Source organism: Diospyros lotus, chromosome 1, assembly GCF_014633365.1.
Source record: "Diospyros lotus cultivar Yz01 chromosome 1, ASM1463336v1, whole genome shotgun sequence".
NCBI lineage: Eukaryota > Viridiplantae > Streptophyta > Magnoliopsida > Ericales > Ebenaceae > Diospyros > Diospyros lotus.
In genome coordinates, this window is record NC_068338.1 from 25861671 (window position 1) to 25933759 (window position 72089).

General features: G+C 34.3%; 4 protein-coding genes across 13 annotated transcripts; 2 read left to right on the forward strand and 2 right to left on the reverse strand.

Annotated features, from left to right (window-relative positions):
• The first annotated feature begins 8084 nt into the window (after positions 1-8084).
• LOC127813007 (ABSCISIC ACID-INSENSITIVE 5-like protein 4) lies at positions 8085-10795 on the forward strand. The gene is made up of 4 exons (XM_052353702.1): positions 8085-9053; positions 9692-9763; positions 10519-10551; positions 10706-10795. Exons 1-4 carry the CDS (start codon positions 8085-8087, stop codon positions 10793-10795), a joined length of 1164 nt encoding a protein of 387 aa, XP_052209662.1.
• Positions 10796-22191: 11396 nt separating this feature from the next.
• LOC127796758 (uncharacterized) lies at positions 22192-24431 on the reverse strand. Of its 2 annotated transcripts, none has more exons than XM_052329128.1 (4): positions 23939-24430; positions 23161-23372; positions 22802-23063; positions 22192-22612 (listed from the first exon to the last, which is right to left on the reverse strand). In XM_052329128.1, the coding sequence occupies exons 1-4, from the start codon at positions 24218-24220 to the stop codon at positions 22289-22291; spliced, it is 1080 nt and encodes a 359-aa protein (XP_052185088.1). In that variant the 5' UTR covers positions 24221-24430; the 3' UTR covers positions 22192-22288. The 2 variants fall into 2 exon arrangements, with proteins under 2 accessions (XP_052185088.1, XP_052185092.1); XM_052329132.1 differs by having other exon boundaries at positions 22438-22646; positions 23939-24431.
• A 2166-nt stretch (positions 24432-26597) lies between these two features.
• LOC127806236 (uncharacterized) lies at positions 26598-47331 on the reverse strand. Of its 9 annotated transcripts, none has more exons than XM_052343409.1 (9): positions 47178-47226; positions 46189-46286; positions 45780-45920; positions 44562-44603; positions 44209-44462; positions 43605-43816; positions 43255-43522; positions 41605-41912; positions 26957-27186 (listed from the first exon to the last, which is right to left on the reverse strand). In XM_052343409.1, the coding sequence occupies exons 5-9, from the start codon at positions 44458-44460 to the stop codon at positions 27096-27098; spliced, it is 1131 nt and encodes a 376-aa protein (XP_052199369.1). In that variant the 5' UTR covers positions 44461-44462; positions 44562-44603; positions 45780-45920; positions 46189-46286; positions 47178-47226; the 3' UTR covers positions 26957-27095. The 9 variants fall into 9 exon arrangements, with proteins under 9 accessions (XP_052199415.1, XP_052199369.1, XP_052199390.1 ...); XM_052343430.1 differs by having other exon boundaries at positions 46189-46249; positions 47178-47223; XM_052343420.1 differs by lacking the exon at positions 46189-46286 and having other exon boundaries at positions 47178-47321.
• Positions 47332-56452: 9121 nt separating this feature from the next.
• Positions 56453-58093, forward strand: LOC127812568 (protein CENTRORADIALIS). The gene is made up of 4 exons (XM_052352999.1): positions 56453-56740; positions 56913-56974; positions 57454-57494; positions 57606-58093. The coding sequence occupies exons 1-4, from the start codon at positions 56549-56551 to the stop codon at positions 57836-57838; spliced, it is 528 nt and encodes a 175-aa protein (XP_052208959.1). The 5' UTR covers positions 56453-56548; the 3' UTR covers positions 57839-58093.
• The last annotated feature ends 13996 nt before the right edge of the window (positions 58094-72089 follow it).

A 72089-nucleotide genomic window follows, 5' to 3' on the forward strand; every position in this document is an offset into this window, starting at 1 on the left:
CAAAACAAAGAGTGGGGGCAATTTTGGTACCCCAAATAACAAAAGAAAAGAGAAAGGAAGAATAAAGAGGTGTTTCGGAAGGAAGCTTTGGAAGGACTCTTCGGAAGGAAGCTTTGAAACCACCCTCATACGCTGCATCAATGCCACTTCGAGAATAAGGTGCAAAAGGCTCTGTCGAAAGGAGCTTTTCATCTTCAAGTATCTGCAAGACAGCCACTTTGCTTTGGAAAGATTCTTCGGAAGGGACCATTCAGCCCTTTCGAAGTGAAGTACAACAAGACCACATGTCCCCCTTGAATTAGTGACACGTGTCCCCAGCATCCATCCTCGATGCTTGAGCCCTATAAAAGCCCAGCTACAATTCTCATAAAGGGATCCAGACATCGGTGTACCACTTCTACTTTCCTTCAGAAATTTAGCCTACTTTTCTTTCCGCTCTATAATTTTCCTTCTATTACTGACATAAGCATTGGAGGGTCTTCATCGAAGGAAAATCCCATGAGCCTTCTAACTTTTGTTCGTTGTTCACAGTCTCTTCAGAAGCATTGCACTTATTCCTTTGGAAGGCCAGCCTATAGGAGAAGATAAGACCATTCGAAAGACTTGTCTAGTTCTTTCGGAAAGAACGCCCCTAAAGCATGACAAATTCCTTCCGAAAGGACCCTATAGAAGCATTCCAGATTGCAAGACCCTCATTCATGTGAAACTCTCCACTCATACAAAGTCACCATCGAGTAAGACATGATCGTATATTGGGAAGGCCCCTTCGGCAGACCCCTTTGAAAACCTTTCTTTGGAAGCCCACCTTAATCCAGTGACCGAGCTTTGATCGTATCTCAAGACTATTGGCATCCATAGGCATTCCACTCCTAAAAATTCTAATTGTTGTATTTTGGAAACAACAACTATTTTGTTGGGGTGACCTTGGAACAATCAACAAATGTCGAACACCAAGATCATCAAAAAATTTATTAAACTTGTCTAATGTGAACTCCCCTCCTAGATCAGTTCATATGACTTTGATAGAACAACCACTTTCATTCTCAACTTGAGCTTTGAATTTCTTGAAAACTTTGAATGCTTCAAATTTTTCCTTCAAGAAGTAAACCCAAGTTTTACTAGTATAATCATCAATAAACAACAAAAAAAACATGTTATTCCCATAGGAATTTGGTTTGAGAGGACCATATATATCAGCATACACCAATCAAAGTGGTTGCGAGGCTCGAGAGAAAGACTCATTCAGAAAACTCTTGTTGTTCTACTTACCATACATACAGCCTTCAAATTTTGATTGGGAAGACTAATGAAAGGAAAACTGTAATACCCAGTAGTTAATATCAAATGTATTTTTGGAAATTTTGGGGTCAAAATGGAATTTATCAAAGTTTTGGGCCAATGTGTAAATTCCAAAACTTGAACGAAAAGGTAAGTGACCAAACCAAGACAAAACTTAGAGGGTAAAAATGTTCAAAGAGTCATGGGATGTCAAAAACAAGAGATTTACAAAGGTTTTGGGTCGAAATTATGCTATTAGGGACATTCAGGCCAAAGTGCAGAATCTAGAAATTGATGGAAGGTGGTCAAAATGAGGGTTTTTCTAGACTTTCAAGGGTGTAGTGACACATCCTAAACTTGAGGGGTCTAATGGTATTAATGAAAAATCTAGGGTTTGAGTGATAGGGGCAGAATCATGAGATATCAAAGTTTGGGGGATGAAAGTGCAATTAATGAAAATCTGGTGTGAAACCTACAAATCACCAGCCCACTTTGTGGCGGTCATCATCGAAACTACCAAGGGGCACCAAGATGTGCTCCAGGCCATGATGGTTCAACTAAACCTAGCCATTGGCCGAGATCTATGGTGTGTCGAAGGGAATTAATTTTTAAAGGAAATTGAAATTTGGCCAAAAATTTTGAGGACATTTCATCACCATTTAGCTTGATTTGAGGCTTGATATGATGAGGATTCGAAGCTTGGCAACCAGGAAAGCTTCTGAATGGTCGAAATCCGATCGAAATTAGGTATAAATAGGGTTCAAATGGCTGAGGGTTTCAAAACAAATCGAAGTAGATTGGCCATGTTTTAGCAAGAATCGAGCCTCAAGGATATAGGGCTTTTGTTCCTTGAGTGCTAGGGAGTATTTCTGGAAATTTTGGGAGGTTTTATTGTGAGTTTTAAGGGGTTTTAGTGCCTTCATCGAAAAATCAGGCTCGCCTGAGCCGTGACCTGCAACTGTGTTTTAAAGGCTTTTTCGGCCATTTAAGGGATCCATCGAGGTCGCCTCATCGAGAGCTTCAAGGCCCTGCAATCGGATTGGCCATCGGAGGCCGTTGCAGACCATCGAAGCCAGAGAAGAAGACCAAAGAAGAAGTTGTGCATGGGCTTCACTCGTTGAGGCTGGAGGTGGCGCGTGAGGTATGAGAAAAAATCGAAATTAATTTTATAATTTTTCTAAAATTATTTTAGGAATATTGGTGCAAAAATATTTGGTGAAATTAGGTGTTAGGTATTTATTATAAATTTTCAAAGGAAAGAAAGGTTTAAAAATAGAGAAAAATAGAGAAAATTGAGGGAAAATAGGAATATTGATTTCTATAGACATAAATGTTAAGCAGGAGACGGTTTGACTGATAAAGGGAAGGATTGCACAATTTTTGAGGTACAACATGCTTTTCATGGAAAAAAATAGCTTTTTCTGAATTAAGGTAAGTGGTTTGATTCCAGTTTTACCCTTGTCTTGAAAATGTGTTGGTGTGTGTGTAAACGGTTCAAGTGAGCGGTTTTACCCTCCCAAGCTTAGGTTACATGTATTAGAACCAAGTTTTAGCGAGCGGTTATACCCTCCAGAACTTAGGATGTTATGCATAAGCGTTTTACTTATGTATTTGTGGCATCGTATGCATATTGAATATGTGGTATATTGCATCAACTGTTTTTATTTATAAAAGATTCGGTGCATGGCGTGTGATTTTTCATATCATCGGGGTATTGATTTTCATGTCGTTGTTATGTCCGTGGGGGACGGGATGGGGTCTTCTTGAGAATGGGGCAAGGTTAATCCCAGTGATCGGGTGACATGAAAGGGCACTCGGGGATTAAGTATGTCGCTGCAAGGTCAACCCCAAAGGTGTGTGGAATGGATTTTCCACAGGAGGTTAAGTATGTCAGGGAGATTTCTCAAGTTAGACGTGTTGCATGTTATCATTGTCTGTATATGCCATGCTCATGTATGTTTCATGCATTCAGTAACTTGTATCATGCCATCACTTAGATATTTTATCATCTAATCTAGGTTATGCCAGGAACATTCAACGTTCCAGCTAGGGACTGCTGTAAAGGTGAGGATGTGGCCAGTTGAGGGCCAACGGTGTTTAATATGATAGCTGTTGTATCATTTTGAAGCGATAGTATTTACTTTGATATATGTATGAATGATTGTATAATAATGTTATTATCATTTGGTAGCTTTGTAATACATATTTTGGTGTGGAAACACTATGTATGAACCTCGAGATAAGCCACGGTATTTTGGTGTTATTATATCTGCTGTGTTATTCTATGACTCGTTTAGTTTAAGATTATTGATCTTGATAGTTAAACGGGCAAGATTGAGGTTTTCGGGATCTTATCTGCATGTGAAGATTGTTCTTGAAATCACCACGGATGTCGACCATCGTATATGTCGGGCTGTTAAAGCATGTGACAATTGTTCTTGAAGCACAGCGCGTGATGAACTTGAAAAAAAAAAAAGAAAAAGATTCCCGGGGATTCTCTTATAGTGACACGCCCGTGTAAGGCAGGGTGTTACACAAACCATGCACCAACCTTTTCTAGGACAACAACTCTAATCCTCTAAATGTTAAGATGTCACAGTCATGACGAATCATTTGTAGTAACCTTTAAACACTTGGGACTATCACTATTAATTTTTAGTTTAAACATTTTGTTTTTCGATGATGGAACTTTTACTATCATTCTCCAATTCCCATCTCTCATAGCCAACCCACTCTTACTCATCTTTATCTCATACCCCTTTCCCAAAAGCTACCCAATACTCAAAATATTTGTTTTTAAGGCTAGAACATAATAAGCATGAGAAATAAATTGGTGATCTCCATTCTTTAGTCTAATAAGAATATCTCCTCTGCTCATGACTGGAACTTTAGTTTTATCACCAAAAGAAATACTACTTTTAATATACTCATCAATACTACAAAACAAATCTTTATTACTAGTCATATGATTACTAGCTCCTGAGTCAAGATACCAAAACTCCTAATTCCTTTCGTCATCTCCATTCCAAGTCAGCAACAAAGTGGACTCTTCATCTTCTTCAGCCTCAACAAAATTTTCCCTTTCATTTCTGCTTGAATTTAATCTACAATCTACAGCAAAATTCCCAAATCCTTGACAATTGTAACATCGTACACTAGATTTTAGACCACAACCACCTTGAAACCAACCACCTCTGCCTTATCCTCTTAACTTTTGTTGCTGAAAATGTGGTTCTTCAGTATTAGGAAAATTTTTGCCTCCTCTTCTTCTTCCACAAGTCCAACCTCGACCTCTACCTCTACCTCTTACTCTTCCTCGACCTCTACCACGTCCTCCAACAAATTGTTGTTGCGTATGTTCTTTTTCATTTAAATTCAGTTTTACCTGTAATACATGGGCAATAGGCTCTTCTCTTTTTTTAATCTTTCTTCATGGGCTTGTAATGAACCAAAGAGTTAATCTACTATCATTGACTCCAAATCCTTCGACGTTTCAATGGAAGTTACAACATAATCAAATTTTGGAATTAACGAACGAAGAATTTTTTTCAATCACATGAGCGTCTGCCATCATCTCTCCATATCTCTTTAATTGAATAACAATTGTCAAAACTCCATTAAAATACTCTTCAATAGATTCAAAGTCCTTTATCTTGAGATTTTCATACTCACATCTCATAGTTTGCAGACGCACTTTGATTACTTTATCTTTCCCTTTAAATGAATTTTAGAGAACCTCTCGTGCATCCTTTGCACTTGTTGCAATAGAATTTTTTTCAAACATACTCTCATCCAAGCACATATGGATAAGAGTAAGTGCTTGCTGGTCTTTCTTTTTTACCTTCTGCAAAGTATCTCTTTGTGCAACCGTCATTACTCCCTCATTCTCCAACTGGTCACATCATTTTTCTACAATCTCCCACACATCTTGCGATCCCAACAAAGCTTTCATTCTGATGCACCAATTGTCATAGCTCTCCTTGGTGAGTTTTGGATATTGGAATAAAAACATCTCGTTCATCATGATTCAACTTGAAGTGGCTCTGATGCCATAATGTTGGAGAGAAGAAATAGAGGAGAAAATTCTATAAATTTTTGATAATGGTTTTTGGGACCGACCACCACGTGCCACATCTGCAACTGGACCTCTGGAATAGAACCTCAAACTTAATGATGTCGGACCTCGATGATAGAACCTGCAAGATAATGGAGTGGCGGGGCTAGGGTCCCCTAGGGTGGACTTCGACGCTCAAATTAGTAGAGTAAATGCAGGTCGTAATAAATGTGAGAGCTGTAGAGCTTTTTATACCTGATGAGGACCCGATCAAGATGGAACGGGTCTCGCGATCTGGCCCAGATCTTTCGGACTCCGCACCGGATTGTTGACTTGCCACGTGTCAGTTTCTTGGGAAATCCAGGTGGGGAGCGAGGTCACTAGCACGTAGGGGTATTATTATAATTTTAGGTAGTGCCACATCACTTGCCCCTCACTCCTTGAGCTAAGTTGAGAATCACGCTGGGTCGAGGAGTAGCTTAATTTCTAAGGTTATCTGACTGTAGATTTTTCTCAAGGTGCATAAGAGTATTTTTAGCTTGGCAAATGATGATGATGATGATTTGTGAGACCAACCACCACACGCTGCCTCGACAAATGAACCTCGGGAGTGGAAGCTTCAGACTTGGATATTCTTGGCCTTGGATTTGTAACCTGCACTTCGGACTTGGTTATACCTAGCGTTATTTGTGGGGATGTAACCTGTAAGATAATGGAGCAATAAGACTGGTCAAGTTGGGATTCCCTGGTTAGGTTGGTCTGGCTGAGATCCCCTGGTTAGGCTGGGATTCCCTGGTCTAGTTGGGATTTCCCCTAGTCAGGTTGGGATCCCTTGGTCTGGCTGAACAGGTTGGGATATCCTCTGGTCAGGTTGGGATTTCTCTTGGTCAGGTTGGGATCCTTTGGTCTGGCTGATCAGGTTGGGATATTCTCTAGTCAGGTTGAGATTTCCCCTGGTCAGGCTAGGATCCCTTGGTTTAGCTGATCAAGTTGGGATATCCTTTGGTCAGGTTGGGATTTCCCCTAGTCAGGTTGGGATTTCCCTTGGTCAGGCTGGGATCCCTTAATCTGGCTGATCAGGTTGGGATATCCTCTGGTTAGGTTGGGATTTCCCCTGGCCCCCAAGGTGGACTCCGACGCTTAAATTAGTAGAGTAAATGCAAGTCGTAATAAATGTGAGAGCTGTAAAGCTTTTTATACCTGATGAGGGCCCCGATCAAGATGGAACGAGTCTCACGATCCGACCCAGATCTTTCGAACTCCGCACCGAATTGTTGACTTTCCATGTGTCAATCTCTCGGGCAATCCACGTGGCAAGCGAGGCCACTAGCGCATAAGGGTATTATTGTAATTTTAGGTAGTGCCACATCAATTTCCAAAACCTTAACGATTGTGTTTCATTCTGAGTAATATTTATAGGACCACAAAAGTGACTCTTGGATATTCACCACATAATTAATAGTAAACTACACATACCAATATAGACTTCTAACTACTAATTATTAAATATAACTAATACAAGTTTATCTTCTCAACAAGGTCACCCACCAAAACCTGCTTAGTTACTTTGGTACAAAATCTATCTAAACACATAAACTAGGAACATAGGCAATCGTCAAGCAAAGGCACTACTACACTCACGGTCTTGAGTCTAAAAGCCTCAATCAACTACCACTCGACCATCAACCTTGTTAAAACCATTGGACCCCTCATACTCAAAAGTGTCCTAGGTGATTAATGTCCGTGCAATCATAATCTTCTTCTTCAAAAATGGTTTCACTAGTACACTCCATGGATAAACACTAAATCCAATGAACCCACCCCTTGTTAGTAAACTCTTGAAGTTGTTGTTACAATTTCTTTAGTTTTGTCAGAGCTATCTTATATGGAAATGGAAGATAGAAATGGAAAATAAAGATAGGGCTCGTCTTTAGCAGTAACTCGATAATAATTTTGATCTCCCTATGAGATGTTAAACCAAGCAAATTGTCCATGGAGTGTACACATTTACACGTTCACTTGCTACACTCCCAGTAAGTCATCCTTGACCTCCTGTGTCCAATAATCTTGTCGCCTTAACTAGCGAGATTATCTTCTTTCCATCACCATTCCCTTGGCCACAAAACTTAAAACCTCTATTAGTGTTCACTCCTAACTCTTTTGGAGCCCACCGTCTTTGAGTGACAATCCCCACTTTGGCAATATACTTCAATAGAAAATCCAATCCCAAAATGATGTCCAATTCATAGATCTTTAATAAAACAAGATCCTTTCCAATACTTTTCCACCCATAATAATCCCACAACCTTTGCACCTCAAACTGGTAAAGGAAATGACTGTTACATTGCGATGATAAAAAAAAAAAAAAACATAGGAAGGAAATGAAAATGCAATAGTATGAATTGTAATGCAAATTCTTAGAAGGTTTGTTTAGTATCATTTTCCAAATAATATAACCATTTTTCTCATTGGATTCAAATTATCAACATGATTCAATGTGATCTTGTTTTACTTATTATCTTGAAAATATTAAATCAATGATTTAACATAGACTTGTACTTGTGCCAAGATTTTGCTTTACACACACATATACACTTGTATGTACGTATATAAGTTACTGAATGTGTAAATTTGTTCTTAGTGTGATTACTTGATTTTAACAGGGTTGTACTACACTCTCAGTTTGAGTTATCAACTACAACCTCCAAAACTTGTCATAAGAACTAACTAGTGAATAGTATTGCACCAGAGAATGGAGGGTTCTACGCCTAGAAGTTTTGCTCATGGCAACAACAAAGCAAAAGTGTCATCACAAATATCTTTAATGGCATTGGAAAATCACTCAAATTCATTAGCAAATAGACAAAATCCTATCTTTACCTTAGATGAATTTCAAAGCAGGAGTGGAATGAGCTTTGGGCTAATGAATACCCAAGAACCCATTAACAATGTGTGGGATGTGGAAGCAAATCAAGCTTCCTCAAATGCGAACCAAAATGATGTGATGATGATCCAACATACAGTGAACCCAGGAGATTTGAGCCTAGAAGACACCTTTTTACTCCCTACTTTACCTTTTGAGAGTACTATGGATGAGGTCTGGTCAACTATCCAAGGAAATCGATCTTCAACAAACAACCCCAACTTCAATGACATTATTGACTTCTCTCAAGTTGATAATACACATGAGAATATGTCGTTAGAAGATTTCTTGGTACAAAAAGGTGTAATTCAAGGACCTGAAGCTTTTGATGCTCAACAAAATGAAGTAGACTGCTACCTAAATGATTGGGAGAACTTTCCTAGTGATGAAATAAGTTTGGATCCAACTAGTATTGAACTAGACATGATGTTGGATGTTGAATTTCCACCTCCAAATGGTGAAATTAACATTCCATCAAATTCTCTTATTGAATGTCCACCTCCAAATGGGGAAATTAATGTTCAAGCCATTTCTCCTATTGAATTTCCACCTCCAAATAGTGAAATTAACATTCCAGCTACCAAATCTCCTATATACCAAGCAATCACATCTACTGGCAGCTGCATGGAAGGGTCCTCTAACAATATTGGAAGTGAGATACAAAGTGGTCTTACTAGTTTTGGGGAGCCACATAGGAGGGCAACAAATATTGGCGTTTTGGAGATTGCAGCGGAGCAAAGGCAGCGCAGGATGATAAAGAATCGAGAGGCTGCAGCTAGATTTCAAGCAAGAAAACAGGTTTCTATCTTATCCATAATTATCTTATTATTCTTATTTACGTTATGTGACACAATAAACCAGAAAAGAAAGAAAGATGCTTAAGGGTAACCGTAAGACATTATGTCATTTTCATTCATTATGATATTTCTAAAGCTCTAAAAGATAGCAACTATATTTAAGATGCACACAAATATACTTCTCTGCAAAATTTCCTTCCTTTTTCATAGATGAACATGTACCTAATATGTAGGTGTTAATTTAAATTCCTCATTTAGGTAAATTCAAGTTTATATCTATCAAAAAATTTTAGTATCCAATAGGGGCATTTATCAATTACTATAGCTTTGCTAATCTTCTTGCCCTATACAAATTTAGTTGAAAGAATTTAAATTTAGTAGATATTAGCAGTAAGTTACAAATCAATGAAAATTTTGTTACATATTATAATAGGAATTATTGGGGGGAAACCTAAAATCACTATATTAGAGATTGGGATCTCTATAATTTGTTGCAAATTATGTGTCTATATATAGTGTATTATGCGTCTCATGTAATGCATGGCACCAAAGACTTAACCAAACTACTACAAAAAAAAGCGCCAAAGCTTGTTTTACCATTTTAACACAAGTGGTAATTGTACTCTCTTTATGTTGCAGGCATATACAATGGCATTAGAAGCACAACTACGCAAGTTGCGGATTGAAAATCTGAAACTCATGCGCAAGATGGTAAATATTTGAGATACTTCTTGTTGGGACGAGCAAAGGCTCGGCCACCTCAAACACTTAGATTCAAAACAAAAATCTGCAAAGAATATTTAAAAAATGGAAGCATACACAAACAAAAATAAAAGCATTAAAGAAAGCATAAATGGCACACAATGATTTTTACTGTGGTTCACCCTTTAAATAGGATTACGTCCACGTTGAGCTTCGGTGAGGAGAGCTCACTGCACTAATCAAAAAAATTGATTATAGTCTCCATATATATACACATCTCACTCACTCACTGTACACTTTACTGGTTCGCTAACAAAAATGCCCCATAACCATAAATAGAGATTAGAGGCAAAACCCTAAGGAACCAGAGAGAAAACAAAGAACAAGTACAGAGAAGAACAAAAATGGAGAAGACAATCCAGAAGATGAGAGGTATAAATAGGCAAAGCAACGGCTAGGATCAGCTCAAATCAACGGATCTCAGTGCAGCAGGCAAAATGACAAGGCAAACGTGCCAATTAAAGAAACTACAGGGGAGGTTGTCATTTGGCCCTCTGAGCCCATGGGCTCCAAAATGACAAGTTTTGGAGAAATCAATGAGCAGTTGCCATTTGGCCTTCCATCCCCTTAGTCTCCAAAACAGCACTGTTGAGTTGATGCTTCACTGAAACAACACTTCTTATTGCATTTATTCAATATTTTCAAAGAGAACCTCATTTTTTATGACTTACAAATTTTTTGATTTATATGTTGATATGATGCAGGAAGAAGTTAAGGAGACGATAAGACGAGCAGAGGTAACATTTAAGTCAACCTTTCTAGGAAAATCAAATTATTTTCCAATGTTACATAAACAATTCTTTTGCATCCTTTATGATACATAAATGTCTCTTTATTTACATTCTTTAAATGATTTTGTGAAACATTTAGTTTTCTCACATGCATAAATAGGCCCTGAAAAAGAGACTATCAGAGAAGAAGCGACTAGCAAGCGAGGAGTCTAATGTAACAATAAGAAGGACCTTGAGCTCAGATTGGTGAGCTGAAGTAAACTTTGACAAGTAAGAAGCGAAAATAAAAAGGAAAAAAGTTTGGCTTGTAATGAATCTATATAAGAAGATTGTATATGGATCTTGTAGTAAGAAGTAGTTTGGCTTGTAATAGATAGCAAGACTCTTGGACTTGGGTGAATGCAACAGATAATGGCTTATTACTAGAGCAGCTTTTACAATGCCTCAGTCATCTTCTCAATCAAGTTCAGAACCATCCAAAATGGATTGGAAACTTCTATGGAAATCTCAGCTTCATGGAATTGGCGAAGAGAATGGGTATTGAGGATCAAACTGTTATCCATGTCAAGTAACAAAAAATCACCCTTATTATGCAATGTTTGATTGATAGAGCCACTTGGTTTGAGGCTTGTGGAATTCATACAATATTAGATGGATGATTTCAGATATACAGACCTTGAGTTCCCTTATGTTGAATTCTAGAAGACTGGGGGTATAAAGTCTCAAAGATTTTCAGGATCTACTTGTAATTGATGCAATTTCAACAAATTAAGTTTAGAAATTTAACTTGCCTTCAGGGAAAAGGTATGGATATTGAAGAAGTCATTAAGGAAGTTTTATCTGCATGGTATAGGGATTAGGCAGTAATTTTGTCTCTGTGTTCATCTTTTTACTTGTTTTCTATCTTTGGTTTCAATAAAAAAGTGGAAAAAAAAAAAAACAAGAAAATGAGAATGTGTCCATGCATCAAAATATACAGCTATAAACATTATTAAGGTACCAAAATAGCTAACACCCTTGAATTTTATGAACAGTTTGGTTCTTAACTAGAAAAGCTACAAATATTATACTTTAAAGAAAAATATTATGCAAAAACTTGTTTTATATATAATTTTCATGTGCTCATTTCATCCTTAACTAAAACACCTATTATCATAACTTTAGCTTCAAAAATACAATCCACACACTATCATCATAAAGACTTCTAGATGACAACAGTATTTTTCTTGATTTCCACTACATCTTTTACAAATAATTCTATGAGTACCCAAAAAATGGTGTCCATTATTGGTATTGACCCAAATGTAAGCATAGAACACACTAGGAGACTAACAACACTACAAGAATTTTGATTTTAGAGACGGAAATATTATGTCGCTAAGGCCAAAAAATCGGTCATTAAAGCAATTTAGCAATGGATTAGCGACGGAATATGTTTGTCGCTAAAGTGGTTGTTGCTAAATGAAGAAACTGTGTGATACATGAAAAAAATCTAAATATCCTAAGTAGAGGACTAGATGACGATGGAGTGGCTGGAAAATGAGAAAGGAACACCTCAAGGAGTTCGTCGTAACAATGATGAAGCTCTCTAATCTCGTGTCGTACTTCCTCCCAAAAGCTTGAAAATTCATACTTGAGTTCAGCAAGTCTGTGAAGTAAATCTTTAGGAGTTGTAAAGGATAAGGTAGGGATGGAAGATGGCCCAGCTGGAGTATCGGCTTTCCTCTTCTTGCGTGTCTTGTTTCTAACCCATGTGCCATCCTCTTAAGCGGAGAATCCTATCCTCATGGCCATATTTCCATTTATGTGTTGTGCGGGATTGAGATGAACTCTCCTTGCACCCTCCAAACCTCCAACTTCTTTGTCTAAGAGTTCACTTAAGGCCATACCATAGGGTAAGGATCTCTTATTTCCTCTAAATGATTAGATCATATGATTCACAATAAGGAGAGAGAGAGAGAGAGAGAGAGAGAGAGATTGGGTCTTCTTTTTGCCATGATGCATTGCATCAACCATAGATCAAGCCTACTGACCTTTGAAAAATTTCCACTTCTAGGAATCAATATTTGACAGCAAATTAGATACAATATCCTAGTGGGTAAACTCATCCTTATGGTGTCAGTAACGTGGGTGATTATAGAGTCATCTTCATACACTTCCCTACATTTTTTAACGTAGTTTTGTGTCCATGATGTATAGTCTTCTCCTCCTTATGGTATGCCAAATCTATTTGGACCAAACTTAGGTTTACTTCAAAATGGGTTTTTCCTATGTTGGTCCTAAAACGAACATCAAATCTTCTTCCATTGAATAGGTTATCAGCATTTGAATAGAAAGTCCTTATTACATCTTCTAGAATATCTCTATGAATCGTCACAAAATCCCACCACCCAAAATCCTTAAAGGTAGTAATGTAAGGGAAATGAATGGACTCAAAAAAGCTAGAATCGAGATAGCGTCCAAGGAGTACCTCTAGTGAATCGAATTTTGGAAGATACCATTTGTTTTTATGGTTACTCTCAAAGAGCTGAGGACGAGGGTGAGAACGTGGAGGATGACTTGAACTTTCCATCTCTTTACCTTTTTCCAAGTTCTTCATGCGAGCCATAGTGAAGATTGGAGGCTCAATTAAAGATGGGTTTAAGAGATGTTGGAAGAGAGATGGTTGGAAGAGAGGAAATAGGAGAAGGGGGGATGGATCCAAGAGAGAGAGGGGTCTACGGAGTGAAATGAGATCAGATGGTCGTCGATCCTTTTAAAGATCGATATAAATGGTTGATAGATCATTTTGATCGATCGACAGATTGAGCAAATAGGGCACAAATGGTAGACAATTTAAGGGTGATCGGTCGATAGTTTTCCCTTGAATCACGAATGATTTTAAGCCTTCGTTTGAACAGTCGACGGATGGAAGACCATCAGTTGACAGTTTCACACTTTTTGCACCATTGGTCAACAATTAAACATCATCTATTGACAGATTGATTCTTTTGGCCAAAAAAAAATAGAAATGAAAATAAAGAACTATTAACAATTCCTCACATATGTTTCACAAATTCATTTTAATGTATTATCATTCCTAATTCACTTCTAAAGTATTCAAATTTTTCTTTATCAAGAGGTTTTGTTAAAATATCAACAATTCGATTATTTGTGTCTATAAAATCTAGGTTTCTATCATCTTTTTGCACATGATCCCTAATAAAATGATGTTTAACCTCAATGTGCTTAATTCTTGCATGAAACACAAGATTTTTTGTTAAAGTTATAACACTCATATTATTGCATTTTATTGGAATATTTTGAAGTTTTATGCCATAATTCTCAATTTGATATTTCATCCACAAGATTTGTGCACAACTACCTGTTGCAACATATTCAACTTCGATGGAAGATAGTGCTACTGTGTTTTGCTTCCTACTTAACCAAGATACTAGAAAGTGTCCCAAAAATTGATATGAGCCACTTGTGCTTTTACTATCTATTTTACACCCATTATAATTTGCATCGGTATAAGCTATGAGATCAAAGTTATTTGATTTAGGATAAAATAATTCTAAGTTTGAAAATCCTTTTAGATACCTTAAGATTCTATTTACTGCTCTAAGATGTGATTCTTTAGGGTTGGATTGAAATCTAACACATAAGCAATCACTAAACATGATGTCAGGCCTACTAGCTGTCAAATAAATAAATGATCCAATCATGCTTCTATAGAGCTTGTTATCTACAATTTTGACTTACTTATCCTAATCTAGGCTTAATAAACTACTCATAGGAGTGGCTATAGGTTTACAATCCTGAACGTTAAACTTTTTAAGAAGATTTTTAATTTATTTTTGTTGAGAAATATAAATTCCCTTGCCTTCTTATCTAATTTGTAATCCTAGGAAATATTTTAGCTTTCCCATCATGCTTATTTCAAATTCCCCTTACATTATATTTGCAAATTGATCACATAGGGATTTGTTTGTAGATCCAAATATAATATCATCTACATAAATTTGAACTAATAGAATATCTTTGCCATGAGATTCTTAATAAATAATGTTGTATCTATTTTTCCTCTTTTGAATCTTTTTTCTAGAAGAAATTTACTAAGACGTTCATACCAAGCCCTAAGGGCTTGTTTTAGACCATATAAAGCTTTAGAGAGTTTAAACACACGGTCTTTATATTGAGAATTTTCAAAACATGAAGGTTACTAATAGGTTTGAAATGCTATGGCACACACCCAAGAGGGGAGATGAATTGGGTAATTTAAATAAATTAATAGAACTTAAGTTCTTCTTTATGCAAATGAGATTTTAGTGCAAGTGAAGATTATTGAAATGCTTGAAAAAATAACGAAACAAAGCACACAAGCAAAGAAGGGACACAATGCACTGCAAAAAAATTGATTTTTTGCGGTAATTTTTTTGCAGCGGTTTTAAAAACCCAGTAAAATATTTAATTAAATAATTCAATAAAACATTTTTGCAGTAATTTTTTTAAAATTTTGCGACGGTTTCATAAAATCGCCGCAAAATTCAGTAAAACATTTAATTAGTTGTGGTTTCCAAAAAAAAATCGCTAAATTTAAAAAATAATTAAATAATTAAATTCAATTTCATGGCAATTTTTGAGAAATCGCCGCTAAATTCAAAAAATTAAATAATTTAAAATTAAAAATAAAATAATATTTACAACGATTTTCAAAAATTATCGCAAAATTCATTAAAAAATTAAATTTAGCGGCGGTTTTCGAAAGCTGTCGCTAAATTCAAAAAAAATTAAATAATTAAAGATTAAAATTAAATTAACATTTGCAGCGATTTTTGAAAACCGTCGCAAAATTCATTAAAAAATTAAATTTAGCAGCAGTTTTTTAAAAAACGCCGCTAAATTCAAAAAAAATTAAATAATTAAAAATTAAAATTAAATTAACATTTGCAACGATTTTTAAAAACCGCCGCAAAATTCATTAAAAAATTAAATTTAGTGGCGATTTTTGAAAAAACGCCGCTAAATTAAAAAAAAATAAATAATTCAAAATTAAATTAACAGTTGCGGTGGTTTTTATAAACCGTCGCAAAATTCATTAAAAAAATTAAATTTTGCTTAAGAAAATAATTAAAAATTAAATTAATAAAAATAAATATAAAATCTTAAAAATAAATTTAAAATTTCATTGAAATTAATAGAAAAATTCATTAAAATTTTAATTTAAAAAAATAAAAATAAATTTAACAAAATTTTAATATATAAAATTTTAATAATTTTTAAAAAATATATAAAATCTTCTTTTTTATTTGAATCAATTAATTTATTTAATTTAACTCAATTAATTTATTTTTAATTTATTCCATTATTCTTTTAAAAAATAATCAATTAATAAATATTTTTAATATATATTAAAAATATAAAATATAATTCTAAAAATTAGTTGTTAGATTAGTATATAATATATATATATATATGTGCATATATGTCAAGAGGTGCTTCGCAGATCAGGCGATTCGCGCATAAGGGCCGGGTTGGGCGGCCAAGCGCGGCCTGGCTGGCCCACGCACGCAATTAAAAAATTAAATTTTTTATTTTTGCAGCAGTTTTGAAACCGCCGCTAAAATTAATAATTTTAATTTTTTTTATTAATTTTCAGGTGGTTTTGAAACTACCACTAAAATTAAAATTTTAATTTTTTTTATTAATTTTCATTGCGATTTTGAAACCACTGCTAAAATTAAAAATTTAATTTTTTTAAATTTTTATAGGCAGTTTTAAAACCGCTGCTACCGCTAAATAACTTATTTTGGGGTGGTTTTTTAAACCATCGCAAAAATATAATTAACGGTGGTTATTCCAGCGGTTGCTGAAAACCGCCGCTAAACGCTCTGCGACGGCTGACTTAGTGGCGGTTTTAATCGCCGCTAAATGCAAAAAAAAATGCCACTAAGTGCCTTTTTTTATAGTGACGATATATAGTGGTCTGCCTCAAATCAAACCTAATCCACTACCGTAGCTCCTCACTAAAGATTTTTCAACCAATCCAACTAAAACCTCCTATCTCTCTGGATAGGCCCTCTAGCAACAAGTCAGGAATTTACAATCTCTTACTTAGACAAGCAAACTCTCTAATGCCAAAATATCAATCTATAAAGAGCATACATAGTCAAATTCAATTGAATTTCATTATTAAAATCATGTCAAAGACAAGAACATCAATCTATAAAGAGCATGCATAGTCTTTTGTCTTTGAAAATGTTTTGCTTCAATTATCCAATGGTTTAAAAACAATTTATGAAAATCATTTAAGGGATTTATCATAATACTTATTTTTGCAAATCTCCATCTATAGAAAATTATAGATAATTTGGTTTTCATTTTAACAAAGCACTTGAAATTGATTTTTGTTTTCAAATCATATACTTTGATTTAGAGTATAAAACCATTTGATATTTTTCATTATCAAAACTAAACACAAGAGTAAAATATCAGTTACTCTACATACACTTCCTTATTAATGTATCCATTTAAGAATGCACTTTTAACATCTATTTGGTAAAGTTTAAAATTTTTATAACAAGCAAATGCTAACAACATCCTCGTGACTTCTAAACGAGCAACGGGGGCATAGGTTTCATCATAATCTATACCTTGCTCTTGGTTATATCCTTGAGCCACTAGCCTAGCCTTATTTCTTACAACAATACTATTTTCATTCATCTTATTTCTAAATACCTATTTGTAGGGGTGTCAACGGTTCGAATTGGTTTAGTTCTATAAAAATCCAGTAACCGAACCATTTTTAACAGTTCCGAAAAAATAAAAATCGTAACCAAACCATTATATATATAAAACCAAACTATGATCAATTCATCGCATCGGACCGGTTTCGGTTCTATCCAATTAACATTTAGTTTCTAAACATTTTTGCAAAATATGAAATTACAAACAAATTTTTTAATTAAAATAAACCCATAAGTTCATTAATGCTTCAATCTTGAAGTAAAAGTAGAACAAAATAATTCATAGACTACCTCATCAAATGAGATTACATCGACCATTTAGTATAACAATAGCGCATAAAAGTCTAGAAATAAAAGAGTTCATGAATAACAATAACCAACAACAAAAAAGAAATAAATAAAAACTAGCAAATTAAAATTGTAAGTAATAATATATTTATGCGTATGTATATATATACCCAAAAAATTATAATATATATGCAAGTATAATATCGGTTCGGTTCGAACTACGATTTGAAAAGAAAAACCAGTAACCAAACCAAATATATCAATTCTTAATTTTTTAGAACCAGAACCTAACAGTTGAACCATAGAACCAATCTAAAATGCACGATTCGGTTCAATTTGGTCCAGTTCACCAATTTTCGAATATTTTTTGACACCCCTACCTATTTGGTTCCTGTAGTTGGATAATCTTTGGGTCTTAGAATCAATTGCCACACTCCACTTCTTTCAAATTGATTTAGCTCTTCTTGCATAACAATGATCCAATTTTTGTCATTTAAAACTTCTTTGATTTTTTTAGGTTCAATTTGAGATAAAAAAATAGCATATTGACATTCATTTCTAATAGATGATCTAGTTCTAATTCCTTTAGATGGATCTCCTACTATCTCTTTTTCTTTAACATATCTTCTTTCTCTTGGAAAAGATGGTTATTTTTCTTCTTGATGTACATATTCTTCATCCAATAGATCATTATCTAGTGTATTTGATTCATTTTGTTCTAATGAAAGTTTTTCAAAATTTTGATTTATTTCATTTTCACAATCTTATCTAGGTTTTGTAGCATCAACACTTATATATGTCATCAACTATTAATTGAATTGTCTCTTATACAACAAGTGTTCTTTTATTGAATATTCTATATCCTTTTCTTTGAGATGAATATCCTTGAAATACACCTTCATCATTCTTGGCATTAAATTTCCCTAAAGAGTCATTTCCATTGTTAAGAATATAGAAGCATTTCCAAATACATGAAAATGTCTAATGTACATGAAAATGTCCAATGTTTGGTTTCCTACCTTTGTATAGTTCATAAGGGGTTTTCTTCAAGATGGATCTTATTGAGACTCTATTTAAAACATGGGATACAGTGTTTACAGCCTCCGCCCAAAAATATTTAGGTAGATTTTTGTCACAAAGCATTGTTCTTACCATCTCTTGTAAAGACCTATTCTTTCTTTCTACGACCCTATTTTGTTGAGGAGTCCTAGCACATGAAAGCATGATTTATACCATTTTCTTCATAAAATAGTTGGAAAGATTCATTTTCAAATTCTCCTCCATGGTCACTTCTAATTTTAGAGATGCAAAAAAAAATTTCTTTTTGAACTCTTTTGCTAAATATTTCAAAGGATTTGAAAGTTTCATTTTTGGATGCTAAAAATATTCCCCAAGCAAACCTAGAATAATCATCTACTATGACTAGAACATATTGTTTTCCAACTAGACTCAATGTTTTCATTGGACCAAATAGATCTAAATGAAGAAAGGTTAGAGGTCTAGATGTAGCTACTTCATTTGTAGGCTTAAATGATACACTAATTTGTTTATCTTTCATACAAGTGCCACAAATGTGGTCTCTTTCATACTTCAACTTAGACAAACCATTGACACGATCACGTTTCATTAGATTGTTAATTAGACTCATACTAGCATGCCCTAGTCTATTATACCACAACCAAGTGTTTTGAGAAATATTGGTTACAAAACAATTTTCTAACCTAGATAAAGGCAAATCTAGAAATGTAAGATAGACATTACCTACTCTATTTCCCCTTAACTTCACTTCTTTAGACTTAGAACACGAAACCTTACAAGAATTAGCATCAAAACATACTTCGTAATTCATATCACATAATTGACTAATACTAATCAAATTGTGTTTAAGATCATCAACAAGAAACACATTATCAAGCACAAGATTTTCAAATGAAATAGAGCCCATACCTATAATCTTACCTTGAGAGTTGTCACCATAATATACATTACCTCCTTCTTTGAGGATGACATTGTTGAGAAGACTTTCATCTCTCGTCATGTGCTTGGAGCACCCACTACCAAGGAACTACTTAGAGTTCCTTGCTCCTTGAGTCACTTGAAACCCAAGCAACTTGACAAGAAACCAATCAAGTTGTTCCCTTCGGTACCCATATCTTCTTGGGTCCATTCATATTAGCAAGTATTTCATTCTTTGGTATCCAAGTTTGCTTAAATCTATGGGGATTGTTTCTTATACGTGGCTACAATTAACGGTAAACGAGACCCGTGTGTGTTTTCCGTTTGACACGTATGCATAACCGTTAGCGCCAACCAACAGTGAGCTAACAAGTGAGAGATGAGAAACACTTTTAAAAGATGGGTGAGTAATGGGTAACATTTTAAAATTCAGTTATCAAGTATTAACTGAATCCAAAGTTTAGTTAGCATTGGTGTAATTAATCCCATTTTCCTATACCAGTCTTCAAGACAAATGGAGTCAATTGAGCCAGATGATTCAAATGATCAACCAGGTTTGGTGAACAATCACAAAACACAATGTTTAGGAGTTTTATTTTAATTAAAAAATCAACATTTTAGAGTGTGGTCGTTGGTAACAACCAAACCGAAGATAGCCAATTTGAAGGGAATCTGAAAACAAAAAAATGGTGATCGAAAGACTAACAATCCATTGAAAAGTGGAACCAAGACCAATCAGGATGAACAACTTCGCCAACATCTTAAAGAAGAGTCAAAAACTAAGTAATGAGATAATCGATCTCAGCCTAACCAAACCACAACTCAATCCTAAAATTTGTAGAATCTCGAAAATCATAAACAACAAAGAGGGCATTTTTGTTGGGTTTTGGTGGATGGATAATCCAACTACAAAAATAACATAACCGAAAGGGAGGAGAAAAAGCATTACAAAATCGATGTTCAAAAATAACAAGAAAACTTGCGAACATCTCCAACATCACAACCCAATAAAGGAAAACCAAAAAAGCCGACATCGGTGCGGTGTGGTTGGGTTTATTGAAAACATAAAAGAAAAGAGAGAAATTGAAGAGGAAAATGAGAGAAACGAAAAGCGGGAGAAATCGCCATGCAATCGCTTGGGTTGAAGAGGAGAGAGAGAGAGAGAGACAATGTGTTTATTTGGGTAGTGTTTGTTAACCAAGATATAGATCAAAAATGTAAAATATGAAAATTATTTTAAACTTTTGTCATTTCTTATGTGTTTGTTAAACTTATATGACAACCCTTAGAAAAAAAAAATCACGACTTTTTATTTAGATTTTTTCATATATGTTTATCCCCCCCCCCTCCCCTCCTCTCTCTCTCTCTCTCTCTCTCTCTCTCTCTCTCTCTCAAGATAAGCATATCTTGGTCTTTGCAAATAAAAAAATAATGTTTGTGTAACATCCCATATCGAGCGATAGAAATGACTGAAATAATTTACCTTGATAGGCCTATACAAACTTCCGAGGGGGTCACCCATCCTTGGATTTCCCTAGGTCAAGCACGCTTAACTTGGAGTTCCTTGCCTGCATTCAGCCCAAAAGGTATTCAGGTGTTGTTTCATTTCTTACACTATCCTCGACATATACTAACCTCTTCGGGCTGTCAAGGTATTACATTCTCCCCCCCTTAAGCACATGACGTCCTCGTCATGCGACCTTACAACTAGTCCTAGATCTTCCCCTAATGCATGGCCGATGTGGGATTCGCTTAAGATGCCTACACGCACCGCCCCTTAGGGACTCAGCATTCTCGTTGAGGTTTGCCCCACCACCGCGCTCAGAGGCTCAGGAGTCGACTCTAATACCACATGTAACATCCCATATCGAGCGATAGGAATGACCGGAATAACTTACCCTGATGGGTCTACACGAACTTCCTAGAGATCACCCATTCTTGGATTTCTTCAGGTCAAGCACGCTTAACTTGGGAATTACTTGCCTGCATTCAGCCCAAAAGGTATCCAGCTGGTGTTGTTTCCTTTCTTACACTATTCTCGATATATACTAACCTCTCTAGGCTCTCAGGGTATTACAATTTGTGTCCTACAATATATTCTAAAAAGTTTAACAAACAGTTTAATAAAAAATTTGAAATGCTTCTCAGTCTTATCTTGACTATTTTATATCTTAGTTTGAAAAGCATTCCAACCATATCTTAATATAATATTCTCTTACTTATTTTAACAAACACCACCTTAAAATAATGATTATTTTGAATTGATATTTTAATATTCAACCCAAATTATAAAATATATTTTTCCCTTCTTTATTATAAAAAAATACTTTTATTACAATTGTCATGCATCCATATCATTAATATATAAAAAGAAACTATAATACTTAAAAAAATCAAACTCAACACTTCTAGTTAGTTAAGAGATCTTATCAACACTTCAAATACTTGGTAAAAAAATCTTTATTTCGATGGTGCTTATCATATGCATTTAATAAATATACGAAAAAAATACAATTCTTAATGAATTTCAAAAAATTTAACAAACAGTTTAAGAAAAATCTTAGAATAATTTTGGAATGCTTCTTAACCATTCTATATCTTAGTCTGAAAAGCATTACAATAATATCTTAATACTCCATTTTCTTACTCATTTTAATAAACACTGCCTAAAAAGAGAACAACTCCTCCAAACAGAGATTTTACTAATATAGAAAGAATGAATTAAGTAAACAAGACCGTCGATTCGACGAGAAAGATATATGAGCAGTTAGTCAAATTAATTTAGGTCTGTACAAGGGAGAATCTTCTCCAAGCAAAAGAGACCTTAAAATGGCTTCACAAACAGCATTATCATACACAAGGAGATGTCCACCATCTGGAACTTCATGGTACCTGATCCATGGAAGCCTCCCGGAAACGTATCTTTGCAATGGAAATGGCACAACCTTGTCTTCATGACCTTGCCAGATGTGAACAGAGCTTTCTTCTTTTGGGTATGGATTGATTAGGTCCAGCGGATCGAAGTCCCACTTGCTGAAAGCCACGATGAAGTCTCGTCTCAGAGAGTCAAAAACAACGCGCTCTTTCAACTTGTTCTGAGAATGGAAGAAAACCCGTCTGAGTCATTTCCTAAGAATTCAGAATTCAGATCTTAAGGACTATTAAGATTAGTTTTGAGTTTAGTGTTACTTTTGAGCTTGAGTTTTTATTTTGATCAGAGATTACAGCAAGAGTTTTCTTTATCCCTATAAGCATGGGCTTATCGCATGAATAACAAGTGTTACCTGGCTAAGCAATTGATATCCCGGCGTGTTCTTCAAGACCTCCAAGTCTTTGGCGCTGAAGAAAGCTGGATTCCGATCGAGGACAGAAGATGAGGGGAATATTTTCTGAGTCATCCACCAGTGCAGCAGCCCGGGGATATGGCGAGCAATCCAAAGTGTCCATCGCGAAAGGTTTTTCCTATAGTCGTCCTTGATCAGATCGAAAGGAAGAGACCGCCAATTGTAATTGATCATAGGAACCACCAGAGCTGCCCCGGCTAGCCTGCAACAATGGTTTCAAGCAAAAGCAACAGAAGCTTTAGATAGGGCATGGGGAGCCGCAGAAATCAAAGCTATAAGTACAGTTTGAGTGGTTATGCCTGTCTGGTATCCTGTTTAGGCAACTCCAGACCGGGTAGGATCCGAGTGAGACTCCAATCACATAGAACTTGGGTCCTAACTCTAACCGATCAGCAAGTTCTTCAATGTCTGATGCCTCACTTTTGACAGAGCGTTTTGGATTTGGGTCGCTCTCTCCATACCCGGCTCGATCAAACAACAGCAGATATATCCCCAACTCATCCATTATATCCTGAAAATTAAATCACTATAAGGTTCACTCTAGCAGAGCTTGCAAACTTAACACATTATCAAACAAAACAAACTAATTTGTAAACCGAATAATGTTCGTCCTGACTAGTAATGTGCAAGCGCTTCAAATTCTCGTTCATTTTGTAATGTGCACAATTTGTACCGTTAATGGGCTAGGGAAAAATTTTCATAGAAGCAAAATTCAATTTTGTCTCTTAATAAACACTCAGAGAAAACCCAGATCATCTAATTCCCAATAATTACTGTTATGATCGGATCACATAAATCACATACAGATTTGAGGAGTTATCTAACAGTTAATGTTTCCCCCAATCAGATCTTAATCTTTATCCGAACATTCAGCTATGTCCAGACCTACTTTTGCTTCTGATACTGAAAATCATTGCTGTTCAGATTCAAACCCAACTCAGAATTTCGGACAAAAACAGCAACATATCTAGATATTTATCCCGTTACGTGTTCACTACATGAATTTTACCTCCAATCATTTTTTAGAATTTCAGATCAAAACGAACAAAACTGAGGAAGAGGGGTTTTGTGCTGTACCTCTGAAGCATAGAAATTCATATCCTTGGAGCTGCCAAATCCGTGGACAATGATGACTCTGTAGTTGGATTTGTTCTTCGGCACTCCCCTCTCTCTGTAACCCAAGTACCTGCCATCACTCAACTTGATCCTCGATCCACCAACGGACAGATCGCAGTCGTTCGATGATGAAGATGAAGACGACGGCAGCGGCGCTTCGTTGCTCTCCGCAGCTCTCACCGGCTGGCGGTAACCCACTCCAAAACAGCCCAAGAACACCACCGCCAGTCGCTGGAAAACCATCGCCGCAAGAAACTAAACAACAGAAAGAGGGAGGGGGAGAGAGAGAGTCAACTCCGTCGTCTCCACTAACCAATACCCATTTAACAATGTTTAGATTTGGCCATTAACGGCCATGGTTAAACCAATCCGGAGCTTGAAATTGATGTTAAGGAAGAGGTTGAGGTTGAGGTTGGTCAATGAGCCATCTTGACGAAACTGCCAAATTAAAATATCCCTGTTTTGGGATTTGTAGCTCCTCCCGGCTCCCACTCCACTGATTTTCACCTCAACTTTTCATAATTAATTAGGTAGGATTTATTAAACTAAGTAAAATAAAATTAAAGTTAAAATATTTTTTAAATTAAGATATAAAATACTTAAAATAAAATTAAAAAATATTTTAAAATTTTTATTAATTTTTTTTAATGCACTAGAAAACACAAATATCATTTTTTTTTCTTATTTATAAAAACCAAAACATGCTTATGCTTATTCTGAGAGAAAGAAATAAATATATCTAGAAAAACTCAGGTAAAAAGTTACCATACTTCTTTTCTAAATATTATTAAATAAATTTAACAAAGACATTAAAAAAATAAAAATTTAAAAAAAAATCATATTTTATTTTTTTTATATATATTTTAATTAACAAATACTACCTTAATTAATAAATAATGACTTTGAGTAATGCTATTCGTCCTACTAAAGATAAATAATATATGGAGAAAAGTATTTGTTTGGGGACGATAAAAGGGCTCTCAATAATCAAAATTTAAATAATATTACTTTACATATTTTTTTATATAAATTATCACATCATCTCACACACTTTGACTTTAGATTTGGATTTTCAAATTCATTTAATTATTTTTAAAATATTTTAAATTAATCATAATACATTTTGAATTAATTAGCTACTACATTTCTTAAATTTAAGGATAAATATTAACAATTATTTGACTCCAATCTTTATAAATTCAGATTTTACAGTTTAATTATCTCGTTATAAAGTGGGATGGAGTGGAGGGGGATTTGGAGAATTTTCTGGCCAATCAAGTAGCGCCAAGTCAGCAGGCAAGCAAGGGTAGGTTTGTAATTCTAGTTAGGGACACCAGCTGTTGTCTGTTGGTTGATATGAGCAAAAGACGACGGTTAAGCTTCGTTGGCTGTCAGAGGACGCCAGCGGTGCCCGACGTTCTCTGATTGGCCAGCTCGACAAGGCATTGTTTGTTTGGTTTCTGGGCACTAGGAATCCCGACATTCTCGATTGAGAGATTTTGTCAATTTTAAAAAAATAAAAAATAAAAATAAATCGATCACCCACCTACGCCTGACGACGGTTCTGGAACCGGCAAATTCCAATCCACTTTCTTAGTGGAATTCGCATCGAATTGTGTTCTGGTTCCGATTTCTATAGATAGTTCTGTTTCCCATTTAAATTGATTTAATAAAAAAAAATTGAATTTAATTTATATAAATAAAATTATCTGTCTTTTAAGATTTAAAGAAATCAAACTCTATGTAATTCACTTACCATTTGAATTTATAATTTATTTATTTTAATCAAAATTATTTTTAAAACTATCACTTATTATGTATTATATTATATATTTTATATTTATTTAATTTATTTTTCAACAGTTTGAATCAATTTCGTTTTTTATTTTCAGGAACCAGAATCGAACCATAAGTCTTTAATTTTGATTCTAATTTTTAAAACGAAATAGGAAAAACAATGGTCATAAGCCATTCGGATTCTGTGTTTATTTAATTTGGAATAACCAAAACTAAGTATGTGTTATATATTTATAAATATTAAGCAGATAAATATAATTATTTTTAATTATTAAAATTAATATAGCATTACAACTATATGAGTGTAGTTATTCAAATTTAGAGATTTCAACCCATGATATAAAAACGCATTTTTTTTATATAATTAATTCAAAATTTAGGGAGTTTATATAGAATATTTCACATTAGGTAATGTTAATCATATTGCCATTGGGGTGATGATTAAAATATAATAAATGTATTTATATTTTATATCTAAATAATCTAATTGGTTAGTAAATATATTTAATCAATTAAATTTTTTAAATGTTAAAAATAAATATATTTTATTTAAAAATAAGATATTTTTATTATATATACTTTAACTACATTGTTTTAAAAGATATCATTAGTATCACATATATTATTATCTATGGATTCTATTATGTTACCCGACGCAGAGGGGGAGGGGGGGGGGGGGGGGGGGGGGGTTGTGGATGTGTGGGTCCCATACCCCTGGCCCACGCCCCCTCCCTCTCAAAATTAACATAATAGATGGATATATTAATAAGGTTGGAATGTAATATCACAAATATATTAAGAGATATAATTAGTATCACACATATTCTTCCAAATATATTTTCTCTATAGATTTGGGGCAGAACCGGCAGGCGCAGCCCAATTGGCGAAGCCAGGAGAACGGGCCATCCATCAAATATCAATACAAGATAACTAACTGTTCTCAACAAATGTTCTTCGTCCCCACAACACTCACTAACAGTACATTATCAACCCTTACTTAGTTGGAATATATGAAACCGGCTACATGAATTCAAATATTTCTGCTTGTAACAGTAATTGCACAAACTTTTTCTACACTACTAGATAAGAATGCTTCCAAATATGGTCGTCGTCTCTGAGGCTTATCCGAGCACAAGTTCTCTGAAGATGGTTGTGCATAAATTGCCATCATAGATCAACAAATGCCCGGCATCAGGGACCTCATGGTAGCAAATCCAGGGGAGCTCTTTTGCGATATGGCGGTTTATTTGAAACGGGATAATCTTGTCCTCGTGCCCTTGCCAGATGTGAACCGAGCCCTCGTTTTCTGGGAAAGGATTGGCTATGTCCAAGGGGTCAAATTCCCATTCGCCATAGCCAGCCAAAATGTCTCGATACAGCGACTCGTGAACACCTTGTTGCCGTACCTTTTCCTGAAATGAAGAACACCACAGTGCATCATCAGCAGTCAACCATTTCCAGTTCTAAAGAAATAAATACATTTCATGCTTCATTCACCGTCTTGATTTACAATCATAAATTCTCAAGAACAAGGAAACTAATCGAGAGTTACTGCAAGAAGCAGTTTTGATGACCACGATTTTTACAACATTCAATTGTTGGGAAGGAGGCAACGGCAGAATTGGAGCGGCACACGCAGCAACGGGTAAGGGAGGCCAATTGCCAATAAATTGGCCTTTCTAGCTCATTTGTTAGCAGTTCGTGCCACCCAAAGGAGAGTAGAGAGAGAGATTTAAGTGAGAAGAAAAATTCTCTTGGTGTAATTGGGTTATGGTTATGTGAATAGAGCGTGTTTTATAAAAACATGGTGTATATTTTTTCACATAGTGAAAATACCGCAATAGCTCCATAAACATTGGGGAGTTTCCCAAACCACGTAATATTCTTGTATCCATTCTTTTATTATTCTGTCCTTATTTTTTACTTGTGTGTCTCCTTCTTTCTCTCACAATTCCTAACAACTGGTATCAGAGTTTACATTTAAATGTTTATATATCTATTAATTGCATGCTCTGTGGTTGGCACTACAAAAGTGGATTCTCCACATCAAAAAATAAATTAGATTATTACTCACTCTTTGATAGATACTGTGTACTATTCACATATACGAGGTACTATTCACATGTACAGGTAATGTTCACGTGAATAGTGGTAGCTGCAGGAAAACAGTGAGATTTGAGTAGGAGCAATGGCATCTGAGAAGGATTCGTACAAGATTGAGAAGTTCAATGGTTCAAATTTCAGATTCTGAAAGATGCAAATGGAAGATTATCTGTACCAAAAAGACTTATATTTGCCATTGGACGAGAAGCCACAGACCACGAAGGATGAGGAATGGAAGGTGTTAGATCACAAAGCCCTAGGAGCAGTTCGTCTTAGTTTAACGAGACATGTTGCCTTCAATGTCAAAGATCAGGATATAACTGCAGAAATCATAAAAATTCTCTCCAATATGTACGAGCATTCTTCTACAGCCCACAAGATATTTTTGATTAAGAAGTTGTTTAATTTAAAGATGCCAAAAAATAGGAATTTCAGATAACATCTAAACACCTTCAATGAGACCAAGGATCAACTAAAGTCAATGGAAATTACTTTTATCGATGAAGTTGAAGCCGGTGTTGTTCTTAGTACGATGCCAAAGAGTTGGCAGTCTACCATATAGTCGATCAATGCTTCTTTTGAGAAAAATAAAATGGTATTCTCATAAGTAGTAGACATGATCATGACGGAGGAAATCAGAATGATAGAAGAAGGTCCCTTAACTTCGACATCAGCATTGAATGTGGAGAGAAAAAGCAGAAACAAATTCAAAGACAATCAGCGTGAAAGATCTAAGTCAAGGAACGGAAGGTCAAAATCTAGAAATTGCCAATACAACAAAGGTAAAAATAATATTGAATGTTGGAACTGTGAAAAAATGGGACACTTTAAATCTAAATGCAGAGGTTCGAAGAAAGAAAACGACGAACAAGCCAATGCAAACGTTATGTCAAATGATTCAGATGATGCTCTAATATGTTCTATGGAGAGTGAGACAGGATCTTGGGTGCTAGATTCAGGGGCTTTATTCCATGCTACCTCAAACAAGGAAATGTTTGAGAATTATGTCTCGAGAAATATGGGAAAGGTGTATCTCAGTGATGATCAAGTGTGCGACGTCGTTGGTCAAGGAGCAATACAGATCAAACTAAATGGATCTATATGGAAACTGAAGAACGTGAGACATGTAATCAATCTCAGAAAGAATCTAATTTCTATTGAACAGTTGGCAAAAGATGGTTATGTAATAACTTTTGCAAGAGACACCTGGAAGATTTCGAAGGGAGCTATGACTATTGCCTAAGGTAAGAAAATCGGAACTCTTTACACAACTATGAATGGAAGTTCTCTATTACAGTTGTAGAATGTAAAGAAAATCCGAATCTGTGGCACCAAAGACTTGGCCATATGAGTGCAAAAGGGTTGAAAGTAATGCATTCGAAAGGGAAACTGCTAGGATTGAAATTAGTGGATATTGATTTGTGTGAGAGCTATATTTTTGAAAAGTAGAAACGGGTGAGTTTCAAGAAAGTAGCCAGAACTCCGAAGGCATCAAAGCTCGAGTTCGTTTACACAGATGTTTGGGGTTCAGCAATAGTTTCATCAATTGGTGGCAAGCAGTATTTTGTTACTTTTATATAAATTAATGTGATTAGTCAGATGTGACAATTCGATTGTGGGTTGGCTTGACAACCAAGAAAGTCATATATATAAATTCTTATCGTGAAAAAGAAGTGATAGAAGAGGGAACCATTGCAACTCTGGGAGATGGGACAATGAACTCCAACATAACGATAACACCATAATTACATAACCTATAACAACGGACCTGAGGCTAAGGACCAAGGCGAAGGACTAGTGGTTGGCTCGCAACAAACGATGACCGGAGCAGCCACAGTGGAAGGACTGCAAGCTAGCTCGCGGCAGGGATGCAAGACCCAAATAGTCGGAGCAACATAGTGTACTGCAGGAAACAGTCAAGTGTCAAAGTTTGGGTAGCACTAGATATTATGTTAAGGCTAGAATCCAACCTTCCAAGAAACCAGAGCGATGTGGTAAAGATGATCCATCATGAGTGATATGCCAAAAAGGCTACAATGGTCAAAGGGAAAAAGTACAAGGAAAACTACCTATGTGACAAGATGGTAATGAGTGTTGTTAATGATAGAATAGGCGAAAGCTTTACCTATGTGACAAGATGGTTAAAGAACTGAACATGAGGTAGCAACAATAGGTGGAGTTTCCTCAAGGACAATATCAATGTTATGTTACCCAGAGCATGGCAATGAAGTGGCTGATGCATTAAGTTGGAATATGTCTACTAATATGATTGGGTTAATGGCCTGTAAATGGCATTTGATAGAGGCTCTTAGCCTATTGATGATGATGGTAGTACCTATCGACTTGAGGAAAAAGTCAATGGCTATAATTTGTTCTCATAGGATTATTTGAAATAAGATAACGAGGTATGTTCTTCCCTAGTTATTTGATCAGTCAAGTGCTAATTTCTAGGATGAAATTTTAAGATTTAAAATATATGACAAATTTCAAGGACGAAATTTTTGTGTAAATGGGGGAGAATGTAATACTCAAGAATTTCTAAAAGGACTCAAGTGTAATTTATTTTGGACCATAAGTGGAATTTTCAAATAAATTGGAATTATAATATTATTTCCCACAACTATGAGATATCGAATCGACTGCAGGGAATGCCCTGGAGCTTAGATATCTGGAGAAAAAGATATGGGATTGACGAGCGTTCAGAGATAAGATTTATGGTATTAAAAGAAATCGGAACCGAGGCAGTTTTTAATACCGCTTCGGTTCAGGCTGAAAAACCAAATGATTGTAAGAAACTTTCGGGAAGTCAACAGAACCCTGAGGGGCTCCAATTTTACATAAGGATAAACCCTAAAGTGGTTTCGGGATAAAACAAGGGTCCCGTGAGGGCATGGGGACGAAATCGTCTTTATCAAGTAATATTGGAGTTATTAATTTCGCATTTTAAGTATCGTAATGCAAATTAATCTGGTATTTGAGGGTGTAATTGCAATTAGAAAATTGCCCAAGTGTAATAGAGATGAAATTGGGATTTAAATGTGTAAATTCCCTTATGTTTTGGTGTAATATATAGATATATATATATATATGTGCGTGTCTGTGTGCGTGTGAGTGATGGCTGGCCATACCTCTACAACGTCATGGCTGCAAGTGGAGTTTTACACGCTACAAGGGATGGGCAAGTTAGGGAGAGTCGGTGAAGAGGCGATGCATTGCCTATAAATAGAGAGAGAAGTTGAGAGCAAATGGAGAAGAAATGAAGAAGAGTGAAGAAGCAGAGGAAGCAAGAAAGCAGCAACTGGGCGTGACCACGACGACAAAAGGCGGAGGCAGCAAGCTTAGCGACGAGGGTGACTGGTGAATGGTGGTCGAAGTTGGCTGCAAAAGCACGCGGAAGCCATTACTGCAATGTTGCAGCAACAGGGGCAACAAACAGGGGCAACTAGCGAAGCAGGCAACATGCAACAGTGGTCCAGCGAAGCCGACGGTGGCCGATGAGGTCAGCGGAGGCCGGTAAGGACTATCACGACGACCGACAAATTGCTAGCACGGTGGTGCAGCGGCTGGCGCATGGCTGTTCGTGCGTTGCAAAAAGAAGAAGGAAGAAGAAGAAGGGAAGAAAAAGAGAAAAGAAAGAAAAAAGTAGGAAATATTTCCAGAAAAATTTGGAAAAATAGGAAATTGAGGTTTACTAATTTTTCGAGAAATTTGGCCAGAAAAGTTACTTGAGACACATAGTTCGAGAAAAAGTATGTATACCGAAAAGGTTGAAAGGGCTTCATCGAGATGAGTAAAATATCTTAAAAAATTTCAGAAAATCAAGAAAATTATTTTATGAATTGTTATAGAAAAATATTTGAGAAATATTTAGTTTGGATTTATCGAGGAAAATGTGAGAAAATTTGAGGAAATTATAAGAAATTTAGGAAAAATAGGATATTGAAGTTCTGGATTAAATGTAATGACTAGGGATCATTGATGCGTTAAGATTTAGTCAAGAGTAGGATTTTAGGTCTTGACACATCAATCGAGGTCATTGCGCATTTTGAGATTTCGGTGCTAAATTGCTTTAAAGGTAAGTGGTCCGACCCTAAATCCGATTTTATGTAAATGGTTTTATCATGTTGTCATGTCTTTACGTAAATATGTCATGTAAATTGCATTTACATGCTATGATAAAATATGCATATGTTCACGATAATATTATTGGACATACATTGCATGGGGTTTGAGATTAAGGACTGACACCGCTGCTCCACCAAGAGTGCCCCCATGCACCTCAGCCTAGTAAGGAGGTTGTAAAATAGAGAGTAGCAGTTGGGTGCGGTCGACTCAAACTAACAGAAAAATGACATTTTGCATATATGCACGAAATATGATATTTGTACCCTTACTTAGATGATTATCATCTAACTTGGACTTTAACCCTGAAATATTCAAACGTTTCAGATGTAGATTGTAGCTGAAATGAGGATGAAAGAGGCATGTTATGGCACTTAGCGAAGTGCATGATGTATTGGTTGTATTTTTATGTAGCCTATGTATTTAAGTTCTGCCACTTTGAATTCTGAATGTTTTGAAAAACGATGATATATAACCTTATTATTGGCTAATGTTAAAGTTAAGATTCGATTCTATCTTCCGCATTTCTTGTTTATGATTCTTTTTCAAAATAGATGGATGAAAATTTTGGGATGGATATAAAGAATGATATGGTTTAGCATTAGTTTTGATAAGAAAAAAATTATTATCCTAAAATTGTTCCAAGTTATAACACACCTCGAAAACGGGATATTACAAAAATTGCCAGGATTGAAATTAGTGGATATTGATTTGTATGAGAGCTGTATTTTCGGAAAGCAGAAATGGGTGAGTTTCAAGAAAGTAGGCAAAACTCTGAAGGCATCAAAGCTCGAGTTAGTTCACACAGATATTTGGGGTCCAACAACAGTTTCATCAATTGATCGTAAGTAATATTTTGTTACTTTTATTAATGATTATTCTAGGAAAGTATGGGTATACTTTATCAGACAAAAAATCTGAGGTATGATAGTGGAGAATGAAACTGGTTTAAGGATTAAAAGGCTGCATTCTAACAATTGTGGAGAATATGAATACACCAGGTTTAAAAAGTTTTATTATGAGAGCAGGATCAAGCTCAAAAGGACTATGCCAAGGACACCACAACAGAATGGCATAGCATAACATATGAACAAAACATTGATTGAGAGAGCCAGAAACATGCGTTTACATGCAGGGTTACCCAAGCAGTTTTGGGCAGAGACAGTCAACACAGCAACTTACTTAACCATGGACCATCAATAACCTTATATTTCAAAACATCAGAAGAGGTTTGGACTGGAAAAGAAGTTAGACTTTCACATTTGAAAGTATTTGGTTGCTTCTCTTACGTGCATATTAGTGATAATTTTAGAAATAAACTTGATGTCAAATCACTTAAATGCACATTAATTGGTTATGGTGGTGATGAATTTGGTTATAGATATTGGGATGACCAAAATAAGAAAAATCATTAGAAGCAGTGATGTAGTTTTTAATGAAAATCTCTTGTATGAAAATAGAGACACATTATAGTACAGTAGTCCAAAAGATCTAGAACCTGTTTACTTTGAGCCCGATGATGTCCCAGATAGTGTCACTGTTAAAACAGGCTAGAATCCTCACAAGGAGGAAATTACAAGACAAGTTATTGAAGAGCCACAAGATTGGTGGTTAAAAGCTCCAAGAGATACAAAGCAAGATTGGTGGTTAAAAGCTTCCAACAAAAACAAGGTATTGACTACACAGACATCTTCTCTCTGGTCGTCAAGCTAACTACCATTCAGTCAATTTTGAGTATTATAGAAGCAAAGGATTTGCATCTAGAGCAGTTAGATGTGAAAACAGCTTTTCTCTATAGTGATTTGGAAGAAGAGATATACATGCAGCAACCATAGGGATTCACAATAAATGGCAATGAAGGTCTGGTGTGCAGAGGGATTCAGCAACCAGCTTTATTATTTTGCTACTTTACGTTGATGATATGTTAGTAGCTGGAGCTAACAACGATGAGATTAACAAGTTGAAGAAACATTTATCCAATGAATTTGAAATGAATGATTTGGGTCTAGCAAAGAAGATACTTGGGATGAGGATTAGCAGAAACAAGCAGAAGGGTACCTTACAATTATCTTAGGCAGAGTATGTCCGTAAGGTCTTCCAAATATTTGGTATGTGTAATGCCAAGCTGGTTAGAATGCCTTTAGCTAATCACTTTAAGCTGTCAAAGGAGTAGTGCCCAAAGACAGACGAAGAAAATGAGTACATGGCTAAAGTTTTGTATGCCATGGTCTCTGCGATACCAAATATTGCTCATGCAGTGGGAGTAGTGAGCAAATTCTTGTCCAATCCAAGCAAGTAGCATTGGGAAACAATAAAATGGATACTAAGATACCTGCGGGGTACTACCGAAATGTGTCTATGCTTCAGGAAGGGAGAGCTGAAATTGCAAGGTTATGTTGATGCTAACTTTAAACTCCGCCTGGGGATGTTATCCATTGTCGGTCCCAAATCCGGATAAAGGAGGAGGGTTGTGTTAGGTAGCCGACAGCCAACGTAAAACTTAGTCGGATCCAAAACATGAACTCTAGACAAATTATGAAAAATCGTTTGGGCGTGGGCGTAACCCTTCATAGCGACGCGCTACACTGCCCCCATGTAGTGACAAGTGAGCTAGGGCCGCTGCATTGGCGCCCGGATGTAATGATAAATGAGCAAGGGTTCCCGCATTTGCTTGGACGGATGTGGGTAAAGAAGATAGTCCAAAATCAAAATCAAAACCAAAATCAAAACCAAAATCAAAATCAAAACCAAAACCAAAATCAAAATCAAAAACAAAATCAAATTCAAAGTCAAGGCCAAAAACAAAATCAAATCCAAAATCAAGGCCAAAAACAAAATCATAGATTAAGGATTGGGTCATGGAACATAGGAACATTAACAGGCAAAGCTATGGAAGTGGTGGATGTGATGATTAGGAGAAAAATTAATATTATGTGCCTTCAAGAGACAAGATGGGTAGGAAAAAAAGCAAAAACTTTATCAGAAGCTGGATATAAAATATGGTACACAAGAACTGATCGAGCGAAAAATGGAGTAGGGATTATTATGGATAAAAGCTTAATAGATGAGGTAGTGGATATAAAGAGAATAGGGGATAGGATTATTATGGTGAAGATTAGTCTAGGAAGAATGACTGAATATCTTTAGTACATATGCACCACAAGCGGGGTTAGGTGATGAGATAAAAGCAAAATTCTGGGAAGACCTAGAGGGACTGATACAAATGATACCAAGAGCAGAAAAAGTGATTATAGGAGGTGACTTAAATGGGCACGTGGGTAGAGACGGAAACAGATATAGAGAGGTACACGGAGGGTATGGATTCGGGGAAATTAATAATGAGGGTAAATCTATCCTAGATTTTGCTATGGCATATGGGCTCATTATAACCAATACTAGGTTCAAAAAACGGGACGAACACTTAATCACATATAAAAATATCACCTCAAGCACCCAAATAGATTACTTCCTCATGAGACAAGAGGATCGGTTATGTTGTAGGAATTGTAAGGTGATACCGGGAGAGTGTTTGACTACTCAACATAGACTTCTAGTACTTGACGTCCAAGTAAGAAATTGGAAGAGAAAAAATCACATAAAACAAAATCCAAGAATCAGGTGGTGGAATTTAAAATGGGAGAAACAACTAATCTTCAAAGAAAAATTAAGGGGTAGAAGGGAATGGAATGGAGAAAGACAGACAAACCAAATGTGGAAAGAAATGGCTAATGCTCTGAGAAGCACGGCAAAGGTAGTCCTTGGAGAGACAAATGGTAGAGCCCCTAACCTTAAGGAGTCTTGGTGGTGGAATGAAGAGGTACAATTGAAAATTAAAAATAAGAAAACTTGCTATAAGGCGGTATATCAATGCAACAATGAAGAAAATCAAAAAAATTATAAAGAAGCAAAAAAGGCAGCAAAAAGAGTTGTTAGTGAAGCAAGGTCAAAAGCATATGAGAATCTATATAAACGACTTGATACAAAAGATGGAGAAAGGGATATATATATAAATTAGCTAAAGCAAGAGAAAGAAAAACACGAGATTTAAATCAAGTGAAATGCATAAAAGATGACAATCAAAATATTTTAGTAAATAAGGGAGCGATTAAGGAGAGATGGAAGGAGTATTTCACAAAATTATTCAATGATGGTGGTGACACAAGAGTTAGGTTGGGACATCTTAGTAACTCCGAAGGGAATGTGAGCTACACATTCTATCGACGCATAAGTTCAAATGAAATAAGGCAAGCATTAAAAAAGATGAAAAATCATAAGGCAGTGGGACCAGATAATATACCAATAGAAGCATGGAAATGCATAGGAGAAAAGGGCATCTCCTGGCTAACGCAACTATTTAACGCCATCCTTAAATCAAAAAAGATGCTAGATGAGTGGAGGAAGAGTACTTTGGTTCCTATATACAAGAACAAAGGAGATGTTCAAAACTATGAAAATTATAGAGGAATTAAGTTAATGAGTCATACCATGAAACTCTGGGAGAGAGTAATAGAGCAGAGGCTCAGAAAGGAAACAAAGGTGTCAGAAAATCAGTTTGGTTTCATGCCTGGTAGGTCAACAATGGAAGCTATATATTTACTGAGGCGTCTAATGGAAAGGTATCGAGATCATCAGAAGGACCTACATATGGTGTTTATAGATCTAGAAAAGGCCTATGATAGGGTCCCTAGAGAAGTATTATGGAGGGTTTTAGAGAAGAAAGGAGTCAAAATAGCCTATATACAAGCCCTTAAGGATATGTATCATGGTGTAGAGACAAGGGTCAGAACATGCAGAAGGGATACTGAACCATTTACAACTACAATAGGACTGCATCAAGGTTCTGCACTAAGTCCATACTTATTTGCCCTAGTAATGGATGAACTCACTAAAGATATTCAGACAGATGTGCCATGGTGTATGCTATTTGCAGACGACATAGTGTTGGTGGATGAAACAAAAGAATGAGTGAACACTAAATTTGAGTTGTGGAGAAACAATTTAGAATCTAAGGGATTTAAATTAAGTATAAAGAAAACAAAATATATGGAATGCAAATTTAGTAAAAATGCAAAAGTGGATGATGTTATAATAAAATTAGAAGACCAAATCTTACAAAGAAAAGACCATTTTTGATATTTGGGATCAGTGATTCAAAAAGATGGAGAAATCCACGAGGATGTCGCACATAGAATTAAGACAGGTTGGCTAAAATGGAGAAATGCATGGGGGGTGTTATGTGATGGTAAAATTCCATTAAAATTGAAAGGAAAATTTTATAGGACAGTTATAAGACCAGTCTTGCTGTATGGCTCGGAATGTTGGGCAGTCAAATACCAGCATGAGCAAAAGACGAGTGTAGCGGAGATGAGGATGTTAAGATGGATGTGCGGACATACAAGAAAGGATAAAATTAGAAATGAAGTTATTCGTAATAAGGTAGGAGTAGTGCCAATCGAGGAGAAGATGAGAGAGACTAGACTAAAATGGTTTGGTCATGTGAGAAGGAGACTAAGAGACGCTCCTGTGAGAAGAGTTGATGAAATGGAACAATTAGTCACAAAAAGAGATAGAGGTAGACCCAAGAAGACTTTGGGAGAGACATTAAAATTTGATATGAAATATATGGATCTAAATGAGGATATGATAAAAGACATAAATACATGGAAGTCTAGAATTCATGTAGCCGACCCCACATAGTGGGATAAAGGCTGGATATGTTGTTGTTGTTGTTGTTTATGTTGATGCTAACTTTACTAGAGAAGTAAACCATAGAAGGAGCAATACAGGGTATGTGTTCACATTAGAGACTATAACAGTTAGTTGGATTTCTTAGTTGCAAAAAATTGTCTCTCTTTCTACAATTGAGGCAGAGTATGTAGCAGTGACAGAAACAAACAAGGAGTTTATCTGATTAAAAGAGTTGTTAGCATAAATGAGTTTCAAACAGGAAATAAATGTGTTACACGGTGACAGTTAAAGTGCAATACACTTGGCCAAGAATTCAGCATTTCATTCGAGGACCAAGCATATAGTACTCTATTATCATTTTATTCGATCATTGTTGAAGGATGGAGTATTAACGCTTGTGAAGATACAAGGCAGCAGGAACCCAGTTGACATGTTAACTAAGGCAGTCACTATGGAGAAATGAGCTACTGCATTGATTGTGTGTGAAGACAAATTGAAATCAATCTTCAAGTAAGAGATTGTTAGAAGTTAAAAAGGAGGGGGTCCCTTTTGACAAAAACAAAGAAGAAAAAAACAAATGAAAGAAGAAACAAAAGGTTGCAATAGCCTTTTGAATTAAAACAACACAACCATTCTTTTCTTTTGATAAAAGCTACCATGGAATTTGTGAGAAGAAGACAACGCGTACAACAATCGAAGCAGAAATCAAAAGTAGCATGTGAGAGTGCCAAAAATTTTTGCAGCTGAAGAAGAAAATTGCAACAATAAGAGAAATGCATCAGAATTGGAGTGGCACACAGCAGTTCGTGTAGCCCAAAGGAGAGTAGAGAGAGAGAGATTTAAGTGAGAAGAAAAATTCTCTGGGTGTAATTGAGCTGTGGCTATGTGAGTAAAGAGTGTTTTATACTGCAGTAGCTCCGTGGACGTAGGGGAGTTTTCCGATATAAGCCTCCTTTACGCGTTACGTGCGCCGCTCCAATTCTGTCACATTTCTCCTGTTGCTGCAATTTTCTTCTTCAACAGCAAAAAATTTCGACACTCCACATGCTGCTTTAGATTTCTGCTTTGGTTGCTACACACGTTGTCTTCTCTCAAATTCCATGGCTACTTTTGTTAAAAGAAAAGGATGGTTGTGTTGTCTTAATTCAAAAGGTTGCTGCAGCCTTTTGTTTCTTCTTTCATTTATTTCTTTCTTTGCTTTTGTCAAAAAGAAGCCTCTCCTTTTTTACTTCTAACAATCTCCCACTTGAAGACTGATTTCAATCTGTCTTCACACCCAATCAATACAATAGCTCATTTTGATCCTTTTATCATCAAAGACCAATTACAGTTGTACACAACTCTAATTTCTCAATAGTGACTACCTTCATTAACATGTCAGCTAGGTTATTAATGCCTTGTATTTTCACAAACGTCAATACTCCATCCTCCAATAATGATCGAATAAAATGATAACGGAGTCCTATATGCTTGGTCCTGGAGTGAAATACTGAATTCTTGGCCAAGTGTATTGCACTCTGATTGTCATTATGCAACACATTCATTTCCTGTTTGAAACTCATTTCTGCTAACAACCCTTGTAACCAGATAAACTCTTTGCTAGCTTCTATCACTGCTACATACTCTGCCTCAATTGTCGAGAGAGAGAATCTTTTGCAACTAAGAAATCCAGCTAACTGCTATAGTCCCCAATGTGAACACATACCTTGTAGTGCTCAAAATTGATCGAATGATAGTCAGCTTAACGATCGGAGAAAAGATGTATGTGTAGTCAATACCTTCTTTCAAATGAAAGCCTTTAACCACCAATCTAACTTTGTATCTCTTAGAGCCATCATGCTCCTTTTTAACTCGATACACCCATTTGTTCTGCAAAGCTTTTTTGTCGGCTGGTAACTTTGCTAATTCCCAAGTCTGGTTGGATTTAAGAGATTTCGTCTAATCTTCCATTACAAGCTCTCACTTGCTCGCATCTTTTACCGGACATACTTCATTATAGCATTTAGGTTCTTCTCTATCTGTTAGTAGCAAATAGCTCAAGTACTTCCTATTTGGTACATGTGGTCGACTGAATCTCCCCAACATAGGAACTTGATCTTGTGGCTCTTCAATAACCTATCCTGTAATTTCCTCCTCTTGAGGATTCTGACCTGATTTAACAGTGACACTATTTGGGACATCATCGGGCTCAAAGTAAATAGATTCTAGATCTTTTGAACTACTAAACTGTAATGTGTCTCTATCTTTATACAGGACCTTTTCATTACAAACTACATCCCTACTTCTAATGATTTCCTTATTTTGGTCATCCCAACATCTATAACCAAATTCATCACCACCATAACCAATGAATGTGCATTTAAGTGATTTGGCATCAAGTTTATTCCTAGAATTATCACTAATATGCACGTAAGAGACACAACCAAATACTTTCAAATGTAAAAGTCTAACCTCTTATCCAGTCCAAACCCCTTTTGGTATTTTGAAATCTAAGGTTGTTGATGGTTTGTGGTTGAGTAAGTAAGCTACTGTGTTGACAGCCTCTGTCCATAACTGCTTGGGCAACCCTACTTGTAAACGCATGCTTCTGGCTCTCTCAGTCAATGTTTTGTTCATACGTTATGCTATGCCATTCTATTGTGGTGTCCTTGGCACAATCCTTTCAAGCTTGATCCCGCTCTCATAACAGAACTATTTAAACCAGGTGTCTTCATATTCTCTACCATTGTCAAAACGTAGTTTTTTAATCCTTAAACCAGTTTCATTCTCCACCATCGCTTTCCATCTTTTAAATGTTTCAAATACCTCATATTTTTGTCTGATAAAGTATACTCATACTTTCCTAAAATGATCATTATTAAAGATAACAAAATACTGCTTACCACCAACTGATGAAACTGTTGTTGAACCCCAAACATCTGTGTAAACTAACTCGAGCTTTGATGCCTTCGGAGTTCTACCTACTTTATTGAAACTCACCCGTTTCTACTTTTCGAAAATACAACTCTCACACAAATCAATATCCGCTAATTTCAATCCTGACAATTTCCCTTTCGAATGCATGACTTTCAACCCCTTTGCACTCATGTGGCCAAGCCTTCGGTGCCATAGATTCAAATCTTTTTTACATTCTGCAACTGCAATAAAGTAACTTCCATTCATAGTTGTGCAAAGAGTTTCGATTTTCTTACCTCGGGCAACAGTCATAGCTCCCTTCAAATTCTTCCAGGTGTCTCCTGCAAAAGTTGTTACATAACCGTCTTTTGCCAACTATCCAATAGAAATTAGATTCTTCCTAAGATTGGGTACATGTCTCACATTCTTCAGCTTCCATACAGATCCATTTAGTCTGATCTGTATTGCTCCTTGACCAATGACATTGCATGTCTAATCATCACCGAGATACACCTTTCCCAGATTTCCTGAGACATTGTTCTCAAACACTTCCTTGTTTGAGGTAGCATGGAATGAAACCCCTAAATCTAACACCCAAAATTCCATCTCGCTCTCCATATAACATATGAGAGCATCACCTGAATCGTTTGACATGGCATTTGCATTGGCTTGTTCGTTGTTTTCTTTCTTTGAACCTTTACATTTAGATTTAAAGTGTCCCATTTTTTCACAATTCCAACATTCAATATTATTTTTACCTTTGTTGTATTAGCAACTTTGGAATTTTGATCTTCCGTTTCTTGACTTAGATTTGCCACGTTGATTGCCTCTGAATCTGTTTCTACCTCTACTCTCCAACTCTCTGGCATCATACTAAGAACAGCACCACCTTCAACTTCATCGATAAAAGTAATTTCCACCAACTTTAGTTGATCCTTGGTCTCATTAACGGAGCTCAGATGTTTTATGAAATTACCGTTTTCTAGCATCTTTAAATTAAACAACTTCTTAATCAAAAATACCTTGTGGGCTGCAGAAGGTTCCTCGTACATATTGGAGAGAGCTTTATGAGTCCTGCAATTGTATACTGATCTTTGACATTAAAGGCATTAGATCTCATTAAACTGGGATGAACTGCTCCTAGGGCTTTGCGATTTGACACCTTCCATTCCTCATCCTTTATGGTCCGTGGCTTCTCGTCCAATGGCAAGTACAAGTCTTGTTGATATAGATAATCTTTCATCTGCATCTTACAGAATCTGAAATTCGAACCATCGAACTTCTCAATCTTGTATGAATCCTTTTTAGATGCCATTGCTCCTATCACAAACTGCTTTGAGCGCAAAATTAGCTCCCACTATTTCACAAACTTCTTTGAGCGCAAAATTAGCTCCCACTATTTCACATGAACAGTACCCTGTATGTGTGAATAGTATCCACGTACACATGAATAGTACCCAGTACCTTCAAAAGAGTAATTAATAATCTAACTTATTTTTTGATGTAAAGGATCCACTTTTATAGTGGCAACCACAGAGCTGTAGTAGATATCAACACCCAATTCAAGCTCTGATACTAGTTGTTGGGAATGGGGGGAGAGAAAAGGAGACACACAAGTAATAATAAGGACGAAATAATAAAAGAATGGAAATGAGAATTTTACGTGGTTCGAGAACTCCCCTACGTCGACAGAGCCACTGCAGTATTTTCACTGTGGGAAAATATACACTGTGTTTATACAAAACACTCTATACTCACAAAACCACAACCCAATTACACCCAGAGAATTTTCCCCTCACTAAACTATTTCTCTCCTCTATTTTTGGGTTACATAAACTGCTAACAAATGAGCTAGGGAGGCCAATTTATAGGCCTCCCTTACGCGTTGCGTGCGCCGCTCCAATTCTGCCACATTTTTCCTACTGTTGCAATTTTCTTCTTCAGCCACAAAAAATTTCGGCACTCCACATGTAGTACGTATTGTCTTCTTCTCACAAATTTCTTGGTTGCTTTTGTCAAAAGAAAATTATGGATGTGCTATCTTAATTCAAAAGGTTGTTGTAGACTTTTGTTTCTTCTTTCATTTGTTTTTTTTCTTCTTTGTTTTTGTCAAAAATGAGCCCCTCCTTTTTTACTTCTAACATCAATCTCATCAAAGGAGTTGTTGTAGTGGTTCTTATGAAATGGTTACAACTTACAAAAGAGCGTGACTCCTTTGATAGACCTAATCGGATTTTCAATAGAGATAGAGATAGACGTAGGAGACTCAATCTCATCCTGGAGTTGCATATAAATCCCCCCCCCCCCCCCCGCCCTCACAAAATAGATAGTTGAATTAGAAGAATGCGTGCCACAAATCATCTAAGAGCATGTGACCAACTATCTGGAATTTTGAGTCGAGAGAGTTTCTAGTTGTCTATCCAAAAAATGTGTCATGAGGATGTTCGTAATTTTCTATTAAAAAATGTATCATTGATTTATAGATGAGCCATGCAAATAAGAGTAGCAGCAATCACTATAGCATCCATGCATTAAAGGGACACAGACTTAGCAGCTTAGCTCAAAAGTCTTGGGGGGATAAATGTTTTAAAGCCCTTTCCAATCAATATATACTAACCAAAGCAATTACTCAATATCATGTAAAGAGACCATCAGCTAGGAGATAGAATTACCTGACCAACACTAGGGCCATCTGACAACATTTTTATCATCTCTAAATCTTGCTTGCAGAAAATGGCCATGTTTCCTGTCATTATACTTAGTGAAGGGAACCATTTCTGAGTCATCCACCAGTAAAAAAGCCAAGGAGTATAATGCGCAACTCGAAATGACCACTGGTCTTGCGCGAGAAGTCTTTTGAAGCCTTGTTTTGATACACTAGGAGGAAGACAAGGCCACCAGTAATTGACCATTGGAACCACTAAGGAAGCCCCAGACAACCTGTAAATTACATTTGGCACAAAATTAAGACAAAGTAATTCAATAAAACTAAATTGACTGAAAACATCTTAAATTATCATGCCTATGTGGGATGTATTTTAGGCAACTCCAAATTGGATATGCTCCCATGGATACTCCAATCAAATAAAACTTAGAACCAATATTTAACTTGTCAGCTAGTTCTTGAATATCAAATGCTTCACTCTTGACTGATCGTTTTGGATTTGGATCACTCTCTCCATAACCTGCTCGGTCGAATAACAAGAAATATATCCGTAGCTCCTCTATAAGTTCCTGCAAATAAAAATGCAGATTTAACAATTATAAACAGAGATACACAAATCAAACATATAACTGATTGTAAATCCCCATTATTCCATCTAATGAACTTTTATTAATATTTCCTGTTTGTTATATTGGCAACAACATGAAAGACATTGTTATTTCAAGAGGACTACTACTAAATGGCTAAAGTTTTACAGTAATCCAATTTTAAAACAACAATAGGGATGCCTTTCTGTCTCTGGAAAAAAGACTAAGTGGGGGAAAGAAAAAAAAAAGAGTATTTACTTGGCTTGCTGGTTGAGGATATTGAACTTAGTTTATCAACTTGACCAACCGGGAGTGGATAAGTTTCTTGTTAAACGAACATGTATGTAGAAATTCAAAATAGATTTTGTTCATACTTGAGAGACAGGTAAATCTAAGTCTTTGGAGCTATCAAAGCCATGAATGATAATGATCTTGTACTTAGCCTCTTCCATTGGGACACCTTTCTCTTTGTAGGCCAAATGCCTGCCATCGCTGAGCTGCACTCTAGGAGAAGTAACAGGAGGACCACCCTGTGATCCACAAATTTTAGGAGGGGGAGGCTTCATTGCCAGATATGCCCAGCCAACAAGACCCCCAATTACTGCCGCAGTCACTCTTATAATCATTACTGGGACAGCAAGACAAGAAAACATCACCAACAAGAAGGGGGCAAAAAGCCAATACGAAAGGATTTGATCAATTATATTTGAAGCTTGAACATACTAACCTCAGCACTGGCAAAATGCGGGCAGGAAATGGCAGAGAGGACCTGAGAGAGTGGGACACTATTAGGAAAGTTCTCATTCTGGACAACCAGATGGTGACATGACATCACAAGTAAAATACTAGCACCTTGCAACGTAAATCATTTAAGCAATGGTTCTGCTTTTTCTTTCATTTCATTTCATTTTTTTCTCAACTTGTAACTAGACACCTGGTTTAGATATCCGTTGCCACATACTAGACCAGCACAGGGAAAATTTCCAAAGGACAAATAGGTGCATAAAATATTATATTTCAAAGTTAAAGTACCACTACCTGAATTCTTTCTTGTCTAATTATTATATTGACAATAAGAAGCACGTTACTTCATTTTAGATCTAAGAACTCATTGCAATGAATATGCTTTGGGAGAACTGTTTTTGCAGTTTGCATACGAAGTTGTCCTTGATTTTTGAAGAAAATTTTTTAAGGTAGTCAAAATAGCTGCTAGGATGAACCAATGAAGATTGCCCTTCAACCAATGGAAAACTGTGGTTACTTGATAGCCCACTCAATTCAAATGGAAGCTTAGTTGTTGAACAGACTACAAAGAAATAGAATTAGTAGAAAGTCAGAAGTGTCATTGGTGCAATACATTGTTTAGTTAGTGGCACGCATTTTTTAATTTTCTTAGGATTGATTATGCACTGACTCCAACAAAGATTATTTAATTAGTGATATACAGATCTGTGAGTGAAACAGCTGCAATGAAATGTTTATGCTTTCTCAGTTTCAATCATAGAAACTCTCTAATTTTGTGACTGATAGGTACCAGAACTTTTGCAATCATGCCCAAAACTCACTTGAGGTAAATAGTAAAATGCATAACATGTATATTCTATTCTAAACATCAACTCCATTAGAGCTTCATGCAATGAAGAGCTCTAGATTTTCAGAATGCTAAGAACTGAAGATAATTACAAGATAGGGATTTCCCCAAAAGTGATGAAAAGGATGACTAATAAATAATAAAGCACTGAGTAGTTGCTGATGTCTCATTACAAAAGGGAATATGCGCAATTATAATATATACATTTTCTCATAATGTGAAGAAAGAAACTCCATATGACAAAGCCAAGTTTAAAGAAAAATGCTTAAGCATAAAGGGGAAAGAGTAATAAACACGGTTGGGAATTTGGAATCAGGAATATAGCAAAGTTAGATTAGCATGGAAATTACTAACCGTTTGTGGTATCCTAGATCGACATCAATGTTGTGAGGGGGTTAATGATGGTGTAGCAGCATAAATCTAGCAATGTGAAATGGAGAACTACTTCTGAATGCAGCAAGAAGGTCACACCAGTTGAGTTAAAAGAATCATGCCCTTAAATGACCAGAAGATTAAAACACAGAAATGAGTTAAGGAATCAATCTCCAGTGATTAGGAAACTTAATGATTAAATGATTATTAATAGGAGATGATTTAGACAGGGAGGAGTACAGAGTACCGGTACGATGAAGCATAAAACCAGAGATAAATCCATGAATGAGGAATAAAACTAAGCACCAAAAACAAAATATGTTCTTTACTGCAACAGGTGAGGATTGATACGGCTCCTTTTGAGGATTGAAGGGACAACCAAAAAGGATACAGATCAAAGCTATAATAAGACACAAGAGGCCTTTGTGATAAGGAATCATCCATCCTTGAATCTAAGTAGTTCAACAGATAAACCATGAGATAAGGAACCTAATAAAGCCAATAAAGTGGTATGAGAATCCTCTTCAGAATCTGAAGTTGACCATTGCGAAAACAGCAGTAATCATTGTTCCGGATTGAGACATAATTTTTATTGCCAAGCTTTTTGGCAAGACTGTAAATTTAAGAAACAAGGAAACAATAAGAGAAAATCAAATTTCTTTTCTCGTCTGGTTCCAAGGTGGAAATGGATAGGAAAGAAAACGAATGGAAAAAAATTAAAAGAAAATTATTTTCCTTCATTCTTCCTTTTTCTTAGCTTATTCTCCATTATCCATTTGAAATCAAATAAGTTTTCTCTACTTCTTTGAAAAAAAAAAAAAAGAGTTCCCATTTTCTTTGCATATCCAACAGGTGAAAGCTTCAGTTTCCCTAATAATTTTTTCTCCCAATCACTTTTTCTTTAATTCCAAACCGTAGGTAAAGAAAAGTTATTCTCAGACATCGGGCCTTTTCGAATTCCACGAAGACAAGCCGCAAACCATAGAATTTATGGTCAAGATGGCAATTTCTCAAGCAATTTACTTACCACGCCCCCACACCCACACCAACACCACCCCCCCCCCCCCCCTCCCCCCCCCCCCCAAAAAAAAAGAGAGAGAGAGAAAATGCCAGGCACTTAAATTTATATATGAACTTTTCTGGGCATACGCCCAATTAAACGACTAAACAGTCACCAAATCAAATCTACCTGCAGCTTGATTGCTTACCATCAAATTAGAGAGACAAGTGATACATCCAAACATATAATCACTAAAGAGTTGGGTAAAACAGAGTGAGAAAATCCCTCGATAATAATCAATCAAGACAACTCGCAACCTGCAGACAAACTCAAATAAAGAACCCAGAAAGACAAGAACAGAAAGAGTAGAAGAAACCCACTTGGAGAGTGTCTGAGCGAGCAGCTGATATCTTCTGCGTTTCTCCTACACATGGAGTAGCACCGAAGATCATTCTTATGGCGGAAGAAGCATATGATTGGTGGCCGGACGGAAGTGCACTCAGCGGGGCACACATGGACATGTCTCTCCTGACTTTTCGAAAACGACAACGAAAACTACATTATTTGTATTGAATTTTTATAAAAGTTACAATCTTAACACCGAAAATATGCCGTCGAGATCCGCCGTCTCGCCTCCTTTACGTCCATCTAATAAAAATCAAAATTTACAAATAATATATTATGAATTTGATCATTTATTTTGTGTAACGAGGTAAAATTTATATTTATAATTTATTTTTTCTTGTTAAAATTGAGAGCACGAGCAATAGGAGATTGTGCAAGAACAATAATCATAAAAATCAGTCATATTATTAATATATATTATTAAATAATAATTATTTTAAAAAATTATAAAATTAAACAAAATAAAATATAAAATTAAAAATTAAAAAATAATATATATGATCAACATATATAATTTTATAATTTTTTAAAATAATTACTATTTAATAATATATATTATTTAAGTGATGTGACTAATTTTTATTAAATGTGACTGATTTTTCTTACTTAAGGGAGGAGGAATAATTTTTTAAGAATATTTTAGGGTTATTTTTGTAATATAAAAAAAATAAGAAATATAAATGATTTCATCTTTGTTATTTGGATAATCATGTTAGATACAAAAGTAACTTGTATTTATATTTATTTGAATGACTAATGAAATTTATATTTATATTTGATTAAATAATTATTTTTTATATTAAAATTATATTTATAGAAAGACTCCTAATTTTTTTTTTAATTTACGCATTTTTGTTTTTTTATTTTTTTGAAAAATATTTTTTTATTTTTATTTTATATTATATCTATCGACGTTTTGAAATGGTCGACCAAGATTTGTATGCCTGTATTGATCCAGTAATCACGAATAAAAGGAGAAGAGAACAATAACTTTATCAACAAACAATACGCAAGAGTTTTTTATGTGATTCAGTCAAAATGATACCTAATTCACGACTATTTTCTGATTATTTTTGTAGAGTAATAGAATGTATTTTTTATCATCTATGTACAATAACTTTTAATCTCTTATTTATAGTGTGGGATATTGGCAATTTACACAAAGTTTAAAGTAGTGGGGTTATATTGTGAGGCACAATATGTCATTATCTCCATAAAAATAGGGAGTAAAAGTTCTGCACCATGTGGAGACTGGTTTTCCACGGATAATGACAGATAGACATCAAATCCGGTTATTCTGTTTCGTGGTCTTCTTTGCGAGCTGATCGGGTTGACCAGCGAGTTAGAGCCCTCGCCAGGAGCTCGTTTGCTATCGTAATCAGAGTTCGCGCTTTAGTAATTATGCGATCTCACAGAGATAGCTTTGGCCTTGGGTCCATTGGACTTGGAGAGGTTGGGCCTTAACATCAAACCGTTTCCAGCTCACTATAGTCTCGTCAATAGCCTAAGGCAGTTCAAAAAATGCCCGTAACAATATCTCTCTCTCTCTATATATATATTTTTGTGCAACCGACACCCATATTTACCATCTATAGAAACCAAAACTAACTTTTTTATAATTACTAAAAAAATTTCGGATTATATAATTGATATCACTCACCTTTTATAAAATTAACATTTTTTATAGTGATTTTAAAAACAATGTCATAGAATATTTATATAAAAGTTCAAAACTTTATGAGAATAATGTAATAATGATAGTTTTAATGTAATAATAATATTTTGTACCAAAAATTAGTAATAGTTTTAAAATATTACAAAAAAAAATATTAGTTTAGATCTTAAGTACAAGAATTATGAATAAGTCCATTATTTGGCACAACAATCTTACGGACAACATAATATTTATCTGATACAAACAAATTGAGATGGGAGCGTGGGCTCCATGAAGGTGAGACCTACACACTCACCCCTACAAGCCCGCATCGGACAACATAATACCCTTGAACATTCTTATACGTTTTTAATATAACAAATGATTGGATAAACTTCATCGGCCAAATAATTGAATTAGATGTAATCATCTAATTGTGAATTAAATAAAGTGTAATTCATTGGCTCATGGTGGGGCCAAGTTATCATTGCTATCAGTCTTATGAGTTGGCTTCTTGACAAGGATCCTCTTGATGAGGATCTCACATAGACATACAACAAGAAGTATTTAAACACTTATCTTTGATGCTCAAGTCAAAGTCTTTTATAAGCCAAACACAATTCAAAGTCATTGGGTGTTGCATGTGGGAAGATGGTTTTTGCTAACACTAGTGTTTTTTTCTTTCTTTTGAGGTTGATTTAGGACACTTGGGATCCTTTTTTTTTTAGTTATAACCTAATAATTCATAGGATACCTACTTATGTTGCTTGGATCAATGGTAAACTAATCAAACTCTTGGGTTCCAATTCTACCCAGAGATTCGAGAATGGGTAATTGAAATTTATGGGTTATTTTTTTCATGTTCCAGTTTTAATTTTTGAATTTTGAATTCATTTTTAATTATGTATTTTGAGTTTTTATTTTGAAATTGATAAAAATGCGTTCTTTTTGTTTGTAACGTTTTTTGTATTTTAAAAATTTTAAGCGTATTTGTGATGAAAACAGATAAAATAACTTTTTATTATTTTGAGTTTTTCTTATGAATTTTTTTTCTTATTTTTGAAAATATATTTTTAAAAATATGAAAATAAATACTTTTTTACTGTTTCATAAAATTACAAATTGAAAACTATATAAAAACAGCAAAAGAATAAGGTCTTAGTGGTAGGGAGGTTATTTTATTTTAAGAATGGGCCACAAGGAAGGATCCATAGAAAATATTGCGATGGACAGTTGCTACATTCCTTTAAGGTCCAATCTTAGTTTACTTGGATAGGCCTTGTTAGGCATACACCCGGCCCATATCTATGAATCTGGCCCATTGAGCATTGGACCGACTCGAATTTGACCAAATCGACTCATTGGACATGACCCATAAATAAGGATCCTACCGATGATGATGCATGGTGAATTGGTGATAATGTTCTGACATCATTATTACACATTTATACAGGTCAAAAAGTATATTCATGTCTCCTGAACTTTTGTATTTTTTTTTTAAGAAATTTTAAATTTTTCGTAATTTTAAATATACCCTAAATTTAGATAAAAAACATACTGATGACCTTAAATTTTTTGTGATTTCGAATATATTCTAAATTATACAAAATCACTCATTTAAACACCTGATCAGTAAGTGATACACACGCACACTAACGTGACAATTTTTTTACATCTCCTCAACTTCCTCTCTCTCTAGCTGAATTTCTTCTCTTTCCAACGTCTCTTTTAATTGGATTACGTAGACTAGTTAGGTTAGACGAGTCACTAACATACTTGAGTCAATTATCACCCCATTTAATGGAGGGATTGAAGATGAGACTAGTTTGAGAGTAGCACTTTTTGTAAGAGACGCAGCCAAAGGAAAAGCAAAAGATGTCGAAAAGAGGGGAGACATCATCCAAAAGAAAAAAGAAGTTGAGAAGACACCAGAGAGAGAGAGCTGAGGAGTTGCCGAAAAACAGCCACATCAACATGCATGCGTACCACTTGTTAATCAAATGTCTAAATGAATGATTTTACGCAGTTCAGTGACACATTTAAAATCATAAAAAATTTTAAGTTAAAAAAAAACGTAAGAGTTTAAAAGCATAAATAAAATTTTAACCTAAATTCAGTGATATATTTGAAACTATCAAAAAAAAAAAATTAGAGTTTCACAAAAAAAAACACACACACACACACACACAAGTTTAAGTGCATAAATATGTTTTTTGCCTATTTATATATATGTAACATATTATAATTAGTTTAATTTTAAATTTTAAGATAAATTTTAAATAAAAATAAATATTAATGTAATGATAAGGTTGTTTTTGTTCATAACTAATTTAAGAGACAACATATTTATGTGTTAGTTTTTCTTAAACAAGACATAAAAGGAATTTTAATAGATGATCACTTTATTTACTTTACTTTGACGTTTAATTCTATATATAATTGCTAGAATAAATGTAACCCAGTTAGAAGTCTGACTTAGGCATCTAGCTAGCCACTAATAATTCATTGGCTTTGAAGATGTATGTATGCTAACTAAAGATTAAAAATTACCCCCAGATATGACAGAATCTATATGTATAAAATGCAGTGACATGACATTGAAGGAATAGTATTAATATCGTTATCTTAGTTTGATTTATGTGCATGGAAGAAATATTCCCTCTTATTTTAAGTGAAATCAAGCTTTTTGCACATAGCTTAATTAATTCTTGAATCATAAAAAATAAATATGAGCTGATGATATTGCCATTAGTAGCTCAAAGAGAGATGCATTTATAAATAAATAGCTAGTAATCATATGTACAGCATGGCATAAATTGTTTAGGATTACTTAAAAGAGCAATATTTAACCTCTCATATTGTTAATTCACTTCTATACATATGATGTGCTACAAAAGAAATTATCTTATACCTAATTACTCAAATAATGATTCATTTTTTAAAATCAAGAGCTAAATTAACTACACTGCTAAGTTATAATCAAGTCTAACCGCGAGTCAAGCTTTGCTTAGCTTGAGCTTTGACTTGTTAGAATTTTGGTGAGCTCGAGTTCGACTCGAGCTCAAAAATGTGTTCAAGCTCATCTCATTAGAAGTTTATTTATCATGTTAAACGAGATTAAGCTCGAGTCAGTCAGCTCACTTAACATGATAAACAAACTTTTGACAAGTCAAGCTCGAGTTTACCATAATTTTTTTAAAATTAAAGTCATTAAAATATATTTTTATATAACAAAAAATATATCAAATATAAGTATAATTAAATTTTCAAAATAAATACAATATTATTATTCAAACAAACATAAACTTCCTTATCACAAATATAAGGATAAATAACAAAATATTAAAATAATAATAAAAAATATTTATTTTGCAAGTTTGTTTATGAACATGTTCATGAACTTGTTAATGAGTCGAATTGCGTCGAACTTTATCTTAATCAAATTTGACTCATTTATGAATTAATATTCAAATTAAAGCTTAAACTCGATTTATTTATAATATATATAATACACAAAATAAACTCTTATAAAGTTAGAGACAAAGCCATTTACAAATAACTTGACTCGTTTAGAACATGTAAATTACCTATCATATCATGAGCCTAATAAATTTGACGGTTCCTCCCTCGACAACTATATTGCAATTATTAACCAACACAGGAAAACAGATGGAAGAGAAGAGAGGTTAGGTTTTCAAAAATGGTAGGAAGGATTCCATAAGGAACAATCCAATCCACTCTCTTGAGTCCACTGAATCTCTCTTTAAATTGAAACGACATCTCAGCACTAACTAAGGACACTTTGTGCGTGAGTGGGTGGGTATATTACATGTGGCATCTCATGGCTCTATACCTCCTTCTTCTCTATTTTTAAATTATATATCTCTCCACAAATATGGTATGTTCCTAAAGAATGGGTTACATTTGGAAGGTTCTAACAAAACCCAGCTCAGAAATTGCTCCTCTTTTTAGTCTTCAGAGGCAAAAGCTAATGCAAATGCTTTCTGTAAATTATATTATTATGAATGTCCACGCAGTGCTATTGCAAACTCTTTATGCCTTCTAATTTTCCCAGAAAGGAAAAAGAAGAGGAAGAAAGTAAAATAAAACAAAGCAAAAGATGCGATATTGGATAACATATTCACATTTAATTATTAATCTGTTCACTCTAAATAGTGCAGGGGTCTAATTAAATTACATTACACATAACATAATTTCTATATATAGGAAACTCTATTGGACTAACGATATTCACTTTAAAATACATATATATACTATTCAAACTCTCAGAATAATATTTACAGAGCTTTCTCAATACGCATTTATGGTATTTAATTATTATTTTGCACTAATGCACTTAATTAAGCTTACTTTTAGTAACCAATATGTAGTTATGGTTAATTTCAAATTTGTGTTGATTTATACTATATATATATATATATGTATATATCACTTTAGTGACAGTATTCTAATCTTTTAGTTAAGTATATGATTTATAGTTTTCTTATTTTTTTATGAATTATTTTATTTATTTTTGCTGAGATTCAATAATAAACAAAACCTAGCAACAAATTACAAAACACTGGGCTGCTGGGCCTGCCAATATGAGGATAGGATTGAGATTAACATCATCCCCTATAGAATGTTGTACTTAATCCAACAAAAAAATTATATATAATGTACAAATTGTTTTCCCCCGGCCCTCTTGCTCTTGGTTGTTATTCTGTTCTCGAGGTGTAATTTGTAGTGGCTGTAGGCGGGTAATCTGTGCTAAATTTGTGGTACGTTGCAGTGGATGTTCTTGTTTGCTTTTTTAATAACATTATCTGTGTGTTTATTAAGAAAAAAATTATTAGCACACAAGTAAAACAATTTGCTAGTGGAATGAGAATCTAATTCCAAATTTAAAACTGCATTCATTGAATGTTGGAGTAAACCTAGCAATATGGAAGCATATTTTTATGTGATCGGCTATAGGGGGGCTACTTTCGAATTTATGGTTTTCTATCGACCATTGTTGACCATTTTTCAGAATTTAAAACAATCTAGTATTGTCTTTTTATATGGACTTTAATTTGTTTTATATATTTATTGAGTTATGTATTTTTTAGACATTAATTAACATCTAAATAATACTCTTCAAGCATATAAATGTGTTCACAATACCTAATAAATTTTTAAATTTTATTAAAATATTTAAATATTATCTCTTAGATGTCCCAATCCTTCTAAAAAGATATAGAAATCATGACGAGTCAGGATGCCTCCTTAAACATCTGAAGTACGATAAAATTATAGCAATACTTTACTCAAAAGTTTGAAACATGATAATATCATTTAGATTACTAAATAAAAAAAATGTGCTATGCATTCTTCACACTACCATGTTTTCAAAAGTGTGTAAGTCAAAAGAAATAGTTTTGCTTTTAAGTTTTACCTCTGCAAAATATTGGAGATCTACATTTTGAATTAAGTCAAAATTTTGATTTTTTTCCCCCAATTTGGTTAAATATATAGACTTTTTTTGCTCTAAGTGGGTACACTCTGATATGCTTCCTTTTGTATCTGGAAGTTGCCCACATTCTCACATTTTTATCCTCTCTATTAGACCCGAGATATACTTTATATTATATCATCTTTTTTTAGCTACATATTTGTAGGTTCCTGAGCTTCTCATTGATTAAAGATGGTGGTCGGTCTCTTATGAGAAAAGCCCCAGGTGTTCAACTCATCCTAAAACCTCTCAAAGGGCTAGTTTGAAGCCATATAAGAGAATCAATCCCAAGAGACACAACACATAATTTTTTTTGTAAGAGCATTGAATTCTCTTAAAGCAAACAAAGTATATTATTGAAACTGAAGTCTGAAGCATTGCATGAAGTTTAATTTGTTCTTCATTTACACTTTATTTGTTTTCTATAATCAAAGTTGTATAAGTTGTAATTGATTTTCTGGTGTTGTATTTATTTACTTGTGAGTGTTGTATTTATTTACTTGTGAGTGTGGGAATTCTTGTCTTAATGCGAAGAATTTGTTCTTGCCACAATAAATGTTTTTATTCGGAACGAACTACATATATATTTTTAATTTTTAAAAATTAAGAATTCTACATGGCGAAACCTTTAAAATTTATCATGAAAAGAAAAAAAGAATGTGATATTTCAATTCATCCACAAAAAAAGAAAAAAAATCATAACAAGGAAAATCAATCAAAACTTAATTAATGTTTTGTAAAATTGCCCCTCTTGAATGTCTTTCATTTTCTTCCTATCTTATGTTAGTTCTTTTAGTTTCTTATTTCAAAGATCTTTAATTTGTATATAGTCTTTAGTTAGGCTATCTTTCTTTTTCAATGAATTTTTATTTAGTAAAAAAATGTCTATATATAATTTTTAGGGTTTTAATCACAAACAAAAATAGCTAAGTTTTTAATTTTAGTCTACATTATTTTTAATTTTTAATATATCTTATTTTTATTTAGTTTCAATTATGAACCATCATTTACCACTTAAAGTGCTACTGATAATTAAATATAATAAGACAAGTACATACAAAATGCTCTAGAGGATAGGATGATAAAAATTATCAACCTTACCATACAGAACAGAATACCGTAAAATTAATCAAAATTAAATACAACGGAAAAAATTGAATAATGGGGATTATTTTTGAACTAAGAAAAAATATAAAAATTGAATAACAAAAAAATTGTGTGATGGGGATTATTTTTGTCACATCATTACACATTAATTTATCACATCATATTTTAATAAGAATTTTTTATGGGCACATAGATAGTGTCTATAATTAAGACAAAATAAACGTAGAATATTATGATTAAAAAAATAAAAAAAAAATCTAAAACTGTAAACTTGAATAAGTTCAATTCTTTTAGCAATTAAGCCTAAGTTTTATTCAGCTAAACAAAAGTGTAATTTTTTGGATGGGTGATTAGAAAAAAACAAAAACAAAAAACCTACAGTGAATATATATATATATATATATATGCATATAAAAGTGATGATCATACTAACAAAAATGTGTTTTAAGCAAAAAAGAAAAAATATTAACAAAAACGTGAAGAATGTATGTGTCATGTGTGTGTATATATATATATATATATATATGATCACAAATACATGATGCAAATTTTACAATTTTGTAATTGTGACACGGATGATGTAATATATATGGATGTAGAAAACAACAAAACACTAAAAAAAAATGAGACTTGGGAGACGACGATATATATATATATATATATTTATATATATTATGTTATTATTATTTTTATATAATTATAAAAAATATAATTCATAAATTTAAATTTTATACAATTATATAAATAATTAAAATAGTTACAAAAGAATTTACTATTAAATTTGCATGATGATATAAAATACAAAATATTTTAAAAAATTGCTCTCAATGTTTTGTAAATTTTTTTAAAAAAACCCCACACCATGTCCATAGGTGTCTGATACAGCGTGGAGACACGTGTTCATAATTTTTTTTTTTTTCTCTTTGATTTTTTTTTAATAAAATCGCGTGTCGGACACATTGATGTTGCTTCTGAGCACTATAAATACAAAGCTTTCTACTCCTAATCCTCCTCACAAAAGAAATCTCCCTCTTACATAGGAAATCTCTCTCTCTCTCTCTCTCTCTCTCTCTCTCCAAGACATTGCAAGAATGTCAGACCCTCTTGTGACTGGGAGAGTGATAGGAGACGTTATAGATAATTTCTCTGAAACAGTGAAAATGAGTGTCACTTACAACTCCAATAAGCAGGTCTTCAATGGCCATGAGCTGTTTCCTTCCTCAGTCACCCTTAAGCCTAGGGTTGAAGTCCATGGAGGTGACATGAGGTCCTTCTTTACTCTGGTATATATCTACTACTATATCCATGATCTGCTGGTTAATTAAACCAACCATTAACCATATATGTATTTATATATATATATATTCTAGCCTTTTCACACATTTGTTTAATTTGTTTTCCTTTTTTATCTTGGCAATCGATCCTTACCAATTCGTGTTAATTAATTATCTGCAGATTATGACTGATCCAGATGTTCCTAATCCCAGTGATCCATACCTGAGGGAGCACCTTCACTGGTATGCATACTTTGTAATGAAACCCTAGCTAAATGTAAATGTCTTGATGAGGAATGGTTTATTTGTCAAACAAACAAATTAAGAAAAAAGGATGAGAAAATCTTTGTTGCCAGAAGAGAAATGGGTTGCCTTCAGCAAAAAAGAAATAATGTATATAAAGCCACAGGTAAGTCTCAAACCAACTTACTAACAAGGCTGAATACTATATATATGTGCCCTAGCTGATGACTCCGCTGGTATTACTATTTACACATGCAGGCTGCTATACATATACGCGCACACACGCATGAAATTCTTGCATTTCATCTCTCACAAAAGAACACAATTATAAAATGTAAGAAATTAACAAATAAAATCCTCAACACACCAAAAAAAACAAAACAAAAATGTGTGGGAGAAGGTAAACTAGTCATAACTTTCTCTGTAAGAAGCTCCTAATAATATTTTGCTTCTTTGGGGGGGCATATTATTTATTGCAGGATGGTCACAGACATCCCAGGCACAACAGATTCCTCCTTTGGTATGTTTTCTCTTCAAGAGAGAGACTTGGCCGCTAACTACTTGGTCATTTATGTTTTTCTTTTCTTTTTTTGTGGTAAATGATTAATAAAAACACTATTATTGCGCGCAGGGACAGAGGTGGTGAACTATGAGACACCAAGGCCGAACATAGGGATCCACAGGTTTGTGTTCGTTCTCTTCAAGCAGAACCGCAGGCTGCAGGCGGCAGTGAATTCGTCAGTGCTTGAAGCTTCAAGGGATGGGTTCAGCACCAGAAAGTTTGCACAAGACAATGAGCTGGGCCTGCCTGTTGCTGCTGTCTTCTTCAATGCCCAAAGGGAAACTGCAGCCAGGAGGCGTTGACCATCTCACGATCCAACATCTACTATATATATATATCAACCTAGCTACACAAATTTCCACCTTTTCTAGAAGGTTATATATACTTATATTATATATATATATATATATATAAAGAGAGAGAGAGAGAGAGAGAGAGGGAGAACTTCATAAGGCTGCTAGAATGGAGCCAAATGAGCTTTTCTTAGCTCGACTTTCTCCCAACTTCAAGAACAATATCCTTCTACTACTACTACTATACTCTTTGCTTGGCTTTTATTCGTTTCCTGTTGCAGTTGAGTTTGTCGTTCTTTGCTGTTGAGTCCTTTTGCGCGACCGATTCAGTCATTTACTTGTCTTTTTCATAGGCTTTGGCCGTAACTTAATTTTCTCTCTAGCAAAAAGAAAAAAGAACATTTTTTTTAAAAAATATTTTGGGCACGTATCGCTAGCTACTAATTAAAAAGAACTGGTTCAATAAGCTACTAATTAAACCCACCATGTTTGAAGGCCATTAGCAAATAAGTGGTGCTACTGATTATAATCATGTTTAAAAGTATGTATAATTGGGGTTACAAGTTCATGCACCGCTCTGTGGGTGGATTGGCAATACTCCGAATCTAGAGAACCAAGTTAAAATTGTTCGTTTTTGATTAATTTATGGTTTTAGATCAAATTTCATGTAATGAAGTCACACCATTTATATATGTACATGTAGTGTATATAAGGTGTACTTGGTTTCAATGGCGGAGCCAAGAATTTTAGTTCAGGTCAAAATATAATTTTAGCTCTGATTAAATTATAAAAATTATAATTCTTTATAGTAATATATATAAAAAATTAAAAAAATAAAAAAGTCTGCCCCAGCCGACCAAAACGTGGCTCCGCCACTGCTTGGTTTCAAATCTAATTTAATATATCAAGATCTCTCTAAGTCTATGCATAAATTATATATACTTGACTTTGATTTTTTTTGTAATAAGATATTCTCTCAAGTCAAATTTCACATCTTAAAATTTATGTGTAACATAATTTTCCTAATAAGATATCCTTTCAAAATAAAGTCTAACCAATTAAAGTGAGATTATATATATAATCACCTCTTTTTTTTTAATTTTTATACAATTTCTTTACTTTGTGGAATTAATCTTTTCTTACTTTTTATATCAAACAAAATAATATTAATTTAAATGATTTTATCAGTTTTAATCCCTCAAACAAACGGGCCGTAAATCGTATGCCTTACCTTAATCTTTCCCAGATGGGTTGGCCCAACGCCAACCCTTCTCTTTGAGAAATTTTCCATGGCCTAAATGAGTGGGCATACCATTGATATGAGCCTAAATAATGAGGGCAGTGATTTCCTCCAAAAGCATCAAAGGAAGCCTAATAATATCCACTAAAATTACATACACGAACCATGGTGTTGGGTTTCATACCAATATTTAACCTCATTTTATGCCTTTTTATTTTATTCTTTTTTAATGAAAACAAATAATAAAATAACAATTAACTTTACCATTACACTAAGATTTATTATATTTAAAATTTTGTCTGAAAAAAAAAAAGAAAAAAAAAAAGAAGAAACTACAACTATCAAATATTATTTAATAAATTTTTATTTTTACATAATCATGACACGAATTATCCCTCTAATACGCTAACTTAAAGATTTTAAAAAGCTAAAATTAGAAGAAGGCTAATTCCTTGCCCTTACCCTTCCCCTTGTCCCATATGTTGCTTTAGTAGATGACCTAAAGCACTAAATATGTTGTCACAAGTCTCCATTTTAGTTGGTAATTTCTTGATTGTGATAGTCTTTGTAAGTTCTACTCGTGGGTCGTTTATTCGTAGAAATTATATTTTATTTTTTAACTTTAATTCCCATCATTAATAAATAGAAAACTCATATTTTTTAGTTTTTTTAACTTTAAATAAAAAAATACCTTTGTAATGTTTTTAAATGTTAAAATTAAATACATTTAATTATAAAATTAAAAATTATTTTATAGAACTGAAGGGAACCTGATAGTATGGACAAGAGGCGGGGGACTGTTTTCCCAAGTCTTCACTTGTTAGTTGGTAGATATTTCTTCAAAGACAGCAGTCTTTGCCGTAGGCGGCCAATTGAAAACACCATTGTAATGGCAGAATGTCAAGCACGCGTGAAGAAAACTGAAACCAACCCTTTAATATTCAAGTTAACGATCAAGATAGGGTCCAGGATGGTAATCATTGAACGTTTGATAGAAATTAAAGTTAATTTGGCCTATTTGATTTTGCACCCAGTCTTGATATGCTTTCCTTCTCCGCTTCTTTTAGTTTTTTTGCTTTAGAAATTGTGTGTTTAATTAGAATTCCGTGAGCAAACATTCAATATATCTTACTTGAAAAAATTATATTCATTGGGTTTAAGTGATTAAATAAATATAAGAATTTAATTGATATTGACCCAATTTGAGTCTTTTCCACTTATTAAATAAACATAATAATTTAATTAATTGATAGTGGCCCAAAAAATTGACTTTCTTTTCCACTTCTTTTCTTTTTTGTTCACCGAGTCCATTTGTTCATCATTCTAACCCAAAATAGGTTTGGTTAGCTAGTGAGTCTAAATCCATGATTAATCTTCTTTTTCTTTTTTGTCATTCTTGCAAATCCAAATTTTAGTTCATTAAACTTATGTAAAATGAAGAACCCAAATCTAGATTGATACAGAGTAGATCAAGGAAGACATCCTATGACAGCTGGAGAAGTGAAAGAACAAAAGTTATACCTCAGCATCGGCATTGGCGGTCGACGGCCAGTGGTTAAGACACACTGGTGGCCGATCGACAGACCACCTATGGTCGATTGATAGCCAGTGCACTCAAGCATGGCCGGTCGACAGATAGCTTCCAAGACAACTGACAAATGAGCTTCTTGTGTCATTAATCAGCGGACACTGTACTGTCGGTCAACAGATGACTTCCCCAACGATCAACTGATAATAATGTACAATGGCTAGAGGGGTCCGATTTTAATAATTTTCTTGATTATTTGTTTTAATATTTCCTTGTTTAGAGCTAATTAAGGTTATTTTTGTGATTTTAAATACTTGTTTTAGTGATTTAGGGTTTGCCTATAAAAGTGTCGTAAACCATAGGAACTTAATTTTATTATTCAATTCTTCTTTAATATTCAATATAAGTTTCACGTTCTCTTTTGTTCATTAGTGGATTCCAATATTTCTTGCATCCATTTAAGCGAAATTCGAGCAATGCCTATTCATGTGTTACGAACATGACTATTCTATTCTTATTCCCGTTTCTGCTCTACGTCATAAATGGAAGGTGATCCCTAGTTTGATCCAACTTGGACCAGGGATCATTATCCCTTCTAGATATGGGCTCATTAAATTGAGTCGAACAAGAAGTCATTAATTAATGCTCTAATTGTCTATTATATTATTATTATTGATCTTAATTTCAGTTGATCCAATTAATTCCATGAATGTAATGTTATCCATAAGAATGATTTCTATAATATATATTTCTTTATTTCGCAAGCTAGAGATAATTATAGACACCTTAAGTTAGTTGGAAATTAATTAAATTAGCGTAGTCTTTTCCTTGAGCATCATAGTTTAGCAGCTTTAGTTAGATCATATACGCATTCATTTTGATACTGTGGTTTGACTTGACCAAAGAAAAATTTTAGGGTCTAACAGAGACAAGGTTATGGACAATGACACTGATGATTTTTCTGAGTTTAGAACGCGTAATTAAGAAATCCAAGATTGATTCAAACCAAAGACAGCAGAGACTAAATTTTATTATTCTTGTGATGAAGAATATATATGCATATATGTTGACTTGAAACTGAAAATGCTTTCTTTGTTGCTGCCAATGGGGTTCAGACAAAGTGGAAGAGAAGATTAAACGCGTTTTTGCCCATTAGAAATTGACTTGAACAATTTCCTTTCAGTGACCATGCCAGTTTAATTTGCACCTACTTAATGTTGACCAAAGATTACATTTCTTCATTGTTGATTTATAATTAATTAAGCCATTATTAATATTAATTATGATGGCAGCTTTGGGTTAAGCTTCTAAACCCATGTGATGTTTTCCCTTCAAATACCAACTCAGTTCTCCCCAACTTGTTGGGTAGATTCTTTTTCTTCATTGTTGAAATTAAGATCAAAGTCTGACAAAACCGATCAAGAGAGAGAGAGGGTTAGGTCTATAAATAAAAGTCACAAAACAACAAAATAAGACGACAAGAGATCACGACTCTTTGAGATACTTGAACTTTTTTTTTTATTTTTTCTCAAAAAACTTGGAACTCTTTCACCTTCGTTTTCATAGACAAAAATCCAGTGAAAAGATGACTTTTTTGTAAGTGAAGAGACGTATATATATATATGTCTGCCTTAGTTGAATTGCAAATCCATTTGTTAATCAATTCAAAAGCATCGTCACGGGATGTAATACTGTTCTTAGTATATACATTCTTAATATTATGTATATATGTGTGGCCTTATATATATATATATGTATCTATATTTTTGTTTTATCTTGTGGCTCAGGCATGGAAAAGGAGATCAAGGCAAACTAATACTGTTCTTAATCAAATTAAAACTGGCCTAACTCTATAATTAGGCAGCCCCTCATAATGCTGCAATTTAATTATGATGGTATTGCAAGTTGCAGGTAGTTCAAGTGTCAATTAATGTTTTGCTTCCTGCTTGGATACCTGTCCATCAAGCTGCTGCTGGTGCACGAAAACCACAGATAAGACATTATTGTTGCTGACTAACAGACACACGTATTAATCTGATGTCAAATCTTGGTTAGTTATTAGATTAATTACTTAAAGGTTAAGCTTGAACGTTTGCAAAATAACAAACACGTTTCTCCATTGGAAACAAATAATTGAGGTTCCAGCTGTACGGTGCTAGTAGCTAGGCGGCAGCTAGCTAGCTAGCTAGCTAAGACCAGAATTAACTTCTTTCTATTTATTTTTTTATTTTTTTTTTTAGGAATGGTGACTGTTGCACTTATGCTCCTCAGCTTGAAATTAATTATATATATAACCGGGACAGAAATTAAGGTCAAAATCTGCAAAAGAATAGAATAAAATAACAAATACCGATGATGTTTATCGCCAGGCAGATAAGATTTCCAACCAAAAACATAGATAAGCAAGCAAGCCCTCCAGTGACCAAAGTAGCTAATTGATCATTTAATTGATATGAACAAGGTTTTGACCCCTCGTTATCAGTTAGTTCTTGTATATCACTCTTAGGGTGACTATTTTTACTCGATTCAAGAGCTATTTAATAAAGCCAATTCGTTTAGAGAGACTATGCGCTTAAAATTTTGTAATTTTATTCGAGACAAGCATGAACTAGGAAGAAAAGACTTGAGTTTGCGAATTGGGTACAGAGGACACTGCCTCTGACCTGTATATATCATTACGAAACAATTATTTTAACTTTTTAATTATATATGTTTTTATTATTATGTTTGTATAATATATAAATTAAGGGTGAGCCAAAAAATAAAAATCAAACTATTCGGACCGACCAAATTAACCATCCCAAATCGCCACATCGAGATTTTATAAAACTAGTGGTTGATTATGGTTTGACAATTTTAAAAATTGTCCAAAACTGTTTTGTTTGGGTTTTATGCTTTAGTAAACTATGGACCTGTTTGTTGCAGCTTAAAAGTTGTAACTTTTAGCTTCTAACTTCAAAAAAGTTAGGATGTAGTATTTATTTCAACTTATAGAATTTTAACTTATAGCTTCTACTAGCTTTTAGAAGGGGTAGAAGCTGACTTTTTCAAAACTGGGATACCCCAGCTTTTACAACTTCTGCTTAAATAATTACATTTTTGTGACAATTTTGCCTCTTTTTTTAACAAAGAATTATCCTCTTGTCTACGCAATCATGAATTTTTCTTCTCCACCGCCATCTCCATTTTCAAATCTCTTCCTCTCTCTCACCATCTTCCTCTCTCTCTATACTCTAATTAATTTTTTTATAATACTTAAAACTTATATATATACACTAATTAATTTTTAAATTATCATTCTATAACTACTAAGGGTATTATGGACAATTATACAAAAATAAGTTATTTTATAGCTTATGATATCAAACACCATAACTATTTAACTATAACTTCTAAGAAGTTGCAACAAACAGGTCCACAACTTATTCTAAGTTTTAAAAGCTATAATCTAAAAAGCTAGAACCTATAATTTCTTTAATTAAGCTGTAATAAACGGGGCCTATATATGAAACTGACTAAGCGTCCTAATAAATTAAAGCTTTTATGGTTTATATATATATTTTATTTAATCACAAAGCTATTTAATTGATTATCAAGTAACAAAATCACAATATAAGATTATGGATGTACATAATTTTTTAAATACTAACTGTTATTGATAAATTCCAATACTTTTAAAAATTAAAATGTCATTGTATATTGGCCTACTTCATATATATGATTGAATAATTTGTAATTGTTTTCATTTCTTCATATACATTGACAATTTGTTGTCTTACACCTTTGTGTTTAATTATCTATGATATACAAACATATTAATTACCATCATACGTTATGTTTATTTTAAATAGGTAAGCTATGATTTGGATATGGTTTCAAGACATAGTAGTTTAGTTACGATTTTGAGGATAGCCAAATCGACATTAGTGGTTTGATTTAGAAAACACCATTCAAATTACCCAAATCGACTATTGTACCATCCCTAATAATATAAACTACAAAAGACATAAAGTTTGTAAATATGTTTGTATAAGTGGCGGAGCCACATATAGTCAAGGGTAGGCCATTGCCCACCCCGGACTTTTATTTTTTATTTTAATTATTAAAAAAATAAAAATATATTAATAATTATTTAAAAGTCTCATTCACATATACATATAATATACTAAAGAAACTTTAGTCTTTTACATTTGACAAAGGAGAAAAAGGCAAGGAAACACTTTTCGTGAAAGCCTTTGAAAAAGAGAGAGTCGGATTGTCAGAGAGATGGGATGAGGTGGTTGTTACAATTGCAGTCCTTCTGCTTCATTTTCTTCGTTTGTCTCAAACAACAACAACACCAAATACTCCACTCTAACTTGTCTTTTCATCGATCGCCTACTACTATTTCAAAGGTTAAATAATAATTTATTATAAATAATATATATATATATTTATATAGTCATCAAGCATTGATAAAATATATCGTGTTCAATGGTAGAGCCATATATAGTCAAGGGGGCCCACCTTGGATTTTTTTTTAATTAATTAAAATTTAATTATTAAAAACTAAAAGTCTCATATATATATATATATATATATGTAATATACTAAAGAAGCTTCTCATAGAAACTTTAGTCTTTAACATTTAACAAAGGAGAAAAAGGCAAGGGACCGCTTCCCGTGGAAACTTTTGAGAAAGAAATAGTCAGACTGTCAGAAAGATGGGATGGGGTGGCTGTTGCAATTGTAGTCCTTGCTTCTTCTTCATCTTTTTCGTTTCTCTCAAACAATAGCAGCACTAGAATACTCCATTCCAACTTGTCTTCTCATCAGTTGCCCACTACTACTTCAAATGTTAGATAATAACTTATTATAAATAATATATATATATATTTTGTATAGTCATTAAGTATTGATAAAATATGTCGTGTTGAACCAGCTTATAAGCCAGTGTTTTTTTTTAATATACTGTAAGAAAAGAAAAAATACTTAAAAATTTAAGCCAAAATTCAAAAGTTAGCAGGTATGATTAACTTTGGAGTTATCTGGTCTGATCATTGTGTTTGTGTGCGTTTTGCTTAAAACTCGTATGGTTCTGATAAGTTTCTTATGTCTTTCAGGTGATTCTCTAATTCAGCCATTTCGCATCACCAGTCACCACCACTTGCCACTGCCACCAGGTATGACTATAGCTATTTACAGTCTATTAATTATAAACACATAATTATATGCATATAGAATGTTTAGTCGAACTCCTATTAACTTATGTTTTTATGTATTCATTGCTACAATTTGTTAGATTGTTCTTGAATCAATTGTACTTGAGTCTTGAGTATAAGAGGTACTGGGGATCTCTTCAAACTTCTATCTGTTTTTCTTCGCTTACTCCTATTTGATATAAGTGAATTGTTAATTGGAATTGAATTTTCAAACTATGTTGATATTTTATTCTTTATTTAAATTTAATGTCAATAGTTATGGGGAGATATTTCAAAAGGACAGCTCTATTTTCTATTAAAGAGCAAAATATTAATAGAAATAAATTTAATGTTGTTTGGGATCAAAGTGAAACTGATGTTGTTCGACAAAAAAGTGATATTTACATAGAAGCTAATGTTGCTCAGGATCAAAGTAAAATTCATGATGAAGGAGATATTTAGGTTGAAATGGATGTTCAGGATAAAGATATTCATAATAAAATTGATGTTACTCAACTTCCTAAAGATGACTACGAATTCTAATTATGGAATATAATATATATTAAAGTCTAAGATGAAATTCGAAGAGCATACATACAATTAGGTCCTTGTTAACCTCATAAGCATAAATTTCCACGGACAAAAATTGAAAAATCATCATTGAGACGTTTCCAAGCTTCTTGGTTTAATGAATTTTCTTCTTGGTTAGAATATAGCATAGAGAAAGATACAATATTTTGCTTCTATTGTTACCTTTTCTAACCAAATGTGGAACGAGGAGGTAGTGACACTTTTATTGAGAAGGGGTTCTCAAATTGGAAAATGAAAGAAAAACTTCAGAAGCATGCATGTTAGAAGTCACAATAGTCCACTAATAAAGCTTGAATTAAGTTCAAAGCCTTTATGAATCAAAAGAAAAATATTTGGGTAATTTTCTTGAAGTAATCACATCAAACACGAAATGACTACCAAATTCGTTTGGGTACATCAATAGATTGTGTTCAATTTCTTTTACAACAGGGACTTGTATTTCGTGGACATGATGAATCTAAAGATTTAAATAATCAAGGGAATTTTCTCAAATTGTTGCACTTTTTGAAAAATCATAATGATGATATTAAGGTCGTTACTTTCAAGAATGCTCCTGAAAATCTCAAACTAACATCACTTGACGTTCAAAAAGATATTGTAAATGTTATTATTGCTTTTGAAACAATAAATCTCATTATCAACAATTGGTGATGGGTTATTTTCTATTCTAGTTGATGAATCTCGTGACATCTCAGTTAAGGAACAAATGTCTATTGTTTTGTGTAATGTGAATAAAAATGGATGTGTAGTAACATTTTATAGGTATCAAACATGTTTTAAGTACCACAACTTTCTCACTTAAGGATGCTATTGATCATTTGTTCTCTAGATACAAATTAAGTATATCTAGTTTGAGAGGTCAAGGTTATGATAGGGCTAGCAATATGCAAGGTGAGTTTAATATTGGTCTCAAAACACTTATTTTAAAAGAGAACCCAAGTGCTTTTTATATTAATTGCTTTGCTTATCAACTTTAACTAGCTTTTGTAATCGTGATAAACAAACATGTAGAGATTGAAGCATTCTTTGATTTGGTTGATAAGGTTGTGAATGTTGTTGGAGGATCGGCTAAACGGTGTGATCTTCTTAGAGAAAAACAAAGACTCCAAATTCTTGAAGCACTCAATCATGGTGAAATATCAAGTGGACGGGGCCTTAATCAACAAATTACTGTTAATCGTTTCGATAATACACGTTAGGGCTCTCTCTATAGTTCTTTATTGAACGTCATTCACATGTTTTCACTTACAATTGATGTCCTTGAAATGATTGCTAATGATGTTCCAAGTTCTGAAAAAAAAAAGATGAAACACGTAATTTGTTGAGTTTGATAATAACATTTGACTTTGCATTTAGTCTACATTTTATGAAAAAGATTTTAGGAATGTCAAATGTATATTACAAAAGAAAGATCAAGATATTGCCAATGCCAAGAGATTCGTGAAAATTTGTAAAGAACAGCTTCAAGCAATTAGGGACAATGGATGAGATTCTATTTTGGAAACAGTTTATTCTTTCTATCAGAAGCAAAATACTGATGTTTCCAACATGGATGATATGTATATACCTCCAAGTCGTTTACTACGTAATACTCCAAAAATGACAAATTTTGCATCATTTGCGGGTGAATTTATTTTATACAGTCGTTGATATGCAACTTCAGGAGTTAAATGATCATTTTTCTAAGGTGTAACTCGTGCCTTTGTGTAGCATGCTCGTGTCCAGGTGATTCATTCTCTACTTTTGACAAGAACAAATTAATTTGACTTGGTGAGTATTATCCTGAAGATTTTTCACCAATAGATCTTTTAGCACTTAATGGTATACTTGAAACATATATTATTGATGTACATGCTGACAAGAATTTTGAAAGACTACGGGGCCTTAGTGATCTTGCACAGAAGTTGGTAGCAACGAATAAAAATGATGTGTATCCATTAGTTTACAGACTTGTGACACTAGCATTAATTTTTCCTATTGTTATTATTACAGCAGAAATAGTATTTTCTACAATGAAGCTTGCTAAGACTCGGTTGCGCAATCGAATTGGAGATCAATGGTTGAATAAAAGTTTAGTTGTGTATATTGAAAAAGATATATTTAGTGAAATTGATAATGATGTCATTATGCGACGTTATCAAAATATGAAAACGCGTCGAGAACAATTGTAATAATTTATCATATATTTTCTTTAGTATTATGTTATTTCAAATTTTCTTTTTCTATTTAATTTTTACTCACCCATGTAAAAATTTCTAGCTCCGCCACTATATGTAAAGTTCATTTCTAGTTACTTACAACATAATCACAAAGAAAAACCAACTTTTTTAGGGCATGTTTTAGCTTGATGTGTTAAATTCTCCTACTGGAATTTTATCAACCTCGCTCTTCCAAGGGTTTTTGTTGCTCTTGATGCTGATGTTGAGTTAAAATTCACGTCTTCGTTTGCTATGGTCTTCAAGTTCTTTCCTACCCATTCAAAGGAGTCGATACTAATTAAATTAACCCCCTGCTTGGAGACTAGACTTTGCTCTTCACTAATACTTTCAACTTACCCATGCCTTTTGCTTGAAAATCCTATATTTGTTCTAAAGATCTTGATCAATTATTGCCCTTGGTTTTGCCCTTATCTTGTTCATTGAACTTGGATTTCCTCAAGGGTGTGCTCTTGGTCTCTTTCATGGGTCCTTATTGACTTGTTATTAATGATGATTTGGATTTTTTCACTCCATTTGCCACGACCCTTTTAGGTCATTATTTTTCCCTTCCAAGAGAGTTTAAAGCTAATTCATTTAGCCCCTTTACTTGGAGTTTGGTCCTTGCTCCTTATTGCCATAAGTTCGAACCTATTTGTACATATGAAACTCCATAAAGCACCCCAGTGTTTAGGTTGCACCATAGGTGATGATGAATGAGTATTGTCACCAATGTATTTACAGAGAAAAAAACGTATCATATGGAAAAAAAATTCAAGTTATGAACCATTAGTCTTAATAGACTACAAAAGAAGAAAGTGAGATTGTGCAAGACTAGTTGAGAAAGCCATTTTGATGCCTAAGTTAGATGTAGAGCTGTTGAGAAGAGACAAGAGAGCTAGAGATAGCTTGAGATTAATATTAAGAATGCTTACTCTAGAGGAAAAGATCCTTCTTTATTTATAACAATGTAGATATAACATATATTTAAGATTTGGTCTCCTTGTCGGACAATGTCTAAGAGTGTATATCTTACATGAATTAGGGAGGATTAGGATTACCCCCATAGAACTCATTCTTAAGATTTAGGAAAATGCGTTTATCCCAAGTTCATTGGGATCTAGCTGGATCTCTAGATTTCAAGAAGTTATCTCAAATCCTAGTTAAGCTTATTGCTTAATTCTAGATGAGAATTCTAGTCGAATTAGGTAGTTCAATCCTAAGTAGGATTGACTTGCTTGCGAGTTTGCAAAAGACCTTTTATTTGGCCCGAGTAGGCCCCTATAGAATACGCAATCGAAAGTAAGTCTAACTAGTGGTCCAAGGCCAAGTGTAGCCTAGCTAGTGGGTTGAGGTTGAGTGTAGCCTAATAAGTAAGCACACATGTCACTTGAACTGATTCTCAAATATCATAAGAAGTCCCCTACTTAATTTCTTAGTTCAATGTAATTGAAGTAAAGAAGTAGAAGTAGTGTCACCCTCTTACTTAAGTTTTGAGGCCAAGGGTGGCCTTTAAATGTCGAGGCTGAAGGCATGGCCTTTAAATGTCGAGGTCAAGGTTAGTTTTTAAATGTCAAGGTTGAAGATGGCCTTTAAACGTCGAGGCCGAAGTTGGCCATTGGAGATCATTTAAAAGTCTTGGTCCGAAATTCCAAAAGTCGTGGAGAAAACACTAATAGACTGACACGTAATTAATGGCTTACCTAAATCGAGTCCCAAACATTAACTTAGAGTGTGATGGTCATAGTCAGGTCGTGGCTCTTACTTGCAAACAAGCGCATCTTAGTTACCTTAAGGATCATGTCCATGATTAACCAGTTTTTCTTGGAAACTCACAACATCTCTTTTACCCATATTTTGTAGGCTAGTTAAAACTTCATCTTCTTGATTCAAACTTATTTGTGATATCCTTTATTATGCTTGTTCTTCTTACCTTCTTCTTCCTTCTTTGTTTTTGCTTTCTTACCATTTTCACTCGATCGAATCGCTTCTTCTAACATTGACGTTACACTAAAGATCTTGAGCTCGTGGCTTGGGAACAACATCCTACCAAGAACATCAAGACCAAATGGATATCTCCTCAACAACAACAAGAGTTCCTAAGTAAATACAAAATCCTAGACACAGCTGGGTCATCGAGTTCAATATTGGATTGTATAGGCCAAATCAGGCCTGGCCCAGTTCAAAAGGTCCAAAGACCGCTCAGCCCAACTTCAGCTTGTAGCGAATCATCACTGTCATACTCTGACACTCCTACGCCTATTATCAGTCCCATTGACATTAACTTACTGCAGGTACCGTCAACGTCGTACCTTCTCCAGGAAGTCTTGTTGGCACTAGTAACCTCAATCCCCTCCCTTTGCCATAATAAAGGAAAATTAGATACACGCAAGTGGGTCTCCCAACTCCTCTATATAAACCAATCTGATCACAAACCAAATGTATGTTCTTCTATGGCCCTACTGTTATACTGTCAATTTTCATTCTCACTTGAGCATCAAAGTGCTTGCAGATACCAGCCACCCCTTGCCGCACCATCGCCAAAGCCGGATCCTTTGATGCCTTAAGGCCCACGTCCAACAGCTAACCCCCCTTTTTTGGGCCGGAAAGAATAAATATAGATCTCAAGGCCTGGCTGCCACCTCATTACACGAAGGGTTTGCGTTCCAATCCACGCTTTTGACTGCCACCTCATTATCGCAATTGGGATTTACTTCATCAGCTTGTGATCATGCATGCACAACTCTATCCTTGTGCTTGGTTGTACTTAATGGCCTTCCTGATGGTCTATTTCAGTGTTGAGGCCGAGGCTTGCCTTCTGTCAGTTCTGGTTTAGTGCAGTTAGAGACTCAGGGGGCTGGATCAACTCAACATTTATTCACTTAATTCCTAAGAAAGAGAATGTTTCGAAGATTAAAGATTTTTGACCCATATGCCTACATAATATATCTCATAAGCTTATCTCAAAAATCCTAATTAATTATGAGAATCAAACCATTCTTGGATAAGATTATTTCTCTAAACCAATCAGGTTTTGTTCGGGTAAAAACATAGTTGACAATCAAATTCTGGTTCAAGAGATTATTCATAAATGAAAGAGTCAAAAAGGGGCCAAAGGAAATATATATAGCAATGAAATTGGATATGGTCAAGGACTATGATCTTATGGAATGGGATCTTATTTTATGGGTTCTCAAGGAATCTTCATTGGGTGGATTAAAGAATTCTTATCCATGGCTTCCAAGGTGGTGTTAGTTAATGGTACCTTGACCTTGATCTTTATATACGTACCTTCAAGATTCCTTAGACAAAGGGACCCAATTTCTCCCTATCTCTTTGTCATGGGGACTGAGGTTCTATCTCGTAAATTACAAAAGGTAAAGGTAGGAAATAATCTAAAAAGTATTCGTCCTCCCCCCCCCCAAGTTGATCCAGACGTCCCCCATCTCATGTATGCAAAACATAATTATTAAAAGTTTTCTTAAAAGTTATCAGTTCATTTAAGGATATATAATTGGTTAACATG

Coding starts and splice junctions, on each gene's coding strand:
- LOC127813007 (XM_052353702.1), top strand. CDS start 8,085: ATGGAGGGTTCTACGCCTAGAAGTTTTGCTCATGGCAACAACAAAGCA. Junction 9,764..10,518: donor TGAAACTCATGCGCAAGATG/GTAAATATTTGA, acceptor GATATGATGCAG/GAAGAAGTTAAGGAGACGAT. Junction 10,552..10,705: donor AGACGATAAGACGAGCAGAG/GTAACATTTAAG, acceptor ATGCATAAATAG/GCCCTGAAAAAGAGACTATC.
- LOC127796758 (XM_052329128.1), bottom strand. CDS start 24,220: ATGGTTTTCCAGCGACTGGCGGTGGTGTTCTTGGGCTGTTTTGGAGTG. Junction 23,064..23,160: donor CTAAACAGGATACCAGACAG/GCATAACCACTC, acceptor CCATTGTTGCAG/GCTAGCCGGGGCAGCTCTGG. Junction 22,613..22,801: donor GATATCAATTGCTTAGCCAG/GTAACACTTGTT, acceptor TTCCATTCTCAG/AACAAGTTGAAAGAGCGCGT.
- LOC127806236 (XM_052343391.1), bottom strand. CDS start 47,229: ATGTGTAGGAGAAACGCAGAAGATATCAGCTGCTCGCTCAGACACTCT. Junction 43,817..44,208: donor TAGATTTACCTGTCTCTCAA/GTATGAACAAAA, acceptor TTTTATTTGCAG/GAACTTATAGAGGAGCTACG. Junction 41,913..43,254: donor ATGGCCCTAGTGTTGGTCAG/GTAATTCTATCT, acceptor CGCTCAAAGCAG/TTTGTGATAGGAGCAATGGC.
- LOC127812568 (XM_052352999.1), top strand. CDS start 56,549: ATGTCAGACCCTCTTGTGACTGGGAGAGTGATAGGAGACGTTATAGAT. Junction 56,975..57,453: donor CTGAGGGAGCACCTTCACTG/GTATGCATACTT, acceptor TATTTATTGCAG/GATGGTCACAGACATCCCAG. Junction 57,495..57,605: donor CACAACAGATTCCTCCTTTG/GTATGTTTTCTC, acceptor TATTGCGCGCAG/GGACAGAGGTGGTGAACTAT.